This window comes from Arachis hypogaea, chromosome 11 (genome assembly GCF_003086295.3).
Source record: "Arachis hypogaea cultivar Tifrunner chromosome 11, arahy.Tifrunner.gnm2.J5K5, whole genome shotgun sequence".
Lineage (NCBI taxonomy): Eukaryota > Viridiplantae > Streptophyta > Magnoliopsida > Fabales > Fabaceae > Arachis > Arachis hypogaea.
In genome coordinates this window covers 148,456,663-148,528,751 of record NC_092046.1, presented here as the reverse complement: position 1 = coordinate 148,528,751, position 72,089 = coordinate 148,456,663, and the positions used below count along the sequence as shown (strand labels likewise).

General features: G+C 32.2%; 7 protein-coding genes and 1 non-coding gene across 16 annotated transcripts in view; 3 read left to right on the top strand and 5 right to left on the bottom strand.

The window, feature by feature from the left end:
* LOC140176292 (serine/threonine-protein phosphatase 7 long form homolog) overlaps positions 1-1,058 on the bottom strand; it is a 3,501-nt gene extending 2,443 nt beyond the window's left edge. The window contains exon 1 of the mRNA XM_072206239.1: positions 840-1,058. Within this exon, the coding sequence (XP_072062340.1) occupies positions 840-1,058 (219 nt within the window). The remainder of the gene's footprint in view (positions 1-839) is intronic.
* Positions 1,059-12,789: 11,731 nt separating this feature from the next.
* Positions 12,790-13,333, bottom strand: LOC112724130 (uncharacterized). The gene has a single exon (XM_025775393.3). The coding sequence runs from the start codon at positions 13,140-13,142 to the stop codon at positions 12,933-12,935; it is 210 nt and encodes a 69-aa protein (XP_025631178.1). The 5' UTR covers positions 13,143-13,333; the 3' UTR covers positions 12,790-12,932.
* A 6,640-nt stretch (positions 13,334-19,973) lies between these two features.
* LOC112723610 (protein TRANSPARENT TESTA 9) lies at positions 19,974-28,021 on the top strand. 8 transcript variants are annotated; one of them, XR_011867997.1, is made up of 23 exons: positions 19,996-20,150; positions 20,261-20,522; positions 20,652-20,703; positions 20,791-20,867; positions 20,954-21,087; positions 21,198-21,294; positions 21,433-21,490; positions 21,839-21,947; positions 22,074-22,197; positions 22,299-22,485; positions 22,597-22,922; positions 23,495-23,583; positions 23,658-23,728; positions 24,252-24,362; positions 24,476-24,541; positions 24,715-24,852; positions 25,546-25,651; positions 25,743-25,814; positions 25,910-25,968; positions 26,086-26,245; positions 26,315-26,392; positions 26,991-27,157; positions 27,262-28,021. XR_011867997.1 is itself a non-coding variant. In XM_025775038.3 (22 exons), the coding sequence occupies exons 2-22, from the start codon at positions 20,470-20,472 to the stop codon at positions 27,589-27,591; spliced, it is 2,586 nt and encodes an 861-aa protein (XP_025630823.1). In that variant the 5' UTR covers positions 19,974-20,150; positions 20,261-20,469; the 3' UTR covers positions 27,592-28,021. The 8 variants fall into 8 exon arrangements, 2 of the variants coding, with proteins under 2 accessions (XP_025630823.1, XP_025630822.1); XR_011867996.1 differs by having other exon boundaries at positions 26,315-26,495; XR_011867995.1 differs by having other exon boundaries at positions 26,315-26,766.
* Positions 28,022-29,418: 1,397 nt separating this feature from the next.
* LOC112723608 (caffeoylshikimate esterase) lies at positions 29,419-31,132 on the bottom strand. The gene has a single exon (XM_025775035.3). It carries the CDS (start codon positions 30,515-30,517, stop codon positions 29,546-29,548), a length of 972 nt encoding a protein of 323 aa, XP_025630820.1. The 5' UTR covers positions 30,518-31,132; the 3' UTR covers positions 29,419-29,545.
* Positions 31,133-32,518: 1,386 nt separating this feature from the next.
* On the bottom strand, positions 32,519-37,161 carry LOC112723607 (protein SMAX1-LIKE 4). Of its 2 annotated transcripts, none has more exons than XM_025775033.2 (3): positions 35,662-37,161; positions 34,294-34,435; positions 32,519-34,208 (listed from the first exon to the last, which is right to left on the bottom strand). In XM_025775033.2, the coding sequence occupies exons 1-3, from the start codon at positions 37,038-37,040 to the stop codon at positions 32,610-32,612; spliced, it is 3,120 nt and encodes a 1,039-aa protein (XP_025630818.1). In that variant the 5' UTR covers positions 37,041-37,161; the 3' UTR covers positions 32,519-32,609. The 2 variants fall into 2 exon arrangements, with proteins under 2 accessions (XP_025630818.1, XP_025630819.1); XM_025775034.2 differs by having other exon boundaries at positions 34,294-34,432.
* A 12,766-nt stretch (positions 37,162-49,927) lies between these two features.
* On the top strand, positions 49,928-50,000 carry TRNAA-UGC (transfer RNA alanine (anticodon UGC)). Its single transcript has one exon. It is a non-coding gene; the product is annotated as a tRNA-Ala (tRNA).
* Positions 50,001-53,473: 3,473 nt separating this feature from the next.
* LOC112722161 (mannosyl-oligosaccharide 1,2-alpha-mannosidase MNS2) lies at positions 53,474-58,441 on the bottom strand. Its single transcript, XM_025773130.3, has 14 exons — positions 57,990-58,441; positions 57,448-57,495; positions 57,117-57,323; positions 56,674-56,786; positions 56,430-56,495; positions 56,106-56,277; positions 55,695-55,784; positions 55,382-55,506; positions 55,203-55,268; positions 54,979-55,087; positions 54,807-54,905; positions 54,631-54,711; positions 54,387-54,557; positions 53,474-54,263 (listed from the first exon to the last, which is right to left on the bottom strand). Exons 1-14 carry the CDS (start codon positions 58,188-58,190, stop codon positions 54,015-54,017), a joined length of 1,797 nt encoding a protein of 598 aa, XP_025628915.1. The 5' UTR covers positions 58,191-58,441; the 3' UTR covers positions 53,474-54,014.
* Positions 58,442-68,805: 10,364 nt separating this feature from the next.
* The window catches only part of LOC112723606 (transcription factor bHLH35), a 3,757-nt gene continuing 473 nt past the window's right edge, over positions 68,806-72,089 (top strand). The window contains exons 1-4 of the mRNA XM_025775032.2: positions 68,806-69,218; positions 69,303-69,468; positions 69,767-70,036; positions 70,228-70,398. Of these exons, the coding sequence (XP_025630817.1) occupies positions 69,148-69,218; positions 69,303-69,468; positions 69,767-70,036; positions 70,228-70,398 (678 nt within the window). The 5' untranslated portion in view covers positions 68,806-69,147. The remainder of the gene's footprint in view (positions 69,219-69,302; positions 69,469-69,766; positions 70,037-70,227; positions 70,399-72,089) is intronic.

Sequence of the window (72,089 nt, the reverse complement as noted above, 5' to 3'; positions counted from 1 at the left end):
AAGGAGTGCAATTCGAACCAGCTTGGTTCGAATTATATTAAAATACACTTTGGCTCATTGCTGAAACGAAATTGGATTTGGCGCATTTTGGTTACAAGATTCTTGCTTTGGCTCAATATGGTTTTTTTGCCTTAATATTTAGTATAATTTTTAAAATTTACTTGTGATATTTTAAAAATTTATTTAAAGTGCTAATGAAGAAATTAAAAAATATATATAATTTTTTTTTATTTTTTATAAATAAATATTTTTATAATTAAAAATTAAATATAAAATAATTTATTTATAAATTAGTTTTATTTTAATATAAATTTTTATATTTTAATTTTTTTTAAATTAATTAAATTATTTATCAAAACTGACCTTAATCACTTGTACGAACAAAACAACTCATGTTTATATCTCATCCTAAACACATTCTAATTATGTTGTGTTGTCTATTATCCATCTGTTTAATGTTATTTTTCGAGATAAAAAATATTTTTAAAATATTTAAAACACAATAAAAATTGTCACAAAAAAAACACAATAAAAATTAGTGTAAATAATTAAAATATGAAAAAACATAATAATTAGAGTCAAAATAAATTCATCTATCATAGATGAAAATAACTCGTCAATAGTCGAAAAATTAAAAAACATTGAAAATAATGTGAGTATGAAACAAACAAAATAAGACCGATTAAATTTAAATTGGTAGTCAACAATAGGTGAGTCTGCAACAATATCATAAATATCAATTATACAATATGATTTGCCAACTATGGTAGAATTATCATATCATAGTACAAAAAAATATATTTATTCTCTTAATATCATATTCACATATCAGTAGTCACATATTTAAGAAATTCTAGTGCATTCAATATCGCAAGATCTAAAGCGCGCATAAAAGATGACTTCCCAAATGGATGTTGACTTATTAGGACATTTGCCACTTCTTCTACATCTGGCTCATTAATGCAATCAACATCGTCTCCATCTACGTTTAAATTATCTATTTCATAGTTGCCTTCAAAGTCATCTTTGCTTTTACTATTGTAGCCTTCCCAATTCATGTCTCCATTGGCTTCTTCAACACTATAAGTCAAGTGTTCGAACTCAACGTATAGCTCGATGACAAAGTCTTGTGGTTGACTTTCGTGATATATTCAAAATATTTCTTGCATCGTTGCTTCATCAGTGACATACTTCATCTCGAATTGTATGAATTCTCCAAATACTATCATGTACACAACATTAGTCACTATTTTTAATATCTGAGGATCTATCCTTTCACAAATTATACAGTTTAGTTCTTCAAATAATATGGTGAAAGGAACAATAATATCACATGGATTCTCACACATAAAATTTTAGAGAAAAACCCAAAATAGTCCCTGACAATTACCTCGAAAGGACAACGAGGCCCCTGTGCAAAAAAAAAAAAATCAATGTTGTTATTTTTGGCACAGGAGCTAATCAGTCCCAAAAAAAATATCAGGGCGGGATTGGGTGTTTTTTTTTTTTTTTGGTCCTCGTCCTTTCGAGATAATTGTCAAGAACCGGATGGAGTATTCACTCTAAATTTTACACCTTTAAATGTCTGAAATCAAATTTAGCCATTATAATACACTCTCAAACGAACTCTATCACCCATTTTTTTTTAATATTTTTTAAAAAAAATTAGATACAACAGCAACAAATTTGCCAGAATGAAAAAAACACAGAGACATAGTAAGAAGAAGAACAACAAGATGAGGAAGATGAATGCGAAGTCTGGCTAAGATCTTATTTGTAGCCGCTGCAATTCAAATTTTTTTTTTTCTGGACAAATTGCCTCCTTCATGTGTCAAGTAGTCTCCACCATACCTCAAGTCACCCCTATCATCTATCAATTCGCCCCTCTATTTTGTTCTATAAAAAAAAACTCCATATACCTGTTCAGTAATCACCCCCTTTTTCTAGCTTTTTTTGTCGTTTTTCGTTCCTCCACAAATCGCTGGCAGTAATTTCTGTCTCTGTTTAATATTCAAGTAAAACACGAATTCACATTATAATAAAAAATAACACTAAAGACACTCCAATATTTTAAAACAAAAAAAAGCCTCATTTTAGAGCTTTATCCAAAAAGTCCAAATGTCCAACCACAACTCTAAAAACATAATACTATCTTCCAAATCATGAGTTATGAAACTGATTATCTCAATTTGAACATTAGAAGGAAGTTGGTTGTAACATTTCAATTTTTTTTAATCATATTTATTATTTAATAATGAATTAAAATTATAATAAGTTAACATTTAAAATAAAAAATTGAAGATAATACACTTAAAAAACTAACATATATAATTTGAATTTTAAAAACATGAAACACTAATTTTACTAAATTCTTAATTGACAATAGACAACCATTCAATATATAGTTATAATTAATTTTATAATTATTGCATTTGAATAATCTTTGGTTATAAAAAAAAACGAGAAAATTGGTTTTATTCTTTGAGTTTAATATAAAATCAAATTTAAATTCAATTAGGTAGATAAATCTGTTATAAGTTCATTTAGAAGATCGCGCTAAAATTAACTCGCATAACATACTAACAGTATTTTGTAAATATTTAAAGTTATAATTATTCGATTGACTTAGTTCAAAGTTTATTTTAAAACTGGCTAAATCTTCTATATATTTGTATATAATAAGTACTTTTAAATTTCAAACCTAAAAAACTTAACAGAGCTTGCAAAGTAACGATCTAGATTGAAAATTTCACCTAAACACGAGTTAGATTTTTCTAACACAATCTGCACATATCTAAGAGTCATTTGAATCCTTCTTTTCTCGTTTTATTCCCCTTTTCTATACAAAAATGTTAGGTGACCGATCTCTTTTATCTTCTATTATTTCTACAAATTGTCATTCATATACTTTCTCCACCTTATTATAAGAAAAACTCGTCTTGCCTTACTTCCTTAAAATCTTCTAAATTCTTTGTCAAATTATTCATAAATTTCATTAATAGATTGTATGAGAAGATATCCTCTCTAAAATCTAACTATGGAGATTAGGAATATAGATATTTTCTTTCAATAATAAAGCCAACACGAACATAGATATTTGCATAAGATCTATATCTTCCGCAACCTCTATATTTATATTGAGTTTATCGAGTAAGACATTTCAGTCATCATAACTTATCATTTATTTGTTCTCCATATTATTTTTATTAGTGGTTTATGATTTATCGATTTCTAACCAAATCATAATCACTCTAAATCTTAATCTCATTCATGTACTTAGAAGAATAAAATCTATCCTTTAGCCAATGATTCATACTTACATTAAAATACACACGAAGTTTAGTCATGGAACAAGTCTCTCTTCATTAACAAATCGTGTTTATTTACATTGGAATATATATAGGATTTTCATGAATTTTACTGGAGTATCTTAAATGTTTTTGAATATAGATGTGCTAGCATTTCATGTCATGATATAAGGTCTCTTTATTACATATACAGTAAGCATTATAATAACTATCTTATGTATATTAAAGAACTGAAAAAATGATCCTTTCGTAAGAAATTAAAAGATGACCCCAAAGACAAGATAATCAAAGTGATTCTTCAATAAGAGAATGTGATCGACAAGCTTTTGGGATATATAAGAGAACCTTTGGTAAGAAAAGAGGACTCCAACAATTGTATATCCAGCCTATGTTTAATTCCCTCCAAAGTTAATGTAATGTTAAAAGAATGCTTAAAAATGTTAAAGTCAATCTTATACATTGCATAGAGTATGTGTCTAACAATAGATTGTTCTCTTTTCACTCGTCAAGAAAAACCAAGTCAATGTTCATGTGTTTGCATTCTGTATAATTTAACGCTATAAGAATTTAGTCATGAATCACATATGTCATAATATAAGTAAGTGAAAAGCATATAAAAGTCACACAACTCCGACTAATAAAAATTTTTGAAAATAATAATTGAACAACATTATATCAACGTTGTTTTTATTTTAAAACTCGAAGTGGTTGGGATGAATATAATGACATCATATAAATAAACTACTCGAAAAAACTTTTGTTTCACCCCTTTTTTCGTACCATCTTCAAGTACGACACAACATGAAACAACAATGCACTACTTGATTGAGTTAAAAGGACCAATATACTATAAAATAATTAGGAGCTACATATCAAGAACATAGACTCGGAAGGTCAAACACTTGCTCAATTTCATATTTAGAATGGAGGATAAACAATTACTTTAGTCATAATTATGCTCTACGTGTCTTATTGATCTTTATAGAGTAACTACAATTATAGTCATGATATTTGATTTTTTTTTTAATATATGAGTAAATTTTGTCATTATTTTTGTTTTTATAATTTAATATGTCCATCTTTCGTGTTAATATTACTAAATCCAGTTATATTTTTAAAAATAAAAATTAATTATTCATTACTTTTTCTTAAATTATTTTTTATAAAAAATTTATTTTAAAAATTTTATAAAAATTTGAGTATCAACCATTAATATAATTTAAATGAGGCTTAAGCCTAATTTAAAAAGATTAGGAAGAAATGATCACCTTTAATTTATTGTTATAGGATATGTTCCGGTTTGAAATTGGACTCCAAAGTGTAGTTTGTTAACAAGGAAAAGAGCATCACTAACGTCCTTTTCCTTTGCATTGCACCACGGGTTTTTCTTTGTTGAGCAGTATGCAGAATCTGTTTAAAAGACGCCTACCTACTGTCGTTCATTGACAAGCTCGTAGATAACACTTCTGGTTACAAAGTCTTAAGTTTTATGGACGCCTATTCAGGTTATAACCAGATACTAGAATAAAGCCGTCTTCATAACCAAACATGAGAATTTCTATTATAAAGTAATACCTTTCGGTCTTAAAAATACAGGTGCCACATATCAACGATTGATGGATAAAGTATTTCAGAATCGGATCGGCAAAAATTTAGAGGCATATGTCAATGATATGGTTGTTAAGTCGGCAATTAAAGAAACCCATATGTCTGACCTCAAGGAAGTCTTCACACAGCTAAGGAAATATAATATGCGTCTAAACCCCGAAAAAATGTGCCTTAAGAGTACAGGGAGGTAAGTTCATTGGATTCATGTTAATCCATAGGGGAATTGAAGCAAAACCCTCACAAGTGCAATGCAGTCATACAAATGAAGTCACCAACAACGATCAAGAAAGTCCAACAGTTAACCGGAAGATTGGCGGCCTTATTGCGATTTTTACCAACACTAACAACAAAATCATGCCATTTCTTTAACACTTTGCGAAAGTCTAATAACTTCACATAGTCAGATGAATGTGAGATAGCATTCACTGAGTTTAAGAAGATCTTGGCATCCCCACCAATATTGAAAAAACCAATACATGGTAAACCAATGTATCTATACCTTTCAATTTTTACTAATTCAATTTGATATGTACTTGTAATAGAAACAAACCGGGAACAGCATCCAGTATATTTCATTAGTAAAATACTACAAACGCGGAAACGCGGTACCTAACCATTGAAAAATTAGCTTATGCTCTTTTGATCACGGCAAGACGTCTCCGACACTATTTTCAGAGCTATGAGATAATAGTACGAACCAATCAACCGTTAAGGCAAATACTCGCCATACCAGATTTGGCGGAAAGGTTGACAAAGTGGTCTGTGGAGTTATCCGAATACGCTATAAGCTACCAAGCTCAGGGTTCCCTTAAATCCCAAGTGCTAGCCAATTTCATTGCAGAATTTACTACAACAGACATACCACTAAACAAAGCTTTCCAAGTTTAAGTTTCATAATTTTAAGATCGAAAACTGACTTGAGCATCGAAATTCTTTTTGCAAGTTTTTCACATTAGCTCGGACAAGAAAGGAACCCGTGGTACAACGCAAAGGAGAAGGACGTCAATGGTGCTCTTTCCCTTGTTGATGAACTACACCTCGGAATCTAGTTTCAGACCGAAACAAGATGTATTCTAACTACTCGAATGACAAAAATGGTGTACTTGCAGTGGAACTAAAAGATGAGTAGACACAAAGAAAAATTACGATTTAAAAAAAAAAAAGGCAATTATCGAGAACAGATTGAATTTTTTTTAAAAGAAAATAGATAGATAAAAGTGACTCTTTTAGAGTTGGTCTCGAACTTTGCTAAACTTGAATTGGTGCCAATATGATTATTGATTAGCATGATGATGATTCCCTTCATCGCCCTTCTTCTTCTTCAAGCAAAGGAATTTCATCTGTTGAATTCAATGCAAGAAGAGAAGCATTGAGAAATTGAAATAATTGATGATGATGATGATGATCTCAAAGTCAGACAAGCTTGTATTTTTTGGTAATAATAATTTATGTGAGGAGGGTTACTGTTCTTCATGACATGGATTTCACACAGTCAAAATTTTGAAATAGTCTTTGCTATTTTTAGAACCTAAATTGAAAGCAACTAGCTATACATATCACTACTAAATAATTAAAAAGCAAACAAGCTAGAGACCTAAACACACAAAACTTTTCTGAATATGCCAAGGCATTCTAGTTGCCAATATCATCAGCTTTCTCTGTTAAACCAACATAGCCACTTGTGGGTCAACATGGCTGCTATTAACAACAACACAACCAATTCACTTTTCTTCCTAACCTTTGCTCATTAATATTTTTAAATGAGAGGTGGAAAATGACTTTGAAAGCTACATTTGAAATAATTAATTTAGGTTGGTCGAGTGGTTAGCTCACTCGTCTATTTAAATAAATATCGGAGATTCAAATCTCATCTTATGCATACAGCAACTCATTAACCAGCGACAGATCTTTAAATAGAATTCAAATCCACGACGGATTAGTTCTCGAATAGAAAGATACCGTGAGCAATAAAAAAAAAAACTACATATGAAAGATGCACTCATCCTTTTTCTTCGCGTATATTATACATACCATATACCGAATATTTAATTTAAGAAAAAATCCAACACAAATACACCAGCAGCAGCTAGTGCTCGATCATTGATATTACCTAAATAAAGAGAGAGATTTTCAACGTTTAGAATGTGATTAAAGTTAAATAATGTCATAGTTTTCATTAAGTTGGCACCTAATGAAATTATTATTAATTAATAACCTTCTCAAGCGTATATAATTAATCACATGTGGATATAATTATACACTACTGCTTTTAGTTATTGTCTCATGACAGAAATATACGAAGAGATAAAAGGGTAATGTTAGGTAGACAAAAAAAACAGCTAGAATTTGCTTTATTTAGCATTAATTAATTGTCACAACAATTAATGAATACTAAATAAGGCAAGTTATGGCTATTTTTGGCTGATTTTCTTTGGTTACTAAACATTTTCGAAAAGGAAATTGTGTTTATGTTGTTATTTTTAACATGAGTAATACTAGAAAATCAATATTATAATAAAGGAGTCACTCAGATAAAGACGCTTAAAACGTCTTTTTTTAAAGATATTTTTTAGTAATTAAAATTCAATACATATAATCGATTAAATTATGTTATTTTTGTCAAAATTAGATCAGATAAATTGATTTGGCCAAAAAATCGGTAAACCAAATCTTGAACCGGTCTAAATTAATATTTTTTAATAAAAATAACTACAATAATTCTATTATAGAAAATGACTAAAATATTTTTATTATATATATATATATTTTAAAAAAATTTTGAGAACTCTAAATCCTAACCCTATGACGACACAGAGAGAAGAGAAGAGTTAAAATTTAGGATTCTCAAAATATATATATGTATGTATATATAATAATAATAAGAATAAGAGTATTTTAGTTATTTTTTATGATAGAGATATTATAGTCATTTTTATAAAAAAAAATATTAATTTAGATGGGTTTAAGGTGTAGTTCATCGATTTTTTGGCGAAATCAATTTATCTGATCTAATTTTAACAAAAATAACACAGTTTAATTAATTATATGTATTAAATTTTAATTATTAAAAAATATTTTTTTTAAAAAAGACGTTTTAAGCGTTTTTATTTGAGTGATTCCTTATAATAATAAGACCATATTATAGTAAGTTGCTAAACGAAATTATTATGAAGACCATCATGATACATGAGTTTAACTTTGAATTTTGGAATTTTTTTTTAAATTAAATTTTTTATATTTTTATTTTTAAGAGTTTTAAATTTTTGTATATTTAATGTTGGTTACAATATTAGTTATACACTGTCAAATTTTTTCTTTCTAACATTTAGATAAACAAAAAAAAAATTAGCCAGTTGCCAAATTTCACTTAAAAAACTATTTTGTGTTTTTATATTATATCCTTCTTCCTTAATTAGATTTTTCGAAGACTAATTAAAATGTTCTATATATAAAATGTTCTTAGTACCTACTTAGGGTATTATTACTCATATTATTTAATATAAAAATTTTATTTGTATACAAAAATTAATTATTATATATTTGTGTATAAATATATATATATTGTTTAACTTATTTTTAATATATATCATATACTAATGACTAATTTTAGTGACTAATCTTAATATACACTTAATATAATTATATTTAATACAAAGAAGTGAAAGAATCCCTGAACACATATAATTATAAAAAATATTAGAAGATCAGTACTTTTTATTAATATTAGTCAATATTTTATTAATACTTTATTTTTATAATATTAGAATTTAATATTTAAATTTTATATATTTAATAATTAAAAGTTAGAGTGTTAACTAAATATTAATCGAAAATAATAAAATTACTCAATGATAAACATTTAGAAAACCGTATATATAGCATATATTATTGAAATGGCATGTGGGTTTTAATGGAGGCAGGTTTGTGGAAGAGCAAGCAAGGTGATGAGGATTAAATCAATTCATGGTGGGGACTAGTCATCAGATTCTGAATGATGCATGCATGCATGCATGTCAGGCACCACCTCACAGTACTATATATTTTCCCAGTTTTTGCATGTGTCAGCCACTACTCATATCTGCAACCCTCAACTCTCTTCATCTAAAATCATCAACAATAATAATCCACCCACCCGTGATCAATAATTAACCAAGTACAATACAAGCTACCAAGTACATAATGTATAGGAAAAATTTTAAATGTACCCGGAATATTGGTATTCCAGTTATTTTAACCGTTGATTTTTAATTAATATATATTATATATATTTTTATAATTCAGATCAATAGTTAAAACAACTGGAACACTGATGTTCCAGGTACACTAGAAACTCTTCCGTATGTATATTTGTACATAGGGGTGGCAATATGTACTTTACTCGTGGGTATCCAACCCGACCCAACCTGATCAGGTAGGATTGTCAATCCGATCCACAACGGGTAGGATAGGATGCGAGTAGGATTCTCGTGCAGGTTGGGTAGGGTGCGAGTTGAGCCTCAACTCTACCCGACCAAGCCGCCTTTATATATGTTTATGTTATATACTTATATAAAAATATGTTTTAAATGGATGTTGAATCAAAGACTTCTCACTAAATGCAAAAGATCCTTAACTACTAAAAAAAAATCATTAATTGATAATTTAATATTTTTCTTTTAAATAAAAATCAATTATATTTTAAATTATCATCAAATTATATAATAATGTTGTATATTTTTTGTAACCCGCGGATAGAGTCAGGTACCCGCGAGTTAAGAGCGGATAGGGTTAGGATTAGGATATTCTCAACCCGCAGGTAGGATAAAATTGAGTTTATATAAAAATCTCAACCCACGAATAGAATTAGAGTTAAATCCAAACCCTACCCTACCCTACCTATTGCCACTCTTGTATACGTACATTCCACCAAAACTCCTAATTATGTACCTAGCTTAACACTCTTAACAACAAGAAAGTGCAAGGAATTATTATATATTTGCGCACAAACTAAATTAAAATTGTTATTAACGTTTTTAATTAATAACTTTAATATATTATGGATTGATAGAGAATAATCATTTTTAAATTACTTTTGTGTATAGGTCTTAGAGTGTATACAATTAATTAACATAAATGTAAAAAGAAGAATTTTAAATGTTTTTGGAACATTGTTTTTTTTTTTTTTTTTTTTACCAAAGATATGAGACTCGAACCCGCAACCTCTTAATTGAGTATGGAGAGACTATGTCATTTGAGTTATTATTCATTGGCTTTTTGGAACATTGTTATTGTAGTTATTTTAATAATTGATATTAGTTATAAAAAATATATGTATAATATATTAATTAAAATTAATTATTAAAATTAAATTTTTTTTAAAAAAATTAATGGAATGAAATGAAATGGAGAGAAGACAAAGCTGCATATCTGGCAACCAATAATCCATTTCCTGTTTGTCTTTTTCTGTGGTCCTCCACCCTCCTCAGTCCTCACTGCACTACTATAACTAAACAATGTCAGTTATAATAAAATAATATATATACACTGCACTACTATGTGTATATATATACATATATGGAGAGTTTTTTGGATCTATAATTTTTGTGCCTAAATTACTTAAAAATAGTAATAGAAAAAGATAAAATTCATTCTTTTATTTTTAAATTTTATATTTAAAATTTAGGCACCATAAAAAGCACCTAATTAATTATATACATTATTTGAAATTGATATAGTTAATGTAGTGATTGCTTCTTAGCTTTAATGTCTCAGCCACTATAAGCTAAACGTTATTTAATAATTAGTATGATTGTGACCCTCGCTAATAATGTAATGCGATAGTAATAATCTATCACTGGGAGGATTTCAGTGGTAAGAATATTGTTAACTAAAACTTGTCAATAATATAATCATCACTTGCCACCGTTAGATTTAGGAATGTTTATAGGGAGGGCAAAATCGAATTTGTCTTAATATAAATTCGATCTTAAATATATATCGAATCTATTTTCTAAATTTTAATATGATATTAAACCTGATGAAATTTAAATATTTTTGAACGACAATTATATCAGGTCAAAATTAGATAAAAACCAAATTTTTAAAATTTTAACGATAATTTATAAAAAAAAATTATTTATGATACACTTATTTATAAAGAATAAATTTATTATCGAAAAGTTGGTATCTATATTTGAACTTAAATTTTTCTATAAATTTTAATTTGATGTTTCTTTGATCTATTTTCTAATTCAACAAGTGTGATTAAAAATAGAACAATAAACTTATAATTAATACAACATAATATTGAAATTAATTTAAACCATATATATCTTTTTTAATTTCTTTAAGGTGCACATGGGTCGGGTAAAACCAAGCTCATCATAACCCGGACCCAACCCGAAATAATGACCGAGTTTTTTTTTATACCCTTATCCGATCATAGACCTGATAAAATCATACCAAATTAGGCCATAAATTGTTCGGGACCAGACCGAATTTTCGGGACGGATCGGACCATGTGCACCCTAGTTAGATTATTATAACTTTTTTTTTTTTACCAAAGATAGGAGACTCGAACCCGCAACCTCTTAATTGAGTATGAGGAGATTATGCTGTTTGAGCTATAACTCATTGGCTAGATTATTATAACTTTGATTATTAACTTTATATAAATTCTAATTCTACTACTAAACCAGACGAGTAACGCTACATGTACACTAAAATCAGTCACTAAAGTTCGCCACTAATATAAAATATATGTTAGAATAAAAATACACATTGAAAATAAATTAAACCACATATATATTTATACATAAATACATTGATGACTGATTTTAGTGGTTAATTTTTGTGTACAAATAGCATTTTTGAAACCATACATAACATTAGCAAGCATCATTTACGTGCGGAATTAAAATAGAGAAACTCTAGAGGATAACATTTTTATTAAAATCTGGCCAACACTTAATCAGCAAAAAAAAGAGAATAATTTTTTATTATTAAATATAATCTCACACTATTAAAAATATTAATAATAACTAATTAATGACTATAAATCACAAAATTTACTCACCTTAGCACTTTTTTTAAAAAATAATATACGAAGATTGAACAAATCTGTGTGTATGTATTTATTTACAAATTCAAAACTCCTACCTATCTATTTCTTATTCAAAAGGCTGGTTTGAGAATCATAAGAGACAGGATTCTCTAATATGCCAAATAAATCAGTAGTCGCTTTCATAAAGTATGAATTTTTTTGGAAAAAAATTAAAAACGAAAACGACATGATGGAAAGAGAAATAAAAAAAAAAAGAACAGAGCAAGAAGAAAATAAAACAAGAAAGAACAGAAAGGATGAAAATGAAAGACACTATGCATGATCTTCTAGTATTGTTTCTGTTAAACCATCATATCAGTCTATATTACACTATATCATCACATAATTTGTTAGAGTAATAATAAATATTTTTTAATAATTAATCATATTACATCTCCAATAATTTCATATAGTTAACACGTAGTTATTGACATATAAAAAATATATATATTGACAATATACTAACTAAAATTCTACTAGCAACCTAGACTTTATTTTTCTAATCCCTAGTCTCAAATTTAAATTATTAGTAGGTGTTGAAAAAAAATATAAATAAAAAATTGTCAGTACACAGAGACATTGCTTAGCGACAATTTTTTTTTTTAATCAGCGGCAGTTTTAAACCGCCGCAAAATCAAAGACTGGCGGTTTAGTAAAAAAAAAAAACATGTGTGTGCTGCTGAACAAGGTAGCTAGCTTTGATTTCAAAGCTAAACAAAACTGAAGAAAGACATAATAAAAGAAGAAATTAGGAAAGATAATAAACATGATGAAGCTTAGTACAAGAGGTGATAATAAAAAGAAAAAAATAGCATTTAATTTGATTAGTAGATAGTATTTACATTAAGAAGTTGAATGAGTTAATAATAAAAATAATGAGTAATAACGAAATAAAACATAGTCTTTTCATCTAAGAAATTTCGGATTCAAATAAACTAGTGATGATAGGAGAGTTGAAGACGGCGAGAGCAGAGGGTACAAAAGTACTTTCGCTTGATGTTGAAGCACATGGGCAAGAAGCAGAACTTCCACTGAGTCTCGACATCGGTGGCTTCAACCTTCCCGCCGCAGTAAGGGCATGAACCCGGTGCCTGCTGCTTCCCAAGCTCCCTCTCTTCTTCGTCGCACACATATACCACCCACATTTAATTAAGGACAATAATGGAAAACCGATGGATGATTAATTATATACCCCTCCCTTTTTTTATGGGTCTATTTTATGGCCACCACATGGCTCCCATTGTTGCTTTTATAATGTTCTTCATGCTATATGGTAGGTAGGTGGTGTAGTTATAAACTTATAATCATCATGTAAAATACAATTTCTCTTTTTCCACCTCAGGGTTTATGTGGGTCTAATTATATATATACTAAAATCAGTTATTAAAATTAAGTATTAATATAAAATATATATTAAAAATAAATTAAATAATTTATATATTTATGTATAAATATATAATAATTAATTTTTTATACACATAATAATTTTTTTTATTTTTTAATTTTAAAAATTTATATTTTAATTTATCAATTTTTGTTATTAGTGGTTTTATTTTTAGTTTAATAATTGTTTTTATATTCTAAATTTTTGAATAATTTTTTTTGTAAAGTTAAAATTAAAAAAATTATATTAATTTAAAAAATTTAATATAATTTTTTTATATTTATAATTTTATGTAATTTATATTTTTATTATTAATCTATATTTTTTTAGAATATATTTTTTAATTGGACTAAAAAAATAACTTTAAAAAAATATTTTTATCATTTCTATTCCAGTGCTGTTCAAGTTATAATTATATATATATATAAAACGTGGGTGAATTTTTAGAATATGTGGGTATCTATTCTATCTTTATCCATTTGGGACGAATAATCCTGCACTAGAACAGATTTTTAACTGGACGGATTCTTAGGTAGGGCAGGACAGGGTCGAATTTAGGTTAAATTCGTTTTTACTTGTTCCAGTATATAAAATATATAATATATGTAATATATATAAAATAATTAGTAAAATAATTAATAATATATTATATTTAAATTTTTATTTTAATTTATATTATGTATGAAATAATAGTTACATAAATTTTAAAATTTAATTTTATTGGTGAGATTTTAATAATTATAAAAACAGGTAGAAATGAAATGAATATCCATAGAAATAGATTAAAGTTTAACTTTTTACTATCTACGAATAAAAATGAAACAGATTCTATGTAAATTATTGTAAAGTGGAGCGAAATTAGGTAGTAAAAAATCCATCCTATTGACACCCCTATTAAACCGTTCTTGCATGAAACAGACAAAAGGCGGACTTCAGGAATAAAATACTTATATACTACTAATAATTTTAGGGTAAAGTATATTTTTTGTCTGTGAAGTTTGATAAAAGATTTAAAAATACCTCTAAGTTTTATTTTGTTTTAATTTTGTCCCAAAAGTTTTCGATTTGCATCAAATATACCCTTGACGGCTAATTTTTCAAAAAATTTAAGACCAATTCAACAATAATTTCATAAGAACAATCCTCAACACAAACAAATCAAGCATAATTTTCATGCATTATTGTTAAATTGGTCTTAAATTTTTTGAAAATTTAGCCGTCGAGGGTATATTTGATCGAAAACTTTTGGGACAAAATTGAAATAAAATAAAACTTAGGGGTTGCCAAACTTCAGGGACAAAAAGTATACTTTACCCATAGTTTTATTATTGTATCATAAAATATTATAATGTAATAATTCTCATCAATTTTCGGAGTTACACCTCATTAATGCATGATACGACTGGCATATGAAAAGAGAAAGAAAATCATTTTATGGCTACTTTCAGAAATACACTTAGCTTAGCTTGAAGAGAAGAGCCGTTACGTTGTATCGTTGATTTTGTAACGTAAAGTGAATCACAGAAAATTCAGCTATAATTAAAGGACAAGGTTTGAAAATGAATGCAAGTTCATGTACGTATATATGTGCGTGTTTCCTGTGAATTGAATTCTTTTTATTTTTGTGTTTGGACCATAATATAATCTGACTCAAAATCTCAATTTCTTGGCTGCCACTCTTTTTTTCAAACCAACGTCAACATTTCAAGCACTGTGGCGGCTAATTTATGATTGGCAGACTAAATAAAATCCTCCTTCTTCAATCCATGATTCTCACTTGGTTTAAAAGAAAGCAAAATATTAATTACCATTTGGTGAGCTTTTCTTTTATCCATGTTAACACCAAAAACTTAAATATCTCGATTTGCATGCTAGTTATTTAGTGTGCAATAATCAATCACTAAATTAATAGAAAACTATTATATATGCACACTTCGTGTCTATACTCTATAGTTAATTAGTATTAGAATTGGTGATATACCGAATGTGTTTAATTCAATTTTAAGAGTTGGTTAAAAAAATAACGGATATCTCACTCTCATAAATATTTTAAAATAAAAAAATTATTTAGTAAAAAGTAAGGTTCTAAAAATCGAATTGATCATCGAATCGCTCTAGTTATTGGTTTATTGGTTCAGAAGTTCAACCGATTCGACCGTAGTTGAACCGAAAAAACTGTTTTATAATAAAATAATAAATAAAATATAAATAAATAAAGTGGTGGTACTACATAGTGGTACTACATTTGTACCGGCCTTGTTGCCTTGTTGGTAATAAGATATACATGAACTTCAAATCTCTCTACATAGTGGTACTACATAGTTTTACATAATCATTTTGACTCTCATGCAATGAAATCCTGGACTAGGATGAGTTATTAATGAAGGTAAAATTGACACAAAGAAAGTGTGCTGTACCTTTGATTTCTTTGATCTACTTTGTTTTTATTTTCTTAATCGGATGATTGTCTTAAACCAATGGCCTGAACCCATGCTTGATGTGAAGTAAATAACTTCTTTCAAATGGACATAACCCTGGTAGTAATTTTAGTTAAAACTATGATCTACCTACCATACAGAATAACAAAAAAAAGCAATAACAAAATTGCTGACCAAAAATAAAAATACATATTAAGAACTGATTAATGAAAGTATGAAACCAAATACATGTTGATCCAACAAACTAAACCAAACAAAAAGGAGAAAAACTATGAAGAAAAAGATACAAACTAAACCAAACAAAAGGGAGAGAGAACAAACAATATATACACAAACACACACACATACTCTCTCTCTCTCCACACACACACACAAAATCAAAGAATCAACCAGCCATTTTATGCAGAACAGGAGAACATAAGGCCCTCAAGAGAAAAGAGATGGCCATTGGTGTACATGTTTAGTCTCAGAGACTGAGAGACAGAATAATATAAAATACTACCAGAATAATTCTAAGCAAAATTCATTATTCAATGTGTATATCCTGCAGTAAACCATTATACAACTAATGCGTATTAGAAGTGGGTGATACATATTCAACTATTAATTGTTTTCTTATTAATGTAAACTCTAAGAGTTCAAACTACAGGTCCCTCTATAGGTGAGCCATAAATACTTTGAAACTTGAAAGCAAAAGCTTTAGAATAAATTTAATTTTGGTGTGTTGCTCTTACTCTTCTGCAAACCTTTTTCTAGTTTGTTACCTTAGACATCTACCCTAAATTCTGCAATTCACCCTAAAATTCAAAGTGCAACTCAATAACCCTTCTTGTATTCCAATTTTACAAAAACTTCCAACAATTTTGAGATTTCACTTAAGAAAAAAGAGACTGAGAGACAAGAGAATATTTATGTGACAGTGTGACACTGTTGGTTGGGAAGTTTTGGCGAATGCAAAGTTACAGCAACAAACACTGCACAACAAACTGTGAAAAAAATTTATACTTAGGGTTAGTGGAAGACAGGGAAGAATGCAGAGCTGGCGGCGACAGGGACAATGGCTGGCAACAGGCAAGACAGTGGCTGAAGGGGTGGAAGGGTCGAACAGAGCTGGCGGTGGCGGGAAGACTTGCGCGACGGCAAGTGGAGCTGGCGGTGGCTGCGATTTCGACGGCTGACCGCGACGGAGGGTTGCTGCCCGAACAGAGCTGGCTGACGTTCGCTCCACGGAAGTTGCGACAGCGGCGGTGGCTGGACAGAAGTGGCACCGGAAGCTCGCGGTGGAGACTGGAGACGTGAAAACTGAGAGCGAGAAGTTAGAGTGGAGGGCTGGAGGCTCGAGAGGAGAGAGCCAGAGGAGTGAATGGGTGGGTGACTAATTGGGTAGGGTTCCTTTCAGCATGCAAACGCAAAACGCAGCGTTTTGGGCAAAATTTAGAAAACCAACCGGGTCACGGTTCGGTTCGACCGACCAATTCTTCGACCGGTTCGACGGTTCAATTCCGGTTCTTGAATTTAGCGATTTTGCCTTCTGTCCGAACCGTATTTGCTAACGATTTTCGGTTCGATCAGTTCGACCGGTCGGTTCGAACCGGTTTTCAGAACATTGGTAAAAAGTGAGAGATTAGTTAAATGGGAAAAAAAAATTCTTGAGACTTTTAATTAAAAAAAAAATATTGAAAAGATTAAATGTACCTTTCATAAACACATTAGTCAAATAATCCTGCGTCCAACCAAGTTGGGTTGGTCTAGTGGTTAGCTCACTAGTCCGCTTAAGCAAGTGTCGGGGGTTCGAATCCCGCCTTGTGCATGCAGCAACCCATTGGCCAGCGGCAAACCCTTAAATGGAGCTCAGTACCGCGACGGATTAGTCCTTGACCTGCCGGGTTGGGGGATACCGTGGGAAACAAAAAAAAAAAATAATCCTGCGTCCACGAGAATCTCCAAACTCTAAAGTGGAATTATCCTCACATATAAATAGCTATGCGTTGTATGCATGCATGCATGAATACAAATAAGTAAATAAAATTCAGAGGTTGTTGTTTAATTTGGAAATTTGTTTAAGAGGCTAAAGGGAAAATGTTGCACCTAACTTGATGGGCAGCAAATATAATATTAAATGTTGATAGGCGATGCAGATCAACAATGTTTGATGCTAACAGCCCCATTATTTATTTATATTTATCAGAGAAAGAAAATTAAAGAAGTCTTGATTGGCAAGTCATTACTAATAGCTACAGCAACCAATATATATATATATATATATAGGTTGTGTGGCACACCCTTGCATTGTTACTTATTAAGACCAAGGTTGGGGGATGCCTAAGACCAAAATAAATAATGGATAACAAAAGATGACTATATCAATATATATATATATATAGAGTAATGTTAGATAAATTTTTTGTAAAAGAAAAATTATTTATCTTAAATTTTAAATCATAAATCTTTATATTAATTTTTAAATTTAAATATTAAAATTAATTAATATTAATAAATTAAAGTTAATTTTCTGTAATTTTTCTTACTTATGAGATCAAAATAACAAGATTGTACTCTAAATCCTAATGCAAAAGATTTATTAATAAGCACTTTTTCTCCGCTAGCAACTTTCAATAATTATATCATATAAGTATTTTGTCATATTAAAAAAATATTTAACTCGATCAATAATAACCTATTATCTTAGACGTTTTATAGATATAAGCATTTGGTTTGATGATAGAGTATTTATATTAATTAGCTTGCATATTGTTATCTATAATTCTACACTATATATAATAGAAATACAAAAAGGACTAGGGTCTAATTTTCTTTTTTTTTTCAAATACTTTTTTGTTAATATGATTCATAAAAAAATGTTATTTTTAAGATTTGAATCCAAGACTTTTTGTTAAATTATAAAGTACTTACTATCTCAACTAAATCAATCTTTATTATTTTTATACATATTTAATAAATAAAAAAAAATAATCAATAGACATCCTAGTACCTATTAATATACTAGTAATGATAATGTTATAAATTATTCCTTAACTTAAGTATTCTTTTAAATATATATTTATTATATCTTAATACAACTATGTTAGGTATATAATAAAGGAAAACTTTTAACTATATCGGTACACCGGTGTTTCAGTAATTTTTAACTGTTGATCTTAATTATATATTATATATATACTTTTTATAATTAAGATCAACGATTAAAAATCACTGAAACACCGGTATACCAGTATAGGGGTGCACAAGACCCGGTCCGACCCGAAGACCCGGAACGGACTCGATGACTTCGGGGCTAATTTAGCCTGGCTTCGTTATGGTCCGGTCAGACCCGAGATTTTAATAGATGGCCCCGGTTATTTATTAAATCGGGTTTGGGCCAAGTTTCGAATCACCCGACCCCGGCCCATTTGACCCGTGTAGTTGTTTGCTACTTAATATTTTATTGTTATTGGTTGGTATGACACTATAAATTATTATTATTATGTTAATCTTGTGTTGGTTGTTAACTTTATTTTAATTGTCTTTTGAACTTTGAATGTTTAATGTGTAATTGATATAATTATTATTATGCGAATGTTGCATTGTTATGGAATAATTATTTTTCAAAATTTAGAGGTTCAAAAGATGTAGAATCTAATTTTTGGTGATGTCGTGATAAAGTTGATCAAGACCCGGGCTTCACCCGGTCTAAATCCGGCTTAAGTGTAGTCCGAAAGTAACACGATTTCATCGGGTCTAGGGTCGAGTAAGGATCTTATAAATAGACCCGATCATTATTTAGGGTCGGGTTCGGATCACGGCGAACCCGGCTTCACCCGGCCCCATGTACACCCCTATACTAGTACATTTAAAAATTTTCCTATAATAAAATCAGCTATTAAAACACAAATACTAAGACATAATACAAAATACACATTTAAATTTTAGTTTAATATTATATATATATATATATTTTAAAATGATCAACTAACCGGCCCAAAATACATGCCCGGGCCGGAAAGAATAACATGTGGAATTGGGTTGTAAGCCCGTAACAATTCGGAGTTTGGTTACGTTTTTATTGTTTTGGAATTGGGCTTCGTTAATGGTCCATTATCCTCAAGACCAAAAAAAAAATGGTCCATTATCCTCCGTGTCTTGTAGTTGACATTAACCTCCACAGAACGCAAGAGTAACGCATGTCATTCCATTCTGGCATATTCCATGTCCATGTATTACGAATTGCATTAACCCAATCAATTAACAATTAATTAAATTTTGAAAAAGAAATCCCCCAGTTTCCCCTTCGAACTTCGATACGGCACTTCCTTCCACCACCTTCAGTTGTGGTGTGTTGTTGTGTTTTCTGTTCATTCATCATTCACTATTTAAATATTTATTGTTATTATCATCATTATTTATTATTGTTCTTGTTAGTTATTTATTTGCAATTTTGCAGTTTGCACTAGCTTTCATAAATCGAAAACTCAGTCTTCACTTTTTCGGGCAAAACGCACGATCTCTCCAGATTCCAGAACCCTACTATCTCTTCCTTCTCTTTCTCTCTCTTCCGACCGAAGCTGCTCGCGAAGATCGACGAGCAGTTTCAATCTTCGATGCAGGATGAATTCAATTGAGCTCGATTTCGACGCTTGATTCTACACAACCATGTGGTTATCCTTCTGGAGATCCAGAGATCGTTTCTCGTTAGATCAACTCAGGTCACACTCCTCATTCCCCCTCGTTTATCTCCAATTCGCTCAAATTATTCATGACCGCATTCTGAATCTCGAAGAATTCTGGTTAATTCGTGCTTTTACTGAGTTATTCATTTGAATTCTGGTGTTTAGGTACTTAACTGATCAATTGACAAAGATTCAAATTGTTAATGAGATTAACAAGGTAACACGATTAGCTCCATATCAGCTTAAGAGCTTTGTGAATTGTGTTTCCAGTTTTCTGAATTTTGTTGTGTTTTGTGTGGGGAAGGATTTTGTTATTGAGGCACTGAGATCGATTGCGGAATTGATAACATATGGCGACCAGCACGATCCTAGATTTTTTGAGTGAGATTCCTAATTCTTAGTGGTTATGTTCCATTACGTATTTGTTGTGGTGTGAAAGTTTATATATATCTCCTGGATTGTGGCAGACACTTCATGGAAAAGCAAGTCATGGGCGAGCTTGTGCGAATACTAAAGCTGAGCAGGATCAGTAGCGTTCCACTTCAGTTGCTGCAAACAGTGAGCATTATGATCCAGAACCTTAGAAGTGAACATGCTATATGTGAGTTAATAAGCTAGTGAAGTTCCCTGTTCTGCAGTTTACTTGGTCTTTCAATCAGATTTAAGTATGTTGGTGGGCTTAATGATATTTCTCTGCTGAAAATTTTGCAGATTATATGTTCAGTAACGAACATATGAACTACCTGATAACGTATTCGTTTGACTTTCGGAATGAAGAACTATTGTCATACTACATATCTTTTTTAAGGTTTGTTTTGAGCTCTCACTCTAATTAATCTTATTGACGAGTGCTGTTGATGGTTGCGCTGTGTAAAACCTGTTTTACATCTTTCCCGTTGGCATTGCTAATCAGATCCCTGGCTATTTGTGTGTTGGTTTTTTGTAGAGCAATAAGTGGAAAGCTGAACAAGAACACAATTTCTCTGCTTGTGAAGACTTGTGATGTAAGATTTATGCTCTCAGAATATTTGTCTTCTGGTGATGATTTGAAATCTCTTAGAATTGCGTAATATTGTCTTCAACATACTTGATTAGCAACTATTGTGTTTATGATTTATGAGGCACTGAAATTGTATGCCTTTGAGGCTTTGACTATACAAGATTGACAATGATACTGGCTTTTCTACCTTAAGTGGATTTGTATTCAAATAGGTTTTCTTTTAAGAATAGTTGATTGCTTTTTTTCTCTTTTAAAGAAAGAATTATCTTTTGGATGGGGAAGACTGAGGAGAAAACTGGCTTTATATATCTGTGATGTCCAAGCATTTTCACTTTATCTTTCTATGAATTAGGATGAAATTGTCTCGTTTCCACTGTATGTTGAGGCCATAAGGTTTGCATTTCATGAGGAGAACATGGTTCGCACTGCAGTACGAACTGTAACCCTTAATGTTTATCACGGTGAGATTTTGCTGTTTTACATAAACCCTGAACTCTGTATTTGTTATTTTCTTCATTTCCTTCCAGAACTTGGTTCTTTTTTATGAAAATTATGATTTCTTATGACATATTCTTCTTAATTTTCAGTTGGCGACGATGCTGTAAATAGATATATAACCAGCGCACCTCATGCAGATTACTTCTCAAACTTGATTTCATTTTTTAGGAAGCAGAGCATGGATTTTAATAAACTCGTCTCTGATACTTTGACGTAAGCTTCATAAATTTATCTCTCTTTCATCTTGTAGTTTAAGACTTTCTTGTGTCCTGAAAGAGCAATTGTGGTTACTTCATTACTAAATACTGAGACAGAAATCCGGGACCAGATTCAACCTCTACAATAATTGCAGCTGTTGATGACATTGAGGATAACCTGTACTACTTCAGTGATATTGTCTCCGCTGGAATTCCTGATATTGGGACGCTAATAACGGACAGCTTTCTGGTGGTTCTGATATTTCCGTTACTTTTTCCTTCCTTGAGGATAGTTGGTGATAATGTATGAAACCTCACTTTATGACATTCTCATTTCACCTGGATCCACTTAGGTAGATTTTTGTTCTTATTATGTAGCTGGTTCTTATTAATGTTTAGTAGTACATTAATCCAGGAAATGCAAAGTGGTGTTGTCACTTCTCTCTACTTACTTTGTTGCATACTGAGGATACTCAAAATCAAAGATTTGGCAAATACCATAGCTGCTGCTCTTTTTTATCCCTTAGAGGCCTTTACACAGAGTTCTTGGGGTAAATTCAATGGTCATATATCTGGTGATGGTTTCACATCTAAAACTGAAGTGTCAGAAAATGATAATCTTAACAGCTACGATCCAAGATGTTCGACGGTCAATGCTCCATACGTACCTAGTTCTTCAGGGTTTCATTCAGCCCATGCTCGCTCACAAAATGATTGTAGCAGTTCAAATTTGTCTTTAAGGTAAAAAGGCATTTAAGTCATATTTTCTTGTACTAATGTCAAGTTACACCAAGAACTGTTCTCTCTGTTTGTTTTCCTGCTTGTCACTGGAACTGGGCATGTAAATGAGTGTATCATTCCTGCCCAAACAGTCCTGGATATGTTAATGAGTGTATCATATTGTGTTGTATTAGAGAAATTACTAGCTTTTTGGTTCACACATACATACATCCTTCTGATGATGCTCGTAGAGTTAAAACATATTTCAATACAGCAAATTGCAACTTAGGAGTTTATATATGTATGATTTGGATCAAGTTACCAATGTAAGTTCAAACAAGCTTACATCGTTAGGTAACTTTTTTTTTTTTTATTATCTTTTTTTACTAGACTTACCATTGTATAGAAAGTCTATTGTTATAAAGCTTGATATTGATTTGAAATTGTTGTGTGTACTTATGTACACATCGAAATTGACATAATACATTTTAAAGTATGTTAAAAACAAGTTTTTTGATGCAGCTGTGCTACTTTAAGTTGTGATCAAAACTTCACGTCTTGAGTGCCTTTAATGACTTCTATGATTGATGTAGGGAAGTTTTGCTTGCATATGTAACAAAAGGGAACGATATTGAAGTGTTGGGTTCTTTGGGTCTGCTTGCAACCCTGCTGCAAACTAAAGGTTGTGCCACTGTGTGTTTGTTTGCCTTACCATTACATCCCTTTCTGTGTATTTTGATATATCTCATTTTGTAGAACTTGACGAGTCAATGCTAGATGGACTTGGAATTCTACCCCAACGTAAACAACACAAGAAACTCTTATTGGTAAGCCACATTCTTCCATTTAACTTATTTCTAGTATGTAAAATTTTACAATGGGCTTCTGCACTCTGCACTGCTCCGTTTCTTGGTATAGTAGATTCATTTGACGTGTTTGGGGTGGGCTTGAAGGGCACCTATCACTTGTGTTCTTGGTGTGGGTGGGGTGCTTCTTAAAGTAGTGGTGGAGGAAGAGAGTGCTCGTGTGGGTGGCATGTTAAGTTAGAGGCTTAGATCATAATCACTTCTAGAGAAGTAAGCTATTAAGCTGACAATTGAAAGGATTAAGTGGCATAGACTGCCTTGATCAGTATGAGAGCTGAATTTTAAGTGAACTGACACAATGGTTGATTTTACGATATAAACTAATGTGAATTATGTTCAAAATTCACCTTTTTGTGATGTATGCCCTAGGATAATTGCCTATCGTTTGAAGGTTTGAAAACCAGCCAACCTAGTAATATTCATTTTTTATTTATTTTGATGTATGGCTAATATGATGCCTGATTGGCATTGCATATTCTTGCAGGAAGCTTTGGTTGGTGAGGCTTCAGGTGAAGAGCAACTTTTTTCTCCCAAAAATAGCTTAGCTAGGGACGGAATGGGTAGTGAGCTTGAGTATTATCATGAAAAGATCAAGGTTTGCACTTCCCTCTGTGCATCCTTAACTGCTTTATTTTTACTTCTCGCTGCCAATATTTAGAAGCTCCATGGCTTGATAGTTGGTTTCCTTATAATTACCATGTTTTACAGGAGCATTATGGAGTATCGTCTCAGGCTACTGATGTGGGAACAAGTCCTCTTGTACGTAGATTTCAGGTAAATCTTTCTCTCTAGTATGTTCTTGTTATGATATAATTTTTACTTTGTTTATTGTTTTTGCAATAGTTTATGTAGACCGTTTTAAAGTTCCTATGGATTACTGTTAGGCACATTATTCAAATCCAAATAAAAATTTTAATTCCTATGTTTATGTATGGTGTATTTTTCAGGTGATTGATGCATTAGTTAGCCTCTTCTGTCGTTCTAATATATCTGCAGAGACACTGTGGGATGGTGGTTGGCTTCTACGCCAGTTGCTTCCTTACAGTGAGTCAGAGTTCAACAGCAACCACCTTGAATTGCTGAAAGTACGTACAAAATTGTCTTCTCCAACAATTTGCATATCGTTTTACAGATATATCAAAGTTTCCCACTTTTGCTTTTTAAGTTGAACTGATATTTATGCTTGCCATATTGAAGTACCAATGGTCACTTTCTAGTTTCTAGACTACTTTCTGAAACATCAATTCAGTAGAGCTTTAAAGGAAGCTGAGTAGTTTGAGAAAGATACCAATACAAAATTATTTAGTACTCTACATGCATTACAAAAGTTATGATGGAATCATTTTTGTTTTTAATCTATAGTAATGGGATTCTTTACCGTGCAATTGTACCAATGATTTAAGTGATTAATGACGAACTAGTACATGACATGAGTACAGATATGAATTTATCTTTCCCATGTGAGTGACTGGTATAAAGGACAGGATACTGCATGCTGAAGAAAATAGAAATTGAAACAAGTAAATAGGAGAATATTAAGTAGAAATAATAATAGGGTTTCTTGAAATATTGCACTTTTTGATAAACCATGCCTTGGTGAGCACTGCTCTATGTTCTCATTGTCTTTGATATTGAACCCGCATTTAGAACCATGATTGTAGAAATCCATATATGAACCAAGGGTAAAAAAGAAAAGATTTGATATATGCCCCAGGGATATACTAATTTCATCTCATCTGTGGTGTTGTATGCATTTCCGGATGAAATTACTCATGCAGGTTTCATACAATAGTTGTGCTTCTGCTCTTATGGAGGAGGCTAGAGGTATTTGGTCCGACTTTCTTGTTACTGTTCTCTGTGAAGAGTGGAGAAAGTGTAAAAGAGGTGAATTTCATATAATTTATTGTGCTGCTTAATTATTGTAGTGTTCAAGAGTTTACTTATGTGTTTGATCTAGAAAATTTTCAAACTGTAGCAATGGAGTCATCATCTCCTCGGAAAGAATGGACTTGCATGCTTTTGCCACCACACAAGCTCTCTTCTGAAGGTAAGCCTCTATCTATTTAAAAAAAACTTCCTTTGCCTGGTTGCTGTAATGAAAGGAAGCATGAGTAGTTAAATGACCTGTGTGTTTTTCTACAGTTGATGTTCCAGATGAATCATCATTTGTTGCCGGAGAAAGAATGCTTGAGTTGGTGAAGGTTTGTGCTTTATATTATGTTCATTTATTTTAAATGCAGATTAATATACAGATGTCCAATACCGGTGGACTATTCTTAATTGCTGTTCTTCGTGGATGGTGTCTTTTTCCTGTTTAGGTATTTGTACTGCAACATCAACTTCAAATATTCGCTCTTGGTAAACCTTTACCTGAACAACCTCCAATTCATCTTCCTGGGGATCTCCCTGTGAATCATCGTGCCAAGACTTGTGGGCTTGATGTGTCGGGCCCAAAGCCAGGCATTGAACTCAGCCTTGGTAATTTGTCCGAAACTGCAATCCTGTATTCTTTCCACTGATTTTACTTAAGGTTTTTACTCGGTGTAGGATGGATAGAACAATAAAGGAAGGATGAAGATAATTAGGAGAGGGAGATAAGGAAAACAGAGGAAGGACATCTCAGTGGTAATCTTAGTTGCAAGTAGATGTCCAAGAATCCAACACAATGTACAAAAGTGAACTAGTCAAACCCAACCAATAGTAAATATATGCTCAGCTTGATAACCAAGTAATGGACTAATGATTGACAACAAAATTATTCTGGCTTTGGCATTTAATGAGATGCCTGTTTTGAAGTTTCTGTACTAGCCAGTGGTCATGCACAAAACAAATGATCTCTCATCTCAAATTAGCTGTGTGTTTATGAAATAATATATTGAAAGACTTATGTTGATTTTGAAGCAGTAAAATGGATTGGGGAAATTGGCATGCCATATAATGGATTATGATGGTTAAGCGACCTAAATTTATAAAGCTGGCAATAAACTTCACACCTGGCGGTAAAATTCTCCAAATTTAACATTTAAGGAAAGACTGAGTTGTCTTAATAATAATTTAGTGTGTAAATTGTAGTGGCTTCTCAATTGTATACATGAATGGTAGTTCCATCAGGTTGTATTTTCCATGTAGTTTCTTTCTGTTCTACTTACGAATGCTACATGCTTCTGACTTAAGTTGGCCACAACTACTGATTGTTAAGTTTCTCTTATTTTTCCATTTGCAGGTGATGCTGTGCCCTGTAGAATTGCTTTTGAAAGGGGCAAGGAACGCCATTTTTGGTTTCTTGCAATCTCTGTAGGAACATCTGGGTGGCTTGTCCTTGCAGAAGAATTGCCACTGAGGCAGACCCATGGAGTCATTCGGGTTGCTGCACCTTTGGCTGGTTGTAACGTATGTATATTGCCTCACACTGTTATCTTCCTGGGCATTGGTTTGTAGACTTCAGCTAATCTCCATATGATAGTCTTATGAATTTTTTTATTCTTATTGTTTAGCCCAAGATTGATGATAAACATCCAAAATGGTTGCATGTGCGGATCCGGCCATCCGCTTTGCCCTTTCTGGATCCTGCAAAATTCAATGATCATGGGAAATCAAAGACAAAAGCTTTGATAGATGGAAGATGGACACTAGCTTTCCGGGATGAGGAATCTTGCAAGTCTGCTTTACTGATGATTGTTGAAGAGATGGGTTTGCAGAGTGATGAGGTTCATAGAAGATTAAAACCGTTGCTCAACCTTGAAATTGCAACAGATTCATCAAGCTCGTCTGTATGTGATCCTGATGATTCCTCTTCGTTTAGAACACAACCTAATTCATTGTAAGTTCTTTGGCTTGGTTTACCGTAGTGGGTTGTTTGGTTGAGGGGTGAGAAATTATTTAAGTCTCATCACCCTTTTGTATATGCTCCCAAAATATATAGCAGATTTGTAGATTAGCAAATGTGGCTTAGTGTCATTCTTTTTGTATACTAGCCTTTCCCTGCCTTCATCTTGTAAGTTTTGCCCTTGCTCCTCTCATTTTGTAGCAGCTCTAACTTAGGTCATCCCATCTCTTTTTCCCGATTTCTATTATGTACGCTCTGTAGCAATTGTAAATCTGAGGGAACCCCATAAAGAAAGTCCTCCTCTTTTTTTCCCCCTTCTTTTTCTTGTCTACTTCCTCCCCCCTCCCTTTTCTCTCTTTTCTCTCTTTTTTTGGGGTATAAATGTGCCCTAACGCTTACTATATGGTGTAATGAAAGCTATTTGCCTATTTCTCTCTTCCCCCCTTGCCCAAGTGGATATATACTTATCTTTATGTTGGGTTGTGTTAGTACTGTTCATTTTTATCTCGTAATGCAATAAAGGAGAAAGAAGCATTATGAAGCAATGCATTGAGTAGCAACAACGTCTCACACTCTGAGCTGGATACTTTGCATTTGGGGTTTGGATTTTGTAGATTTTGTGGACAAGGTAGTCCTTTAACTTCTTAACAATAAAATCGTCAAAATCTCAATTTTATTAAAAATGACTGAATTTTAACATAAAATTAATGCTTCGAAACACACTGAAAGAGGTATAGAGTACGTGTCATTGTTCATTGCTGAGGGTAATACTGCAACAACTCGAATATGGTTGTTGGGGGGTTAATTACGTTGGTTTCAAGTTATCTAAGCCACAAAGGCTGCTCTAACGTAATTTCGCTAGATCAAAACGGTCGAGCATTCAAAATCAACACTGGAGTTTGGCCGATGCATTGACATTGCTAATTATTGAAGCTTTTTCCTGATGGAACTATACTAACCCTTTCTCTATTTAGTAAATGAAATCCCGTCTGACTGTCCGAGCGGCTCTAGTTTGTTGCCTATTGTTCAGTCGAAAAGAGGCACCCTACCCTATTGGGGCGGAACACACAGCATTGGAACTAGGGGTGTTCAAATCCAAACCGATCCAAATTAAACCGCTCATCTAATCCGATTCAAACTGAAAACCGATTAAAACCGCACTAATTCGGATTTGATTGGATTCTATTTTTTGCAAACCGCTGGATCGGATCGGATTTCGGATCTACTTTTCATAACCGATCCAATCCAATCCAAACCGCACAATGTGCTATAATATTATTATTTTATTATTATATTTACAATTATACTTATAACATGTTTAATTTGTTATAGATTTTTCTATTATTCATGTATTATTATTATTTAATAAATATTTTATGTTCAAAATGTTATTTATTTATTTATTTTAACTAACCTATAATTTTATTTCTATTGTTATGTTATCGTTGGCTTTTTAAGATATTGTTAAAGACTTATTATGTCATTGTTGATTATTTAAAATTTGATGTTGAGACTTGTTATATGTATTTAATTTTTTTTATTTAAAAAACCGCAAATCCAAACCGATCCAAACCGCTTGTAATCGGATCGGATCGGATCGGATTTTCAAAAAAATTTCATCCAATCCAAACCGCACCGCACATAGTATTTTTTTGCGATCTGCATCAGCATCTAGTTCGGTAGTTCAATAGTATTTTTTTGTTTAAATGTAGGTAGGTACCAGGTACACACAAGATTTTTGAGCTGCCAGGATCACAAACTCCTTCAAATTATGTGTGAATTGTGAAAGCAAAAAAGACACAAGTGAAAGCTGTACCACATAATATAATTAAAATGTGAACAACGCCGTTCATATAACAAATTCCACTTCATCTTTAATCAAGTCTTGAATAATGAGTAATGACCCTTAAGACTCATACATACCCAGCGAATATTTTTACCAAGAATTGTTGTTATTTATTTCCATACCTATGAACCCTCTGATCAATCCATTCCCTCATATCACTCAATACAAGGTTAGCACTCTCGTCAGGCTCCCCTTGAATCAAAGAATGGTACATCCCTTCGTACAGCTTCAACGACTTGTCCTCACTCGAAGCCTTCTCATACAGCAACTTGGATGAAGACGGACACGTAACGCCATCAGAGGTGCCATGCACTGTGAGAAACGGCGCCGTTACCTTGGAGAAGTTATCCTGCACGTACTGGGTAACCCTAAGGAGCTCCCTCATGGTCCCAACCCTAGGTGGACCCGTGTACCTCCTCGGGTTTGACGCTATGATCTTCAGCTTCTCGGGATCCCTGATTGCCTTCCCAACCATCTTGTTGTCAGGCATAGCGGCCCACGTGTCGGCCCATCCGAAAAGAAGCCCATACGCGAACAGATGAAGCCTGCTGGGCTTCATATCCTCGGGGATCACGAAAAGCGGTGCAGAGAACATCAGGCCCGTCCACGTATCGGGTTCTGATTTAAAGTACATAAGCAGGGTTGCGAGACCACCCATGGACTCACCGAAGAGGAACGCCGGGAGATCCTTGTACGGCTCACTGCGGCGGACGTGGAGGAAGAAGGAGAGCGAGGCGGATGCCACTTTGTCCATGTCGCCGAGGTAGCAGCGGAGGCCATCGGAGCGGCCGTGGCCTAGGAGATCGGCGGCGAAGACGGCGTAGCCCCAGGTGGCGAAGTTAATGCAGATCTTCTGGAAGAGCCAACCGGTGTCGGAGCCGTAGCCGTGGGTCATGAAGACGGTGGCTTTGACTTCGTTAGGTTGAAGGTCCAATGGGAGGAAGCTCTGCGTGAAGATTTTGCCGTGTGGCGTGTCGAAGAATGATTTGGTGTTTCGCACCCCCTGGGAGGTGTAGTACTCCTCCTCGGGCATGTGGCCCCAGAAGTTAGGGGGTACCTCCGCTTTCTCTGCTGCCATTGTTGTTTCCCTCAATTATCGAGTCACTGCAATTAAGAAGAATGGCGAGAGAGTAGTTGGCGGTGGGTCCCTCGAAGTTGGTGAACTGACCCCATGTGGACCCCACCACTTCCTCAAAAATTTCTAGTTGGTGAGCTGATAACAAGTCCTTCTTTGTGGTTGTTGACTTTTTTTGGGCCTTGTTTTTTTGGTCACCATTTTCGCGCTTTTTGGGCCTACTATTGGCCTGTTTTATATTAGACTGGGCCGTTAATAAAATATGTGAGAGATGGCCAACACAACACCTTTTTCATTTCTCAAGGATGGTAAACTTCTATTCTTTTTAAAAACTTTAGTAGGAGTACTTTGCTTTACAACAAGAACTGCACCACCATTGTGATTTGTGAACTATTCTGTCAACTTAAAAAAATTGGATAACTCTTACCACTAATTAAAGCGAGGGACCCAAGTAGCATTGAGGTTTTGAAAGAGCCAAATTAGAAGGCATGCCTTTTGGAGAAACTCAAAGCCATCATTACGTGGTTGGTACAATATACCAAATGCCAAGAATGTCACACGGTGGGCCACAACCAGGAGAATGTAAATACTAAATAACATTCTTAATGAATCAATTTATAATATTGAATCGATCTAAGATCTTAGTAAAAGAAAAATAGTTTCAGCCTTCAGGTAACATATATTAAGCAAACAAGTGGTATGTATGTTTTTAATAGTTAAAATAAATAGCACATAAGAATTTGTATTTGTATTTTTTTCCCTCTCGGAATCATAGTTTGAACTGCCACGACAATTTTATTTCGGAGACCACTTTGATAAAGACATTAAAAATATCTTTCTTTTAAAGATGTTTACATGTGTCACGATATTATTGGACATTTTTATTAAATCGATTAATAATTTAGTTTTTAATAAATCAGAACAAAATCGGTTTATTATAACAACAAAAAATCCAATTATCCGCACTATAATTATTATACTAGATTTGATCCGACCAATTTACACCATCTAAATCGAATCATGTTTAAATTTTTTTGATAAAAAGACAAATATATTCCTGATTTTTGTTTTGAAAAAAAAAATCTATGATCTAGTGGATTATGTAAATTGTGGATTATGTAAATTGATCAGTTCGACTGGATTTAATAACAATTGGGTTTATTGTTATTGTTATAAAAAAATCGGTTTTATTCTAAGTTGTTAAAAAATTAAAAAATAATCAATTTATTAATACGTCCAATAATAATGTGACACTTAGTGTCTTTACAAAAAAGACGTTTTACGAGCATCTTCCTTTTATTTCATGTCCATCGTGAATATCTATCATTCAACTATCATAGAGCATCATTATGAAAATTGTAAAATAGCAGGACATTCAAGTGCATGCTTTTTTCTAAAACCAATATAAAATTTCTTGATCTTCATGCAGAAAATTAAAATCATAATGGTGTTTTAATTTGAGAAAAAAGACACACGCACGCACTTAGCTTCTACCGTTCAATAAATCATGAAACACTTTGAGATCAAAGTAATGATACACAACTTTGAAGAAATAAAATTGGAACAATAATGTCAATATTGTCTTCTAGTGTAGAAAGCTAGATTGCTTAGTACTTTCTGCATATCTATATTTATGTATTGGTGGTGAAATTCGAAGACACATAATAATGATGGGGTGTTCTTCGATTACACAGCACATAAAAGAATAAGTTTTGAAAAATTAGCATAAAACTTTGTTTTGTTTTTACCTTATTCGGTCATTTGGTCCAACCTTTCATTCCAAAGCACCAATTTTTTTCTTTTTTTTTTTTAAATGTGAGTATTAAGGATGTGTTACACTTACACAGATGCTAATTAATTACTCATTTGACACTGACATATATCTGCATGATCCTATTTATACCTTGTTGTTGCATATTATAAATCACCACTACTCTCTCAAGACCATTGAACTCAGTAAATAAAACAGAAGAAAAACAAACACATGCTATTATGAAAGATTAATTAACACTTTAAACAAAGCTATTTCCATTTCCATTTTACACCTTGTGGACCAATTTTACAAAGAAACCCTCTAAATAGTACCCAAAATCGTTCACCTCATCAAGTAATTAACTTGAACACACTTTGGCAGAGATGAACCCATAAACCCCTCATTCCTATCCAATTTTCTATTATCTCCTTTACCATTACCACTCCAACAAAGTCTAAAAAGTATACCCTTCTCTTCCCCCCCTCCATACTTAACTCTTTCTAATAAGCTTCTTTGAAAAATTTCTTTCAGCCATTTCTCAAATTGGCTGTTAGTAAAATAACCACACCTATTACAAATTTCCTCAATTACCCTCTCATCTATACTAAAATTCATCAGATTCTGCTTCCCACAAGCATCCTCAAAACACCCTTTGATCTTAGTTAAGAACATCTCTGACTTTTCCCTCTCCCTAGCTGGACTTGTGTTGAGTTCAAACTTGTTCTGAATGGAATCAAGAAATCCATTTGGGTTCAGTGGATCAGCCGCAGTTTCAAGAGTCAAATCACTTGAAATTGGGCTACTCTCTCCTGTTTTGTCATCATCATCTTCATCAGCTTTCATGTTGAGATCAAGGGTGTTAAAGCTTGAGTTTCTTGATAAGTCCTTTTTTCTGCTACTACATTGTTCATGAACCAAGGATGTATCTTCATTATTCTCTTCAATTCTTGGGCTCTTGATCTTGGAAAACAAATCCAGCTCAGCCCTGCGCTTGTGGCCAAAAATTGGTGGCTCCAAGTTATTAGGCTTGGTTTCACTGACCTGCAACATAAAACTCATCACAAAGTCCTGATTTTTCTCTTCATTATTGCTTGTGAATCCACCACTTGTCAGTATGAACACTACTTGGCTTGATGAATTCTCTTCAGCTATTCTTAAATTTCCAAACTTTCCCGTTTCAAATCCATCAGAGATGCATTTCCTGAACTGGGCATCAGCAAAATCAACATTTTCAATCAGCACCACAAGTTTTTGATGATGGGATTTCAATGCTTGAACCAGCATCTCAGAATGTGAAGCCAAGGAAGCCTCTTTCCTCTTCAGCATGTCCATGTGAAGAAACTTGTTATCTTCTGAGCCAAAAAGTGATTCTTTAACAGCAAGTGCCAACCTTGTTTTGCCAACTTTGTCATTTCCTTGCAAGAACAACAAAGTGATGTTACCTTGTTTTGCGGGTTTGGAATGAAGCAAGGCCTCTGCTATGGAAGGAACAGTCTCAGAGTGCCATGGCAAATTCTCCTGCAACAGTTTACAAAAATGAGCTCTTCGCAGTGTTCTATCGGTTATATTTTCCACCACCACCGTTTCACTACCTGAACTAGAACCACCATTCCCAAGAGCAAGAGTAGTCTTTATTACTTCTTTACCTTCCAATAACTCCATGGAACCTAAGACTGGTTCTGTTGTTGCTTGCCTTTTATCGCTGAAATTGAACTCAATGGTGCATGAATTTTGACGCCTGAATCTAGATACAAGATTGGAACCATGTGTTGGTGTTGGTTTATCTGTAAAAGACACAGAACTTGATGAATTATTGTTAAAAGTGTAGGACTTTGCATTCCAACTATTGTTGTTGCTCCAATAATCCTGAGCTTCTTGTTTGGTTTGGTGAAGACACTGGCATAGCCTATTCCATTTTCTTTTCAACTCGGTTAATTCATCCTGAAATTTAATTAATACATTCAATTATTATTCATAAGCCATCACTAATCACTAAACTTAATTTATTTGTTTGTTTAACTATTACCTTCTGATGATTTGTTTCGGTGGTATGAGGCTGAAGCCATAAAGGTAACGTTTTGTTGTGACCTGGTCTGAGAAATTGAGATTCCTTTTCATAATTTGAGGCACATTCTTCACAGCAATTGAGCTTTGTTTCCATTACACTACTGGCCAAAAAATAATCTAACTTCAATAATGATAAATCACTTGATTGATGATGATGATAAATCACTATTGGTTCATAATTGATACCAATAATAAGAAGAAGGGTTTGCATGCATAGTTTAGAAAAGACTTCCTTTTCTTGTGTTATTATTATTCTTGCTTTTGATAAAGTAAAAGTTGTGTGTTTCCCGAACTGAGTATCATGTGAATGCGTAATGTCAAATTAAGAGGTTTATGCACTGACAAAATAAAGCGAAGCAGAAAAAGGGTTTCTCTGCATATCACTTCTGCCTTATACCAACCAACCTTGCTTTTGAGACCATAGCCCAGACCACCGTACATAGTACTACGAAACAATATGCAAAACAAACAATAAAGCTTTCAACCCGAATCATCATGCCTGCCCAACTTTTACATGCTTATGTTTTTTCACTTTCTCTTCCATTCTTGTTTCTTCACAATTTTTGCATTATATCAACCTAGTTAATTAATAAGCAAGCCAGTTTCATTTCTAGTCACTGATTACACATTTTTCCATAATTACATTAAACACTAAAGTAGCTAGTTACTAATAGACATTAACCTATTCATTAATCAACTTTTGAGTTAATACTCAATTTGGCCTGAACTTGCATGCGAATCTCAATTTAGTTCTTAAAATTTTAATTACCTCTATTTAGTCCCCAAATTTTATAAATGTGCCTCATATTAGTGTCTGAGACGATTTTTAGTTAAAAACGTTAATGGAGCGTTGAAATGAACAACCAAATACCACACTGAAACATGTAAAGTTGTTAGATAAAGTTTCAATAAACACCACTTATGAAGTTGTTTTTTAATTATTTGAGTGTCAAAACTAAAATGACATCATTTTACATATTCTAGTGTGGCATTTGCCTGTCCATAACAGCGTTCTATTAATTATATACATTGAAAATTCTTTCAAGGACTAACATGAGTCATATTCGCAAAATTTGGAAATTAAATAAAGGCAATTAAAACTTTAGAAACTAAATTGAAGCTCGTATACAAATTTAGGGACGAAATTGAGTATTATCTCTTCATCTCTCAACTTTTCTATAAATTAAATAAAAAAATGTTATATACCCAATCTTACATACTTCCATTATATATTATGTAAAATTATCTAACAGTTCTACTGTTATTATTGCATGAAAACAATTTAATGTGATGAAAAAATTTGGAAAGGTTGATGATTAGTTAATACCTGGAAGAATGGAGAGTCAAGGCAAGTCCAGCTGAAGGAAGAAGAAGAGGCTGAAGAGACCATTGAATCTCAAGAGGGGGTTGTCTCATTTGACACCTGATGTATGTCTGATATGTTGCTGTTGCAATTAGCCACACTTTTTTTGTTGTTTCCCCACATTCAGTTGTTGCAGAAGAGAACAACTTGCCTATTTCCGAAACAACATGATCCACTACTGTGCTATAACAACCGCCGCCGCCACAAACTCCGTCGTCCCCTTCTTCTTCTTCTTTTTCTTCCTCCACTGTCCACTTCAGGTCTCCAATGTAGATAATGATGCCATGGCCATTATAAGAATCATCCACCTTCCTCTTGAGTTCCATGAGTTTCATCTCAACTTCGCTTCTCTTCATGTGCTTCAATGATCTGAATTGTTGGAATCTGATGAACTGTGTTGTCTTCAACTCATGAGGCACCTCTGACCTCTGAAACCTTCCAATGATCTCTCCGACAAGAGATTCCGTCAACGAAACGGAGTCACCAACTATGACAACGTTCTTCTTCTTCTTCTTATTATTATTATTATTGTTATGATTAGTCCTTAGAAGAATATCCATAACCGCTTTGACATCATCCTCCTTAGAAGAAGATGATGGTGCAGTAGCGGTGGTGGTGATGAAGGGATACAGCAAGGACGGTGGTTTCTTAGGCGGAGAAGAAAAGATAAGGTGGTGGTTGGTGGTGTTATCAGAAGCAGAAGGGGAGCAAGGAGAAGAAAAAACACCACCACCGCGAGCGGAAGCGTTGTAAGAATGGAAAACAGAAGAAGGTGGAGAAGAGTTATTAGACAAGTCTTCCAAGTTGTTCTTAATGGCGGTGCTGGAGAAGCCAGCTTCTCTCATGACGCGGCTGACGCTAGGATCATCGAGGATGGATATGGTAAGGTGTTCAAGCTCGATCTTAACGGCCAGAAGAGGTTGGTTCTGGTTCTGGTGGTGGTGCTGGTGGTGGTGCTGGTGGTGCTCGACGCAGCCTCTGCGCTGGTGAGCCTGAGCTCGCTTGAGAGCGGCAACGAGGGCGTTGGAGAGAGAAGGCTGAAGAGAAGAGTGAAGAAATGGAGAGGGAGTGGTGGGGAGCCTGTTGAGGGCGACATTGAAGCAAAGCTCGAGGGCTCTGTAATGGAGAAGGTGTTGAGAGGAAGAAGATGAAGGGTGAGAAGTGAGGCAGGCTCGTTTGAAGGAGGGAGAGAGGGAGAGGAGAGTGGGTGCCACGTGGAGAGGAGTGAGCTGAGCATGGCCTCTCCGGCGAGCCAAGACAAGAGAGTGTTTGAGAACAGAAGCAGCCTCCGCCGTAAGAGTCTGCTGCAAACCGCCGCAGTTTGGTAGTCCTGATGAGCGCATAACTTGAATGGAACCCCCACCCCGCCGCCGCCGCCGCCACCTCACTCTGATGATCAGAACAAAACAGAGAAAGCTTTTGAATTTCGTTGGTTTCTATGATCGATTCGTTGATGGTAGATACAAATAATATCACACCACACACCACCTTCTTTATACTTCTTCTCATTCCATCTTTCTCCTTTTCCTTTTCTTTTAATTTTTAATTTTAAATTAAAAGCAGCTTTATTTTTGTTAATTAAATCCACCTATATTTAGAATTTATTTAGATACGGTGAAAATTTAAATATGCCTTCTTATAAAGATGATAGTTATTAATTTATAAATATTGGATGATTTAATTTGATGATATATGTTTGATTAAATTGTTATTTAAAGATTTTTAACTAAATTGGTATTTTTTAAAGGGAGCTACTCAAATGAAGATGCAAAAGATATCTTTTTATGAAGATGCTTTGTATAAAAGTGTGATTTATTAATTTGGCCACATTTTAAATAAAAATAACACTTTTATAACATATTAAAATCTAACCCTACAATTCATTATCTAAGGGTCAAAAAGAAAAATCATCACATGAAGACAATTATAATATCTTCATGGAAGTACCCACCTTTTTTAAAAGGTTATATTAGAAATATAATTATTTATACATCTTTTTTATTATTTTAAAATTTTAAAAGAAATAATTTTAATTATAATATATAGTATTGATCTTCCATAATATAAAAGTCTAAATTTTTATCTTTATTAATTCCACAAAAAAAAATTTAGAATCAGACATATAAAAAAAAGAATTATGCAAATATTTACCAAACAAAAAAATATATATAGTATAAAAAGATATATTAGGTATAAAATTATTCATGTATTTTTTCTACCAAAAAAAAAACAATATAAAAATGTGTTGAGCTATTATTACATTAGATAAATAAGTTTTCTTTTATAATTTATTTTAGGGTAAAATATATTTTTTGTCTCTAAAGTTTGACAAAAGTTTCAAAAATACCCCTAAGTTTTATTTTGTTTCAATTTTATCCCAAAAGTTTTCGATTTGCATCAAATATACCCCTGACGGCTAATTTTTCAAAAAATTTAAGACCAATTCAACAACAATTTCACAAGAACAACCCTTAACATAAGCAAATCAAGTATAATTTTCATGCATTATTGTTAGATTGGTCTTAATTTTTTTGAAAATTTAGTCGTCGAAGGTATATTTGATACAAATCGAAAACTTTTAAGACGAAATTGAAACAAAATAAAACTTAGGGATATTTTTAAAACTTTTGCTAAATTTCAAAAATAAAAAATATACTTTACTCTTTATTTTATTTTAGAAAAAAACTCAAGAGATAGCAAAAACTGTTTTTTTTTTTTTTTTTTCAATTTTTAGTTATTAGCTCAATTTTTTTACTCTGATAATTCATAATTTTAAACATTACTAACTAAAAACAACAGATGATTATGTTTGTCTTCAAGCACTTCTATCTCTTTATTTTAAATTAATATATACTAGCTAGCTAGCTAATACCCTCTCACTTGCAGTTCTCTGATTTCTTATACATACGTCATTTTAATTAGCAATATAGCGACTTACATATGCATGATCTTATATATAAAACATGGTTAACTTATAATATAATAATATACAATCATATATAAAGAGAGAGAAACAAGTATAAAAAGTTGAACTTTAATTTAACTGCAGTTTATAGGTGTTCATGTGGTAGGTGCACCAGAATAATATTGTTGAAGCATGATTAATAATAATTTGATCGTTATTATACAGATAGAAGAAGAGCATATATATATATATATATATATATAGATCACAAAAACTATTGAATACGTAGATTCGATTATGTTGCTTGGTTATTTTCTGCTACGTTATTATTCACTGCATGTCTCTCTGCCCATGTTTGTGGACCCGAAAAATTCAAAATTTTTACTCACTACTCCGACCCAACAACAAGCCCCCCAAAAATTCAAAAATAAACGGAAAAAGAATGAACACAATAACATCAAACAGATTAAAAATATAAAAAGAAGATAAAAGTAAATTGCAATAATAGATCACATGCATTTTCCTTTTCTCCTTTTTACAAAATATGAACATGGATATATATACCAAAACATAATTTGTCTTAATAAAGAGACCCAAAAAGCAAGGGTGTTTCTGCTATACCACCATTATTGCCCTCTTTTATATATATATATACACAATAGTTATAGTTATTATTGCTCCATTTTGTTATTCTCTTAGAACTCCTACAAGAGTTTAACCTAATTTTAAACTTTTTGTACGTAACGTAGGCCAATAACTAATTTGTCGCGAATCTAAATTCTATTTAAGGATTTATTATAGGCTAATGAGTTGCTGCATGTATAAAACAAAATTCGAAACCCCAACACTTGTTTAAGCGGACAAATAAACTGACCACTCGACCAAATCAAAGCGAAATTAGTTATCTTTGTCTCAATCTAAAATATTTTGTTTAACTTTCATTGCATTATTCTAGTTAAATTATTCCTTTTATACCTTCTTTTAATATAAAAACTCAAATGCAATCAATTTCACGTGAAGTTAATAGTTAAGAACTATTAAATAATTTAATTGTTTTGACTAAATTTTCATCTAACGACTCTCAATTATTAATTTCATGTAAAATTGACTGCAACTAAGTTTCTACCTTCTTTTAATCCGAGTTAATAAAAGCTTTATCTTATCCTTATCAATAGATTAGATTCTTATTGAGATCGATGCATGAGAGGTAGGATCTCCAGATATCTATCGTACTATATATAGTATATATTTGTTTAGATATAGTTAATTAATAATAACTTCCCTTTTTTACATTTTTGTTAGATAAGGGTTACGTTATTTGTTGCTTTTATTTAATTTGTGCATGATAATTATTAATTAAGGACTTTTGATATAATTAACTTTATCATCAGATGACATAAATTATGTCACATGCATAATGTTAAAGGAATAAATAGATCTACACAACGACGACAGTGACACTACTTATTATATATATATATGATTTAGATAGATTTTTGTAATATTAATAAATAATAAGATAAGATTAAAATGAACAAAATGTTTATATGAAGGTTCGTAAATTACATTTTCGGCTTTTGGTACTTGATGACTTACACTCGTTGTGACGTCTTCAATAATTCCCATGCAAAATAAATAGTTGTTACTGAGAAAGCAGGATTAGACATATCTTTGACCAAATGAATTGAAGCATATGGGTCCTAACGTAGTCATATTAATTTGACCCCTTGCTAGATTCGAAGCCTATGATATGAAATTTAATCATTATAACCTTTACTTTTTAATCAATTTTTCCTTAGTAATTTCTAAAAGAAAAATAAAAAATAGCTAGCTAGCCCAACAAAACATGAAATAAAATTAAAGGTATATATAGAGAGGAATTAAAAATAAACAAACAAAAGCATAGAAAAGTAGATAATCCTAAATATATTTTAATTATATATGTATATTCCATATTTTCCACTCTAATTAAATGTTAGGAAAGACTGGAATAGAAATTGATAACGAAGCTATTTGAGAATAATAGAGAGTTACAATATTTTTTATTCTTGTTAACAATTCTCATAATAATGTCGGGTGTACAGACTTTTTGGCATTTAAAGTTAGAGATATCATGACTTGAAAGTGATGGGTTGATTTTCGTTTGATTATGTGAGATGCAAATACAGCAACAAATACCATGATAAAGATGCATTCGTAGCATGTAAAACTTCCATTGCTTTAGAAGGAACTTGAAATGAGTATTCAAAAAAATTGTCCTGCGCCATCTTAGTGCTTTAAGAATTTATTTTTTTTTTCTACTTGATTGTTTTAAATTTTCAGTCACCCAAAAAAAAAATTAAGGTAGCGTTTGTTTTGAGGTACTGAGACAGAGACCGAGAGACTGAGACTATCGTGTTTGTTAGTTCAGACAGAGACTGGTACTAAAATTTCTGTCTCTGTCTCTAAAATTTCAGTATTTCAGTACCTCCAAAAAGTAGGGACACAGGAGACTGAAATTTTTAGAGATGGAGACTGAAACTTTAATAACATTTTATACCTAAAATACTTTTATTTTAATTAATTAATTCCAATTTTACCCTTTGTGCAAATTAAATTAGAGTTTCATTTTTGTTTCAATTCCTATCTCCCATTTTGCACCAAACAGAATACTGAGATTTATTTCAATCTCTGTCTCTTAGTCTCAGTCTCTCAGTCTCAATCTTTCCGTCTTTGTCTCTCCACCAAACGCTACCTAAGTATTGTAACTAAGAAGAACTGTGTGGAAATTAAAGAACACTTGAAAGTGTATGTATAATGTGATCATAATTAACATTATCAAAGAAGCATATATAAATGATCATAATTCAGAATTAGTACACAAATTAAACTAACAACAAACAGAGTTTTGAAACTTTTGAGGTTAATTAATTAACTATACACAATTTGAACAGTCAAATTAAAAGGTATATGGCAGGCAAAGATATGACCTAGCTAGGTTTATTTGTTACTTTCTTTCTAAAAGGCTAATTTATTTATGGAATATATCCAATTAATACCCTTTTAAGCTTGTCGTTTACACTTATCTCATGATTGAAAGTTTCATAATATATGATGAGAGATGATATTGCTTTAATTTGCTTACTGTGAAAAGTTAAATAAAGTTAACAAAAAAACAGTGAGTGGTTCATATCATATCATAATATGAGTAGAATTTTTGGAAAGAGAGAAGGGAAGAGATGGAAGCACATATATAAATGTATTCATCATTGAACACTCTTTATTACTATCTTTTTCTTCCGATCGATTAAAGATGAAGTGCACCACTAAGTAGGTAATAATGAGCCTCATTCATTTTGGGCTCATCAATGCTCTTACAACAACCCTTTAGCAGTAGAAAAAAAAAATTATATATATATATGTATGTGGTTTTTATTAAAAGGAGGGGTTACGTGCTCAAATCATTGGAACATTATATTTCAAAGTTTGAAAAGTATTATTGGATTTCTCTACTTTGAAGCAAGGGATCTCGCATCCCTTTATGGATTAATTTTGAATGTGTTACTCATTGTGATCGAAAATGAGTGCTATGTAGCTATGCTAGTAGTATAGTACAATAATAATAATAATAATAATAATAATAATATCTTTGGTAGGGGTGAACACGGGTCGGTTTGGTTCGAGTTTATGGTAAAATTAGAACCGAACCGATTAAAATGTAATTGGTTCGGTTTGGTTCGGATTTGTATTTTTTTGTATATGTATCTGAACCAAACCAAACCGATGAAGAACGGATTGGTTCGGTTCGAGTAATTGGGTACCCGATAACTTTGAAATTCATAAAAAATACACCAAATTTTTATCTTAAAAATTTAACAAATACAATAAACATGTAACATCAATAGAAATAATCTAAATATGTTAAACACCAAATACATTAAAAACTAAACTCATTAAAATCCAAACATATTAATAATGAATAATCATTGTCTAATGAAAAAGTCATATATTTTTTTATTTTTTTATTTAATTAATATATGATCGGGTTCGCGGGTTGGTTCGGATTCCGCATTCCCAAAACCGATACCCGAACCAATCACTAACAAAAGTCATCGGTTTAGTTCGAGTTGGACTCGATTACCCATTAATTTCAGAACCAATTTAATTGGTTCGATTCAAATTCCGACGAGTAATCGGATACTTGCTACCCGTGCTCACCCTAATCTTTGGACTTGATGATGGAATGATTTGGTTTGCATGTTCATTAACAGATTTTCAACAAAGCATATGAAAGTAAACTTAAGAGGCTTCATTAACTCAGACAGATCAGGCCCACCTATATATAAATTCAAGGGCTTATCGGGTATTTTACAAAGTTTAATTATTTTATACCTCGTCCTAATAATTTGATGCATAAATATTGTTATTAATCACTATGTGAAAGAACTACTTTTATATTATATTGTTTATGATTATCTAATTCCCCTTATTAGCTTCTATATACATCTGATTTGGAATTTTACAACTACTACTTGTACAGCTTTAATTATTCTTAAAAGGTCATTATTCAAATATTTCTAAAAAGAGCAAAGAAAGGTAGTGCAAGAATCTGCGTGGTTTGACTGTTCCACAATAATGGACTATGCATGTCCCTCACACTCTCAATATTTTTACAGCTGGCTGGGCTTCCTTATCTTATCTTCCTTTAATTTCATAGAAAAAAATTTTCAAAGGTTGCATTTCAAGTTTAATTTTCAATAATCTCCTATTGATTCAAGTACTAAAAGATCAATTTTTGTGGTGATTATATATATACAAAAATGAATAGCACACAAAAAATCAGTTATTAAAATAATTATTATATATATTTTATAGTGTATAAGATATTAGTATTTAATTTGTCTAAAAAAATAAGAAAAATAAAGATAAATTTCACTTTTTATTTTTGTATCAAATAATTAAAAAATTAAACACCAACATATTATATATAATATATTTTTTTAATTGAATAATCAGTTATTAAAAGTTTAGGATAATTAATCTTGCTGTAATAAAATATTAAATCTGCAATAATAGAATAATTAAATTTATTTATAATAGTATAATAAAAAAAATAGATGCTAAATATGTAATTTTATATACAGTCGCTGAATGGTGACATACATGATTGATATTTACATTGGTTCTACCTAGCTAGCTAAAACATTAATCAATTAGCATGCATCTCTTCATTAATTAATTCCTTAAAAGCTTGATTTGTCAAAAGAATAAGCTTGTCATCACTTATAAAAAAAAGTCTTTGATGAGAAGCACGCATATCAAGAGCATCTGATCTGAGATAATAACCTACGTTTATTTTCTTCAGGGTTATTATATGTATAGTTAACTATAAACAACTTAGAGTTGCATGGCGTATCTATCTTGAGATTCATGCGTATGAGATTTTGTAGAATATAATGGTCGGTATACGTAGCATGCTTATATAGTAATTAATTTAACATAAAAAATGATTGTTAAAACTTAAACGTTAAGTGCTGCATCATCATAATATAGTAATTTACAAGAATTTCAACAATAATAATAATAATAATAATAATAATAATAATAATAATAATAATGGAAGAGCTGGTTGGCTCTTGTAAAGTGGGAGTTAATACAGGCACCAAATAAATTAGGAGGACTAGGGGTGGAAAATGCCATGGTTCGCAACACTTCCTTATTATTCAAGTGGTGGTGGAGATTTTTTAAAGAAGAATGCCCATTATGGAAGAAGGTTGTATGCTCGTGCAATAATCTGAACCTGAACCAGTTGTTATCGACCCAAGCTCTATCTGCAAAAGGGGGCCTGTGGAAAGATATATGTAACCTGCAAATAAAGGAGCAAATTATCAGATAGAAGATAATTGATGGACTTGCTATGAAAGTAGGAGATGGTAAAGCAACCAGATTTTGAGAGGATACATGGTTACAGACGAAAAAGTTGAAAGACTCCTTTCCGAAACTCTTCTTGATTTCAAATAACAAATGATCCGTAATTAGGGATTGTGGGTTTTGGGATGGGCTAGAGTAGGTGTGAAACTTCCAATGGAAGAGGGAACTTCACCAATGGAAGACTGAAAGTTTGAATCAAATGCTAGATATCTTGCATGCTGTGAGATTGATAGCAAGTGTACAAGATAGAGTGATGTGAAATTTTGACAAGGAAGGCATTTATACTACTAACTCATTTGTGCAGGTCTTGCAGGAGCATACCTTGAAGGATGATATCCTTAAATACAAGTACACAAATGGAATCTAGAAAGGACTAGTACCCACTCGAGTGGAGTTGTTCACTTGGTTTGTACTAGTAAGTCGAGTTAACACGAAGGATCGTTTGAGTAGATTCGGCATTATTGATCAGAATGATAATGTTTGTGTGATGTGTAACAAGGACTTTGAATCTGTGCAACATTTGTTTATTACGTGTAAGTATGCTTGGCAGGTATGGTGCGCATGGATCACTCATGTGAGTAGGGCTTGGTGCATTCCAAGATCCATCAGAGAATTTTTTGAGAGCTGGAGGACGGTGTCGTTGAAAAAAGAGGAGCGCAAAATATAGTTAGTGAAATTTTTCTCCGTGACATAGAATATCTGGTTGTGTAAAAATGAAGTTATTTTTCAGAATAAAACAACGGTCGTAGTAAAATGTATTGCTAGAATAATTTGTGGCTCTAAGAAATGATGTGAAACAAATTCATATTGTTGATGGCTATGTCAGAAATAACATAAGAGTTGCTTTGTGTTCTTTTTTTTTTGTTTCACCTAATGTGTTGAACTTATTTTAATTTTCAAAATAATAATAATAATGATAATAATTAAGGATGAGAATGAGGGTATGAATGTATAGGTGTATAGGATTGGTCCCACGAAGGAGGTAAGGACAATGGAACCCACAAGATGTAAAGGGAATTGATCTCTGATTCCAAGTCATTGGTGACTCAAAAGGTTTATTTAGAATATATATTTGATCTTTGGGGAGGTGAAAAGAATAAGTAGCGTGCAACTTTATACAATAAATGTCGCCAGAAACATACATTTTTCTTTTTCGTTTTTCCATTTACACTTACTTCTCCACTATATTTATCTCTCTATCTATCTTAGTTTTAATTTACCTATGCTCTCGTTCAAAAAAAAAAAAACCCCTTTTCCTCGGGGAATGCTTAGTATTCATTACTTAATAGATAATTTATTACTGATTTATCATGATAACTAGTTAGATAAGCATCTTAAGTTGGTCGAGTAGTCCGTCTATTTATTTGTTTAAGCAAGTATTGTAAATTTGAATCTCGTTTTATACATGCAGCAATTCAATAGAATTTAAATCTGCGATAAATTAATATTTATTCTGTCGAATTAAAAGATATCGTCGACAATAGTGCTTAATTAATAATTCACTGCTTCAGAGTTAATTTCCTCATGTGCCTGAAATATGCCTTCTCCCTTTACTATATAGTATATAGTATATATTTTTCTTAATTTTAGATTATTTATTTGTCTCACTACAACAATATAAATTATTTTTTAGGATTATTATGTGTCAAAAAAATTAAAATTCGTCAAAAAAAATAAATTTTGACACTATTTTAACTATAAAAATATGTTAATAAAAAATTTGTCAAAAATAATATTTTTAATATATAAGTAATTATAAAAAAAGTTTAAATTTTATTTTGATAAATATTGGCCGTCAAAAATAATTTATTAGAAAAATTTGAGAATATATTTTTTGTGATACTTATTAACCGTAAAAAATACTATTTATTTTGATACTTATTGACCATAAAAAATTCTCAACAAAAATTTTTAACAAAGAATGAGATGAGATCTTGAAATTGAAGAATAAACTGAGATTTTGAAGATGAAGAATGAGTAGTATGATCCTAAACTGAGAGCAGTATGATGCCAAAATTGACAAAACTCAACGAAGAAAAGGAATAATAATAGAGTAAGTTAAAAACAAATGAATGTCAAAATTGAGGAGTAATTTTCTACAATCAAATTATTCATCGAAAAAACATAGAAAATTTGATATTTGTGATATTTGTCAAAAATATATATTAATTTTTACATTTAATTATGGTTGTTAAAAAAAATTATGTTAAAATAGCTCTTTTTTCTTGTAGTGTCTTTTTTGTTAAGTATTCGATGTTTTTTATTAACCTAAAAAATGAGATTTTTTTTCCTACTTATATGATGATTTATTCAACGAGATCAACAAAAGCGTTTTTTCTCATTAATAAGTTTTAGGGCATTATTATTATTCTTATTTATCACCAACAAAATGATTAGAGAAAATATCAACCAAATAATGAAGAATGCACATATAGATCACAAGTTTTACATGCTAGCTAGTAGTCTTAAATTGCATGTCATTATTCTTTTTGTTTTGAAAAACAAAGAAAGATAAGAAAATCATTTGTTATGTGGTGCGACACAATGATGGTATAGACTGACATTCGAAAAGGAATAATGAGTATTATACATACATGAATGATTCTCTTATTATAACTGCATAAATCAGTTCTGTTCATTTATTTGTAAGCAACTTGAGATCAGAGAATTCAAGTATACTATTTTTGTGTATAATAAGGTTGGAATCAACTCACATGCATGTGTAGGTAATATTTAATAACACTATATATATACTTGTATATATTACATTCTTGTTGTAGAGGAAAATTAAAGAATATTTTACATAATCTTATAAAATATATGTATACCAACATCTATCTATGATCGAAAACTAATAATACAAATGATTCTAAACCAAACAATTAAGAACTCTAATGGCTGGTATTTAAATAATAGCTCATTCTTAAATATTTCTTACTTAGTAGATATAGTATTGTATTTTTTATTAATTAAATAAATTTTAATTTTTTATTTATTATATTTTATATTAATAATTTAAATTTAATATTTAAAATTTAAAATTTAAAATTCAGAAGTTTAAAGTTTATAATTTATAATTTAAATTTTAATTAAAAGTTCTACTCATTTTTTTATTCAGAGCGCATTAACATTTACTAACTAATATCATTTATTACCTTTCACTTCTAACTAAATTATATAATTATAAAATAAGACTATTAGAAAATGGATTAATACAGACAGATTTAGTCTTTATTATAGACAAATTTTTTGTTACTAACGAAATTACTGACGGATTTTGTTCCTCTATAAAAGTTCCGTCGAAAATTATTTACCGATAGATTTTTTCCGTCGGAAAATTACCGACGAATTTTTACCAGTTACCGACAGATTTTTCCTCTGTAATATTTACTAAAATTAGGTTTTCAATATTTCCGACGTATTTAATTTAAATTACAGACGGATTTTCCATCTGTAATAATTTAACAAAATGTAGCGTTTTGTCTATTTAATTGCAGACGAATTTTCCATCTGTAACCATTTCTCACAAAAAAAAAATTAATTTTTCCGATGGAATTATCGACGGATTCTCTTTTTCGTCTGTAATTTATGCTAATCCATTTTTTTTTGTTTTTCGAAAAAAAATTCCTTTAAAATTTCCTCTGTATTTCCGTGGGATAAAATCTGTCGAAAATATCTGTCTGTAATAACTAATTTTTTAGTAGTAAGAGCAGAAGAAAAACTACAAAACAACAAAGCAAACGTTACCAATTGTTGAAAAATAAATTTTAGTTTCTCTAAATTAAGGCTCAATAATCACAATATTATTATAATAAGAATTGCACTAGAATTGCGTAACTGTTTGAGATATAATTATTAAAGCATATAATTAACTTTTTCTATCAGTTTAAACTTTTTAATTAAACTTTTGAAATAAGTAATTTCGTAATGATAATAAGATCAAATTTAAGTTTAAATTACAAAAAATTCACACTCCAATAATCATGATTGCATCCGAAAATAAAATAATGCATTCCTTCGTCATCACATGCTTTACACATGAATGACAATTCTTAATTAGTATAAACTAAGGTTAAAGTAATATAATTACTTGTAAAACAAGAGATATATAAATGAAGAAAGAATGTGTAATGGGTAAAGAGAGAAAAAGAGGAATGAATGAAGAGGGTGGCTTTTGTTACTGAAATCTAAGAGACAGATTAAAGTTGAAAGCAAAGAAAGTGAAGTGATCAAAGACAAAAAAGGAGCATGTCATGAAAGTATGTTCCTTTATTTTAATTTGCATGCAAAACGATGACAACACTAACCCATCATTGCTGCCACCCTCTCTTTGTTCGCTAATCCCGATAAAAATGTTAGCTTTCTCTCTTTTGTTTTACCACACTACATTGGAGACACACCCCCCCTTAGCTTTCACTAAATAAATTTAATTTCAAAAGCTGTCTAGGATAAAAGAATAAGAATATTATGTAGCATGAATTATTTTATTTATTTTATTTTATTGGTCAGATACATACCTACCTAGCTAGCTGCTTCAAGATTTCTTTTGATCCGTTATGTCACTACCATCTCTTTCTTTTTTTTTTTTTGTATTATAACATTGTCTTTATTAGCTCTTTCAATATCAAATTAAAAGGGATTCTATGTCACATAATGTATAAATTACTAATCTAATTAAGTTATGAATCTATGTAACTAACTCAGTGGCCGAGGGTAAAAATATGGAAAAAAAATTCTAAACGGTCCCTGACAATTACGTCGAAAGATAACGAGGCCTTTAAAAAAAAATCTAACCTGATTCCTGAGCCTTACTTTTATAAGACTAATTAACTCCAATGCTAAAAAAAGTCAACGTTATTTTTTTTTTGGCACAAGAACTAATCAATCTCTAAAAAAAAGATCAAAGACCGGATTGGTTGTTTTTTTTTGGACTTCGTAGTCATTTCGAGATAATTGTCAGAGATCAAGTGGGGTATTCACTCTAAAAATATTACTATGAACTAATTAATTTACGTTGACTTACTAATTAACTGATCACTTGGTCGTTTAAACAAGTATTTGAGTTTAAATTTCGCTGTGTACATACAACAACCATTAACTATTAGCTAAGAACAAATATTTAAATAAAATTTCAGTTCATATGACAAATTAGTTTTTGACATATATGTCAAATTAAAGCACCAAATAATAATCCACACATCATGATACATGTAAGTACTGAGATCTAACCATAGAGGATAGAAGTAAATAGACAATAATCATTAACCAAACACCTTCAAGGTGATTTGTTATATCTATGTAAAACAAAATTAGAGCTATGAATTTGTACCCAGCCCTAGGGCCAACCTTAATCCCTTTAAATAGCCCATAGTTCTACAATATTATAATAAACTAAGCCTGCCAAACTAGCGACAGGGGGATGTAGCTCAAATGGTAGAGCGCTCGCTTTGCATGCGAGAGGCACGGGGTTCGATCCCCCGCATCTCCAATTTTGATTTATTTTTTCTGATCCATTTTTCAGTTCTACATATGCAACATTAGTCCAACTAATCTGATATAACATACATGATTCATAGACAAATATAATAATGTTACAAATAATATATTTGTTATAGATATATAAGGTGCCAAAATAGGTCAGAGACTATACTTCATAACAAACAAAAATCTGCTGGCTTTGGAAATAGACCTCTCAAAATCAAAATGAGCAATTAGATAGATGATGAGACCAAGATTCTTCAATTCAGAAAATAATGCAATATGTTCACAGAATAATCCTGACTCTTGAATAGACCTCTCTGATCTCCCTCTTAAAACTGCTCTTTGCTCTTGTTAGCTTATTATATTAGTTTCTATCACTTTTCTTGGTTTTTCTTTACATCTAGGTGGAAACTCAGGTCGACTTCACGTGAAGTTGATATCTGAGAGCCGTTAGATGATTTGACTGATTTGACTAAATTTTTATTCAACGGCTCTCAGGTATCAATTTCACGTGAAATCAACTTCATCTGAGTTTTCACCTTACATCTATTATTATTGTTATTATTTTCACAGAAATTATTCCAAAGTTTAAATCCAAAGATGTAAAACTAAGTTAATCAACCCAACAACTAATTCTAGTACTTGCTGAAAAGCTTTTTACTCAAGCGTGACAAGTAATTAACATATATATATGGATGATACGAAATCCAATAAGGCAAAGCCAAATAGTACATATCATATTTCAACTTTCTTTCATCTCAATCCTAATTTGTGTAAGGAAAGTAGGCATGCAGAGAATATAATGCTAGCTAAAGAGAATGAGAATTTGCAAATCCTTGATAGCAGATTCCATAGAGAATAAGAATCTATATGAATACATACATTCATGTATATATAAACATTTTTGTTGTAATGTTGTGCACAACAATGTATGTCTTGAAATATTTCATGTCAGTGAAGCAAACCCGGAAAACTATCCTAACATCATCTGAGACAGTCTCTGGGGTTGACATTGGACAAGATTTGATGTTGTTTTCAAACTCTGTCAATGCATTTTGTCCATTCCAATTCAATCACATGCTACTGCATTTATACAGCTTTATATATATATATGCATTTCTTTGGTACCATGAAATTATTAAAATTACTTTTTTTCTCTCTCAATAAAACATCAAAATTAAATAATTAATTAGGCAAAGTATAATAATTAATAATAAGTTCTCTTCACAATATGCATGCAATTGGTTTTGAAAATTTGTGGTTAATGCAAAATGCACACAAATTTTTTCATGCATATTATTGAGGTGAAATGACAAGTTCACAGAGAAAGATGAACAATTCTTTATTTTTTTTTAAAAAAAAAAAAAAGAAGAAAAAGACAATAGCTAGCTTTGGAATTTAGTATACTGTTATTTTGAAGTCTAGTGGCTGGGGTCACTAGCTAAGATGGCTAGATTTTAAATTATGGTATTTTAATTAATAGTTTAGCTGATAATAGTACATTGTTTATCATTATCCTGCAAATTTTAATTTATTTATGCTATCACTATCACTAATAGATAATTCTCTATTATTAAAGAAACAGATAGGTTTAGAGTGAATACCCCATCCGGCCCCTAACAATTACCTCGAAAGGACAATGAGGCCTCCAAGAAAAAAAAAAATCCAATCCGGCCTTGATTTTTTTTTTTGGGACGGATTAGCTCCTATGCAAAAAAAACAATATTGACTCTTTTTTTGCACAAGAATTTCGTTGTCCTTTCGAGGTAATTGTCAGGAGTCGGATTAAGTTTTTTTTTTTGTCAAAAATCTCATTGTCTTTTGAGATAATTATCAGGGACTATTTTGGATTTTTCTCGTAGCTTTGAGATTAATGGTAGCATAATATACACAACACCACTGTGATAGTCAAAAAACCTTCACCCACCTTTTACACCTTTTTTTTTGGACCCAGCTTTATTCACTAATAAGAAATGGATCTATGGTATTTAAATCATTGGATTGAGGATCAAATCAGAAAAAGCTTTTGTCGTATCTTTACATGTTTGATGTCTTTAAAGTTTAATCCTATATAGTCTATACCAACCACCTTATAATTTGTGTAACTCTCTCTCTCTCACACACACACACACCCCCTCAGAGAGTTATTGCAATTGTATGCATAATATATATATACATTAATTAATAGACAATCAGAAATTCTTATATGAGTACAAGTGTTACAATTTATAAAAATATATAAATAATATGGATTATTAAACTTGTGTTCATTGAAGATTTTTGGTCATATCCTCCATAGAATTGAGTGTCATACTACCCCAAAGAATTCATGAACAGAATATAAGTTCTGATGAGGCTTCAGACTTGAGAATTGAATGAATGAAGCCTTAGCCAATGGCTATAGCCTATTTATTTAGAAATTGCTGCATTGTTACTAATGTGTCTGTTTCAGCAAAGAAAGAAACAAACAAGTTTTTCCCAAAATTCATTCAAAGAAAAACGCATGCCTTCCCAAGCTGACACAAATAGCCCTCTCTCTCTCTCTCTCTCTCTCTCTCTCTCTCTCTCTCTCTCTCTCTCTCTCTCTCTCTCTCTCTCTCTCTCTCTCTCTCTCTCTCTCTCTCTCATCCTTCAAGGCTCACCTTTTCAAGTTCTTCATTCCATTCCCCCCATAACAAGGATTCTCTTTGCCATCCTCATCACTTCTCTCAAGAGATAGTACTAGATTCTACTTTCAAACTTTTTTGCTTCCCTCACATTATTCCTTTTAAAATGCCACACATTATTCTTGAGTGAAGAGTTAAAATATGAATAATGTCATGTTGTCTGCCTTAAATTTGCATGGAAATTTTAAGAAGACTAGTAGGGTATGATGGAATGATACTTTTTCTGTCATTATAGTTCTTCCCAAGCTTTTTACCTTTAAAAAGACTCCACTTCCACTCTTAGTGTCATCATTGCTTCTGAGTTGGTGGGGGTGCATCATGCCTTGCTTTTATGCTATTAGTTTTGTTTAATTTATACCCCCTTTTTTTCTTTTCTTTCTTTTCATAGGAATGTCTCTTTGCTTGAGCTTCTTCTACACCTCCTCTTTCATTTCATCTTTTTTCCTCTTTCAATTTTCTTACCATGATCACTTATGTGAAATTGTCTCTGTGTGAAGACAAAGATAAAAACAGTTAGATAGTTTAACATATTTAACTAAATTGTAACGATTTTTATTTATCATCTTCACATGAATATATAAGTAGTCACCTTCTCTTATTCTTTATTTGCCACCACTTTCTCACACTTGGAAAGTAAAAAACAGTAGAAAAATGAAGTTTTGCTAATTATTTAACTAATTGTGACAGATTATGTAAAAAATGAACTTTGAGTAATAATGATGGTTAAGGTGATTGTTAATATCAGTATATGTACATATATAAATCAGTTCTGATAATAACAAAGTTAACATCATGGATCAATCAACTGCCATCATTTAGATTAACACAATGCTAATAAGTGTCCAACTTTATTGCAACAGTTCTATACGTTACTACATCTTCATACATATTTTTACTCACCCTTTTCTAATCTGATATTCAAGCCTAAAGGGGGCTGTTTAGAACATGAAAAAAAGAAAAGGGAATCTCAAAGCCAAGTCATTGATATCTAGATTTCATTTCACTTTAAGCTTACTCCACAGAGGATTTACAACCGTACAAAAATTGATTGAAACTAAGTAGGGCTTCTACTTTTACATAGGCATTTACAACCAGAGTTATCCTACTAATTAGAAAAAGAAAAAAGAAGTTAAGCTAATCTTCACCATATCACCACATACATAAGATCATTGGTGGTGATAGACAACCCAAGAAAATGTTGATAAATTGTAACAAGCTGTCCCCCTTTGCAACCATTGATATCAAGGTGGTTGATCAGCCTCAAATGCTGTCAAACATAACTAATTAACTTGGTAGGGAACTTAAGCACATTCTTCGGGTTTCGCTCGCCAAGATCCTAAAGCAACAACTCTCAGTTACTTGTTTTCCAAGCGACCTTCTTTTCTACCTAGCAAATGGCTTGGAAATTTATCTTCTTGGTCTAAATTCAGTTGTTCCTCATGAACATCATTTCTAGTTCTAATTCTTAAAGGGTGGGCCTCTGTGTTGAACACCCATTCATCAAGAGAGATGACTGAAGGAGGAGAAAAGAGGAGATAGAGGTATTTGAGTGTTTCGGCGAGGAAGAAGCTCTGCATCATATCATCTTGGGCCCCCGTATTCACCTGAATATTTAGGCAAAGTTAGAAAGCAGTCACTCAAGGACTTTGTTATATGATCATTTTCTTTAAACAGAGAGGGAAATATACTAATCTAATCATCAAAGAAGGGGTTTGCAAAGTTCTTACATCTTTGAGTCCAACATATCCTGAAGCTATTCTAGAGTTCGATTCGAATGCTTCAAAAATATCCCAAGCCCATTCTCGGTATGTGTTGTTTCCAGTTAAACGCCAGAGGTAGAAGAGTGACTCAATTGTTTCTGGTCTTTGGATATTCCATGAAGTGCCAACAAGCATATCCTACAATTTTCTTTACTTTTAGCAGAACAACCTTGGAAATTTGGAGAACAAAATGTTAATGGAAGATTCAAACCTCTCCCTGGCGGAAGTAATAGTTCTCCCCAGCTAACTTAGTTGGTGTTAACTGGTAGAAATTGTAACACGTCCGTGCAAGCTGCAAAATTGAATTCAGTATAAGCCTGAAAGATAAGTAGCAATCGGAACCAACAAATACGAAGAATTAACACGAGAACTTCTCAGAAGAATTACCTCCTCGGCTAGAGACATGAACTTGCCTGCTTCTTCAGGGTCATAGCCAGAAGATCCCAGAGCAAGCATCCCAGGAACAAAACATGCTAATTCATCCATCTGAAATGAAGACAATGAGATTAGAGATTCTTTTCACAACATACACAGTTAAGGATGTATAAATAAATAGTACCTTGTCATAGACAGTATTTCCAAGCTTCTCAGTTATGTATGCAAAAGATGATGGTGTTGATCTCTTAATCAAGCTTTCAAGACCTTGCATTGATGTCTCCCACATTTCCCTGAATACCATTTGTTTGTGACAGGCAAAGTCAAATGCCTTATGACTCAGGAGAATTGGATCAACAAATTTGTGCCTCAACTTTCGAAAGAAAATTGACTTTCCAAGTTCAATACCTGTAGTATTTTACTGCTTCAGTCTTGTTTCCAAGAATCCATGCCTTGAGTAGATATTCATAGAAGCTGAAACACAAAAATTGGCAACCTTTTAAGTATGGTATTGTTTAATGTAGCTAACCTTATAACGAAACAAGACCAGATTTTTATTGTTTCTTAGATATTATCAGAGCCATCACCTGTCACCCATAGCACCAAATGTAATTGAACCAGTTGGGTTGATTCCAGTTTGTGGATTTATATATATGGGAAGCAACCCATCCGCAGGAAAAATTCTACGAAACCGTTCAATTACCTTCTCTGCCTGAAATATCAAAGTTCAGAAGACAAACTTCCACTTTCTTGCAGAAAATCAGAACATTCTCGTTATCGATAGATATGCTTATGCATGTAAAAAGGCAGCAGTACTTGGAACAAGTTCACCTCGATGAAGACACTTATAATGTTGACAATTATTGATTGTCAAAAATCTAAAATAAAGCAGGAGATTACCGTTTCCTGGTACTTAGGGTCATTTGTTCTTTGTGAGAGAGCAATAAATTCAAGCTGCTCTGAACCAGAATCTGCAAGAATACTGCTTCCCTAGTAACAGGAAACAAGTAATTAACAACATATTGTTAGATTTACAAGGAAAATAAAAGAACCTAACAGGTTCATTGAGCAACAATATGATTTCAAATAAAGGGCAGCCGGATGCTCAAGCATCACAAGTTAGGGTCTGAGAAGGCCACATCCAAAAGCTCTCCAAACAAAGATGCGAAAAGACTATCATCGACAACAATATTTTACCAGTAATGAGAAAACTTTATGATAAAAATCAGAGCTTCTAAATTTAGCAAGACATTAGCCATAGAAAAGTGAGTGAGTAAATGAATTGGAGTGCATATTAAGGAGCAAACATACCCGTGTCCACCTAGGATTAGTTGGTCTGCCATGTTCCAAGTTAATTCTATTATAGGGGATTCCTGAAGGTGTATCCCAAGCAGGTAATAGCCTCTCTGCAAGTTCTTTTGACTTTTCAAGGAAGACTTCTTCACCTGAGAGATCGTATGCACTAAGAAGGCCACCTAGAATTCTGAATACAACAAAAGATAATAGATAGATGAGAGAAGAATGGACCAGAATGCAAAATCTGCCACAATCAGCCAAATTTGCAATAATAATTAGGCTGGAGAGAAAGCACTAAAAAAAATTAAAAAAAAAAAAGATTGAACCTTCTAATTCAACCTTATGGTTGTCTCAAACACGCTCACTTCAACATTCTTCTTAAGATATAAAGATTTCTCAATCCACCTGTAAAATTATCATATTGCACTCTTAGAATTGTTGAACAAAAGAACAACAGCAACATATTAACATTAACTAACACACACAAATTGTAGGAACTCCTCTCTCCTTTGAAAACATATAAGAAAACACACACTTATAAACCAATTACATAGTTCGCTGCATTAAAGATAAGGTAACTCACTCTCTGGCTTTTTGGAACTCAGAATGAAGACCCATTATATATAATGTGTCAAGAGAATCTACTAAAGTTGCACCAAGTCCACCGAAACTGTCAACTCCGATCCTTGATATTGGCTGGGAGAGAGGAATAACAAACAACTGAGTTGCACGCAAGAGCCAAAATATGAGCAAACACTATAAACAAAACGTTCAGATTTACATGAGGAAGACCATTCCAAACTAGAGTTAAGAATGAATATGAAGGACATGCTATGTTGCAGTTTTTCATCTCTGTTCTGGATAAAACTCAGTTTGACTTCTACATAGCAATTACTCATTAACTTGTGTGGTAAAACATAAGACAACTCATCTACCTTATGCAAAAGGAGGGAACAAGCAATGCAAGTGATAGACCTATGAAGAGATAGATTAACTATTACCAAACTAAAAATATTATGCAAAAACCTTAAGTTCATCCGTGCCCCATGCATACTTTTCATAAGATGACCATGCATGAAGCATAGCATCTTTTACTTTCTGTCTCCGTTTTTCACAAATAGAATCATCGTCCTCAGCAGAGGTGCTCTTGGTGTGAATACTAGTTTCTGTTTCATGTTTTTGGATGCTTTCAGTTTCAGCAGAGGTTTTCATATGGTCATGTATAGCTTCCAGCTGCAATTTCAAATAACTTAAACTAAGCCAACATTGCCATTGAAAGGGAAAAAATTTTAACTTCTAAAGTAAAAGAAAATAAAATAAAGCAATCCTTTGGAGAGTCACAATATGCAGATCTTACCGCACTTCGCAAGTTGGCAACCTCTTCTTGTAATCTCAAAATTTCCTCCTGAACAGAAAAAGGAAATAAAACAAGACATTCACTTGAACAATGCCACATGTAAAACATGATCAACACATGGTACTTCAACAATGATGGGAAACACACACTCGTTTCAAAACATAAGGTATGAGATGAAGCATGCATACTACTATGGAGTAATAATCCATCTTTATTAACTTGGAACTTTTTCTATAGATTCTCAGAACAACAATTGACAGCAATCAAATGCCTGAAGATAAAGAAATCAGCTTTCTCTTTTTCCCATTACTTTTCCAATCCCTTAGCTTGAAGCATGCCAAGACTGACTATGTACTCAGCATTACTTTAATATCTTCAAATAAATGGTTTATGACTACATAGCCTAGAATTTAGACATTTTGTCCACCCCCATTATATATTTTACATAAAAAGTTAAACTTTAAAGCTCCAAAACCAGAAAACACATGTGCCATGAAGGTGAAACAAAGGAAAAGAGGGAAATTAAATGAAAATGAAGGAACCTGATGGTCCCTGTTGAGTGATTGACGGTCATAGAAAATCCAAGTGACAGAGACGCAGAGGAGAATGAGCAAAGCGAGTCTCTTTGGCCTCTTTCCGTAGTACCTTGGCTGAAAAAACCGCCATCTCCGCCGCAATGTGGTCGACGACGATGACGATCCTGATGCTGATGAATACGATGATGACGACGATTTCTTCCCCATTATGAATGAATCATGGAAAGGTTTTTGGATTGAAGGGAGCCCAAGGATTATTCTGACGGAGCATTAATTATCGGAACGAAGGAATTTAGCTTTTATTTTGTTTCTGCCTCGTAAAGTTTGTATCTTCTCTTCACATTACACAATACGCACTAACCAACGTATGGAGGTTAACGAAAGTCTCCATTTTTGGGAAAACTTAAGCTTGCTATTTACGTAAATCAATCACCATCTATAATCATCTCCTCAAAATTATACTTATTTATTATTCAATAGTATCTATAACCAAATCTTGTCATGTTTTACGCTAATTTATAATACATAGTTTAAATTATTTTTGGAGAATTCACTCCTAATAACTCAGTATAAAAAAAGGTTTTACTTTGTATTTATTTTATTATTTTTTTATTTTTTACTATATCTCCTAATTTAGAATCGGAAATATTTGGTAACAAAAAAAAATTAGCCAAAAACAGTCATAACTTATTTTATATAGTATTTATTAATTGTTGTGACAATTAATGAATGCTAAATAAGGTAAGTTCTGTCTGTATTTTTTCTCTCCTTAGCATTACCCCCATTTCGAGCTGCACGTGGATCGAATCGGATTGGATATGGCCAAAATTTCGATCCGATCCGATCCGCACTAGAATCATCGGATCGGATCGGATCCAATGTCCGTAATTTTTAAGGTTGGATCCGATCCGATCTGATCCGCACATTTGCGGATTGGATCGAATATCGGATATCGGATATATCCGCAAAACACAAAAATATTTTTAAAAGCTTATTTTTATTAAAAAAATATCAATGAAATTCATTTTTTCTATTCTTTTAAATATGTTTACTCTTAAAATAATATTAAACATACTTTTCTTAAATAATAAATTAAAATAATACAACATATATGATAATTATTAGTTGAAATAAAACATAAAAAGAATATTTATTTATTTATTTCTTTATTTTTACGGATACGCGGATATGCGGATACCAACACAAAATCCACAATCCGATCCGTTTAGTGTGCGGATCCGATCCGATCCGATCCAAAAGCCTTGCGGATCGGATCCATATCCACATTTTTTAGAACGGATTCGGATAAATACCACGGATATGCAGATTGGATCTGATCCATTAACACTCCTAACCCCATAAAAATTAGGTTAAAGACTTCAAAGATTAAAACTCCTTTATCAAATGGACAAAAATGGCACAATGCTTTTTTTTTTCTTTATTTTATTTTTGGTAATACTAACGGGACCTATGCTTGCATTCTTGCGTATTTTGTGCATGTGTATATGCTTTTTTTTTTTTTTTTGGTGCACATGCTTTTATATTTTTTGAAACCAAAAACAGGGTCAATGGATTTAGTTTTCATGCAAAACATTTTTTTTCAGGTACAGTAAAGGGACCAAGGCCCAAGAAAAGAGACAAAACAAACAAAGAAAACAAACACACAGCACTACAAGTGGTTACTCTACAGCACCACTTCTACATTACGGAATGTACCTTTCCCATTCACATCATCATCTAATAGGTTTTTTATTAGTTTTTCTTTCTGGAGGCACATGCACTCCGAGGCGCGGATAGGGTTGGTAAATGGATAGGATAAGGTAATGTTTGGATTCTATCCTAATTCTATTCGGATCTTAAAGTTTTAAATTCTCTCTTATTTAATTTTATTAGTAGAAAAATAAAATTTTTTTAAACAAACAATAAAATTTAAATATACATATTGATAAAATAAAAAATAAAAAATTAAGTTTAAATTAAAATTAAAAATAATAAAATTTTAAAGAAATTCAACATAAAATTATAAATAATATGATCATTAATTAATTTAGTGGTTATTTCAAGTATTTATAAAAAGAATATTATGAGTTCATCACTTACTTTTTTCACTATATATATATTAGGAGTACGGGTAGAACAGGGTAGAGTAGAGTATATATTGTCAGCCCCTAGGCGTGGCTGAGTTGTTATATTTGCGTATCCCACATATTTTAGACATAGATATTTATTGATATTCGTCTCATATGCGTGTTTTTTGTGCCTAAACTATATCTTAATAAAAATAAAAAAATTTTCAAACACATTTAAACACATCTAAATATCATTAGATATCAACATATATAATTTTATTTTTAATATATATTTTTAAAATAAATTTAAAAATAATATATATTATTAATTATTAAAATAAAAAATATTTTAAATATTTTATATAATTAAAAAATATTAAAAATAAATAAAATTTAATTAATATTTTAATATTAATAAAATACTAAAATATCATTATAATTTATTTAAAAAATATTTTATATATATATATATATATATAGTATTTTCATATCTTATAAGATTTTAAATTTATGCGTTTGGATGTTTCATATAGTATCATATCCTATTACAATATCCATTCATCATAACGGCTCATTTTTATTGATATGGAAGCAGGTTGCGTGTCATCCCTCGATATGGCATGATGGGGTTCCATACCAATCTGTGGGGCAGCCTTTTTTCTGGTGTCAGGTGGAGGAAGTCGGACCCTGCGACATGTTTGTTTTTCACATTTGGCCAAACAAATCGTTAGGTCCGATTTGAGGAAGAGGAAAATTCGAATGAGCTGAGATTGGAACTCGGACCGTCCGAGTTGCATGCGTAGAAAATTTTTATGAACTGGAGACACGAAATCGGATGGTACGATTAGTTAATTTAAGTAATTTTTTGAACGAAGTATACCTAATCGGAGGGTACGATTAGTGTGTTAAAATATTTTGTTTTGAATGAAGTAGAACTAATCGGAGGGTACGATTAGTATATTTAAATAATTTTTTGAAGTGGAACTAATCGGAGGGTCCGAGTTGTTGGTCACTCTAAACAAAAGTGTGTGAATGCTGGTGAGGATCCTACTCGCGTCTTCTTCTTCTTCAACGGTTCTTTCTTTCGTCTGGTTTTTGTTCCCTGTTTCTTCGTTGCAATAGACAATAGGTACAGATCTACTTCTTAAATTTTGTTGAGTTTCTTTAGGTGATTAAGAGTAATGAGTGACAGAGTTTTATTGAAGGTGTATTATTTTGGTCAGATTTTGTTACAAACACCTGAAGGAGTGAGATTTGTTTGTGAAAATCCATTAGATGTTGTGATTCCCTTCACAATCTCATTTGAAGAGCTTAAAGGTTTGATTTGTGAAAAGATTCAGTCTGAGAGGGCAAGAAGAATAGCCTGTATTCTGTATAGATACCTTGTACAAGTGTTTGGTGGATTCGTCCAGTTTCAAACCAAATATGTAACCGACGAGGCGAGCATGCAAGAGATGTTTTCAATGTATATTGAAAATCGTAGTCAACTCGCGTTCATCGAGTTGTATGTTGAGTTCGAGCAATCTGAGGCCGACCGGAATATTCTACAGGAAGATTACAACAGTGACAGCGAAGAAGATTTCGAAAGCAACTACGAAGTTGTTGGTGCAGATGGAGATGAAGATCAAGGTGACGGAGCTGTGGCTCCGGATGTCTCAGATGTGGCAAATGCATTGGCAAACGAAGTTCCGTTTGAGGAGCCATCATTTATGCGAGTTTTGGATTTGGAAGCCATGCATGTTCCGGAATTTCCAGATTATACGAATGCAGGTACGTAATTGTCTATATTTATAAAATGTTCCAGATTATGCATGTGTTCGCATGTTGTGCCAACCAGCGGCTGGATTGGCAACTGTATGTGCACGATGTCTATAAGATGGACCAAGTTCGGCGTGTGTACCGAGCAAGGTTTAGGCCACTAGGTAATCCGAGTACATAGCCTGCTTACAATGGACCTCGATTCATACCGAATCCATACCTGAGACGCGTGACAAAAGGTCGGCCCAGAATGACGCGCTTCTTGAATGAAATGGACATGCGTATGCTACGTCGGCCTAGACGATGTACGCTTTGTGGAACAGAGGGACACAGCCGTAGCAGATGCCGTCAGACCGGCCGTGCAAACCCCGGCGGCGATACTCACTAGGTTCACATTCTAACGGGGTTACACATATGTAGCAATTCTTAATATGACATGAGATGACCATCTTTGTAGACAAATCTAGTATTATTCTCCACTTTTTAACATTAAATAATATGACATCAACTGAATTGGAACATGACCAATTCCATGTAGCTTTATAAAGATTAACAATATAGTATTATTCTCCACCTGTGATATTATATTATATGAAATCAACTGCCGTTCGTAGTAATACATTCGAAATTTTGATACACTAATGGATAGTCCAGGACCTGAATAGATAAATAAGGTCATTAACCATAAAATATTAGCAACATACAAAGTATTGTTACAACAGTCCAGGTAAATAATACATACTGTCTGACACATATAAGTTATTCTAAACATGATCCACATCACTACTGTACAAATATATTTATTACACCACAACTACTTTCTCATTGCCCACTTCACGTCCTTAACAAAGTTTTTGCACTTTTTAGCGGCCTTTTTGAACACGGACGGAGTGTAGCGATTAGCGCTACGACGTGGCGGATCAGTCCTCAGATTGTAACCTTTGCCTTTGTCATCCGGAGTGTCACATTGACCTGCATACAATTTAATAAATAGAATTATATTTATGCTTGTACATAATCAAAACAATACAGATACCACATATGTTTTAATCAAATAAGAGGATGATACAATTTATGAACACAAAATAAGTCACTAATAAAGGATGTAAAGCAAAATACACAATCATATTACCATCATTACGCGATTCTTCATCCTCATCGAACTCCTCTATATCGTCCTCCTCTTCACCATCCTCGTCATCCGGTTCATCTACTAGATATGCATTGGTGTCCTCGCCGAGTGTGTTATCATCTTCTTGAACAGGTACCATGGATACACGGTTAGGATTCTGACTGTTAAGAACTCCACGCCCACCTTCACTTCTACTGGAGTCAACAGACACGAATCCTCCAGAAGCAACCGAGGAGGTATGGCCTGGAAGCCTTGCATCCAATGAATATCTACCTGCCATGAAATCAGGCTGACTGTGATATTGAGACTGTGCAGCATCTGCAGCCATGAACCCAAGCAATTGGCTAAAGGAACCTCCTTCTCCTGTTTCATACTGTGGCATACCCCAATATTGTTGCTGCATTGGAAATGACGGGGTGAACTGTGTCTGAGGTACATACTGGCCCGAGGAATGAGGTTGCTCTTGTGGAATCGGATTGGGAGGCATTGGTTGCGGCGATAGCCGCTCCTGTTCCTCATTGTCATCATCCGCATCCTGACTACCCTCTTCCATATCGTCATTACCCTGGTCCATGTCCTCATTACCCTCATCCATATCATCATTAACCTCATCCATATCCTGATTACCCTCATCATTCTCTTCTGCTACAAGGTTTGACAAGTACAAGCGGTTCCCAAATTTTGATCGGTACCAGTACATATAAGACTCCAATGGATACTGTGAGGGCATCGGAACCTCAGAAAGAACATGGTTATACCTGTTTGTCCAATACATGACCCAGGATGAATGAGTTGGTGTCGTGACCCAGTTAAGATTCTTAGGACCAGTTAGGACTTCTCCATGCGCCTTGTCCAGATTCTGCTCCTGGTTAGGTAATCCCTGAACGAAACTGAATTGTCGCCTAATCCTATCGGTGGCATGCCATTCAATGCATTCGAATGACACCAACGGAACTGTTGCGCTCCAGACAACCGACTGCATGTAGATTTCAGCAGGAATTATATTCGGGTCCACGCGATCCATTGAATAAGCAGCCCACACAAACTGCCAATCATGAATGAAAGTCTTATTACAACCACTTTCACACTTACAATACCAATGCTTCATCATATTTAGCTAAACACTAAAGCCGAAAGTAATACATAATTAAAGCAAACCAACCTGGCCTTCCTGAAGTTCATCAAAGGCCTTCCTGAAGTGATCTAGCTTCATATATCTATATCGTCGGTCACCCCGCTCCCAGTTACGCCACCTAATATGATATATTTATTAAGTGCAACTGAATTCTTATTATCAAGAAACAGATACATTGTAACATGTTATTACCTGTTTGCTAGGGGAAAACTGCGGGGTTCCCTGGGAAGCGGAGACAGATAAGGCAGTCGGAGCCAAGCCCATGTGAGCAGGAGTGTGAGGGGACCATCGATTTCCTTGCAGTTGAAGCGAGATGCCCGGCATAATGCCCTGTAGAGGTGTGCTAAGCAGGCTGATCCCCAGCTGTACTGTACAATACTACCAAAATCACGTAGCAATGGTAGAAACTTCCAGTGGACACCTGCCCCAAATTTATCCCCAAATAAGATTATCCCGATCAGCAACATAATGTGGCACTTCACATATCTACGTATACTTATCTCATCAGTCAACTGTAAATTTTCTTTTAAATCGCGCAGCCACGTCAGTTTTATGCAGCATCCTCTACACTGTTCCTTAGACGGTGCAACTCCAAATTGATCCAAACACTCAGCCTGCAAAGCTTCGGTACTACTCATTGTCATCCCCGTCACTGGAAGACCATCCGTCGGAAGACCAAGAATTAAAGTCACGTCTTCAAGAGTTACGGCACATTCACCAATGGGAAGATGAAAAGTATGAGTATCTGGGTGCCACCGTTCGATAAGAGCATTTACAAGTACTTTCTGGCACTGTACTACACCAATCTGACTTGCATGATAAAACCCAGTAACTCGTAAATACTCCTCGACCCTATCGTCGTACCGATCAGGAAGAAGTGGATGGTTACACGTCAACATTCTTAATTTTTGCGGAAAAAAAATAACAAATTATTAGTCAAATAATTAACCAATACTAACTTACTGCTGGGCGACAAAAAATTTTTAAGTGGAACAAATCATTAACAAAATTTGCACAAGTAACCCAACAATGAATACATATTAGTTGATTCCACACAACATTCATAAATTATTCGGCTAGGTCAAAGTGAAACAAACATGTACAAGACATATTTCACTAATCCTGGACATTTCACAAAGCTAACTATTAATAACATTAACTAATAAATACATTCCTCATCAATTCTCAAGAATATGACAACAACAACAACACATGCTGGTTATTTTTTTATTCCAAATAGATTCCAACTTTTATAATATAAAACATTATAATTTGTATTCTTTAACTATCTATTAACTATTATTAAATATGTAAAGTTAAACACATATATATAAATTCTAAAAAATACTAATACTCATTCTCATTATATTTCTAAATTCATCCTCTATTAACAATTATGAATAATTCATAGCCTTACCAATTATGATTATTGTTAAACGAAATCAAACTAAATATATATTAAAAATTAATACTAACCATTCATTTTTTATTCAATTACTGACAACCACAACGATATCTAATTTTCTAACATATACTATAACTACAGAAATTAAAAAAAAAAAAAACCGTTCTATACAAAATTTTATTAATAATTCGATTTAAATTTTATAATTTATTTTCTAAATAACAATTTCTCATTCAACATAACTAGAGAAAAATATAAATAATAAAATAAAATCCTATTATTCAAAAATTTTATTAATATATATACCAGTTTACATTTTATACTTAATTTTCTTAATACTATTTCTAACTCCACTCCACCACTCACTTCTAACACTAAAAATTCTATTTAAAACAATTAAACAAATTAAAAAAAAAAAAAAATCTGTCTCTGTTTAACATACATAAATATATAATATAACAACCTACATTTTTTTTCCATATTCTACTCACTAAATCATGCATGCCGTATAACAAAAATAATTTAAAAAAATAAATAACAAAAAAAATTCAGAAAAAAATTTAAAAAATTTTAATAATTAGTTCTAACTATTTTTGGTATATTTCTAAGCTGAGATCCTTACAACAATAACAACAATTAAATTATAAGAAGAATATTCATAATTACAAAACTTTAACAAAATATTAAATAAACTTACATAATCCGAATGGCTGATATAGTGTCGAATATGAAGCTCAAGACGATCAACATCTTTGGTTTTATATTTTTTTGGTATTTTTTTTTCACCACACACAGCTGCTACAACCAGAGGAATGAAGAAGAACAATGGAGTTTGGAGGGTGAGGAAGTATGTTGAAAGTGAGATATCGGATGGTGAGAGTCCTACTACATGCACTATGCTGGGAATCAGGGCACCGTTTGGGAAGCGAGGGGTGCACGACGCGTGTCCACCGAGCCACCAAAACGGACCATCCGTGCTGTGAGCTTCATCTCGCACGGTGCGACTTGTTCAGCTTTTCCATGTCCCACATATCGCAGGGTCCGAGTTGATGGCCAACTGCAACTCGGACCGTCCGTGTTGCTCCACGGTCTGATTTCTGCGTAAACTGACACCACCCCTTGGTGCAGCACCCTTCAATCCCATAACGTTGTTCAACCCCATGCTTGCATCCATATAGAAATTAAAAAGCGCATCATAACACGAGGAGAAATAAAAAGTGTACTTCACTTCCAAGTTCCAATCCTCTTCTGCAAGCGGATCTGCACATTTATTAGTTGAGAAAAGGACAAATAGGTCCCTGACCTTTTGTTCCGCGGACATTTTTGTCCTTGACCATTGAAAAATACTTTTAAGTCCCTGACCTTCACAAAACTTGGACGGATCAGTCCCTCCGTCCAAATGCCTACGTCACGGACTGATCCGTCCAAGTTTTGTGAAGGTCAGGAACTTAAAAGTATTTTTCAATGGCCAGAGACGAAAATGTTCGTGGGACAAAAGGTCAGGGACCTATTTGTCCTTTTCTCTGATTAGTTTCTCTGGTCATGTGCTTATTTTGAATTTTCCATAGTCTTCTTTGTAGTTCCTTGATTCTTGTAATCAGTGAACTATGACTTTGGCAGGGGTTAGTTCTCCGTTTCAATTTGATTTAACACAAACTGAATTGGAGTATGCTTCAAACTTGGATTGGGCCACTAAGTTTCAATTGCTGACTGTATGCATGAGTATGACTATTTCACTATTTATTATGGGTCGAATCTCATTGAATTAGGAGTTTTAGATAAAAATATATTTATCCAACCCATTTTAATTATAATATTTGAATCTAATTATGATTTAATTCAATATAAATAAAAAAAGATTGAGTCCATTAGCTAGACATATAATTAATATATAATTTAAAAATTATATATAACAAACAAATAAATTATAATATAATATTATATTAAAATAAATTATTCTAAAACAAAAAATAATATTATATAATATAAAAACATTATTTAAAGTAAAAAAAAGTATAGTATTTTATTATTAATTTTACTAAAAATATATATTTTAGATATAGAACGTGACATTAGTATAGGTCAAACCGAGTCTGTACCAAATACTATTCAAATTCAGTCTAAAATCAATATTAAATAAAAATGATAAATCCAAATCTCTCAAAATATGTTTTGGATCCAGGTCAAGTTCAGAATTGAATGAAATCGTGTACACACAAACAAATTATTGACGACAAAACAAGACAAGGTACATTGGATTTAGATAATTTTATCATACAAAACTCGTTTTTTATAAATATATCGTTAATTTTTTTAGTTTATAAATTTTGTCAGTATTCATAAACTTTATGAATATTTTTGGTAGTTTTTCCCACAAACATCGCATTGCTATTGACGACAAAACAAGTCTACGTATTGTTAGAAAATGATGTTGAAAGACATAATTAAACGAACAAAGTGAGTTGTACATATTAATTGTTGATAAAAAACAAGGGTGGATGGTTGTTGCATTGTGTTGATTCATAAAGCATAAGTCAAACTTTGAGACACGTCAATGAAGAATTTACTGACCAAAACGTGTAGCACCACGAGCACTACATACTATTTTATTTATTTATTAGTGGAAATTCAAGTGCACTTGATTTCACGTGAAGTTGATAACTAAAAGTCATTAGATAAAAATTTAGTCAAATTGGTCAAATCATCTAACAGCTCTCAGTTATCAACTTCACGTGAAGTCGACTGCACCTAAGTTTTCATCTTATTTATTTGTTTAATTTTAAATGAAGTTTTTGTTTCAAAATTGTAGACATTAAATTTCAATTATTAATATATATGGTATAGTAGGATTCATAATTAATGTTCATATTAAATTGTGGCTGATGAGATTTGGTGTATATAATAGCTATATGAGCTGCATGCATGGTGAAGTGTGAATAATGTTATATTAATTTCCAGCAGGAAGTGAAACATGCATGCATAAACGTATAATTAATATTTTTTTAATTTTATACGTATAATATTTATAATTATATATTTATTATATTTAAAATTATATAATTAATAAATATTAAATAAGATAATTTTAAACTATTTAAATTAATATATTTTTTTCTCAAAAATGATATATAGAGGAATTGGTTGAATGGATATATAGAGTGTGAAAGAACGCGGCCGCAAAGACTAAAGTATATGTTTGACGCTCTATTTTAGGATGCTTCTATGAACCAGTAGTACAACATGTTAAGTTGTTAATTTCACGTGTGTATCAATTATTATGTAGAAAATGATATATATACTCTTAAAATGAACATCCTAATACTATCTAAAATAATCATTCGAGTACTAGGGATAATAAATATCTTCCCAAAAAGATAAACTGATTTTGGAGTTCACCAAGAATCGAACTCTTGACCTTTCGGATCCAAAGCTCTAATACTATATCATGATACCATTCATCCCAAAAATTTCAACTTATAACAAAAGGTAACACTAATGATTATATCTCTAATACTCCCTAATCTTCTATTAATATTTGTTTGACTATTTGTGTGTGTATATATATATATGTGGCACGGTGCTCTTAGTACCACCCAACTTCAAACACAAATACAACACACATAATATTTTATGAAACATATACAGAAAAGAAACCAAACTGGGGTATGGAGGACTGTGAGGATTACAAGAATTACTGGGAGACCAACATGTTCCTCCAAACCCAAGAGTTGGACAGGTAAGTCAACTAATTAATACAATCAAATCATAGTAGTACCTTATAATAATGTTCTAATGTTATTTAATTTGTTAATTGACACAGCTGGCAATTGGATGAGGCTTTCTCCGGCGGCTACTACGATTCTAGCTCTCCGGACGGCGGAGCTTCATCGGCGGCATCTAAGAACATTGTCTCCGAGAGAAATAGGAGGAAGAAGCTCAATGAAAGGCTCTTTGCACTTAGGGCAGTAGTTCCCAACATCACCAAGGTATATATATATATATATATATATATATATATATATATATATATATATATATATATATATATTTTTCACGGTATTCTTCTACCCGACAAGTCAATGACTAATTCGTCGCAGATGTGAGCTTCATTTAAGAGTTTGTTGCTGGCCATCAAATAGCCATTTTGGACTTAGATTGCTACATGCATAAGGCATAAAATGAGTTTATTTTAGATAATCTTCCAGATCTTTAAATTTCAATTAGTGATTATTAGGTGGTTAATTAATGATGAATTGTGACTAAGATGAAGTTATTATTACATAGATGGATAAGGCATCAATCATAAAGGATGCAATTGATTACATAGAGCACTTGCATGAACAAGAGAGAAGGATTCAAGATGAGATAATGGAGCTTGAATCTGAGAAGCTCAAGAATCCAATTATAGCAGCAGCAGGAGACAATGATTTTGAACAGGATCTTCCCGTTCTTCTCAGATCTAAGAAGAAGAGACCCGATAATCTTCTCTTTGATACCTCAGCTTCTTCTTCCTCAAGAAATAACACCAACTATTTTCCCATTGAACTCATTGATGTAAGTATATATTTTCGATAAAAAAAATAGTCAGAATTTATTTTGTTTAGTATTTATTAATTATTATTAAATATTAAATAAGATAAAATTTGATTAATTTTTTTGTTATTAAATATTTTTAATATAGTAATACATAATTAATCATTTAATTAATAATGATGATGATGAGATTTATATGGATGAATTGGCAGCTGAGGGTAACATACAAGGGAGAGAAGATATTTGTGGTGAGCTTGACATGCAGCAAAAGAACAGATACAATGGTGAAACTGTGTGAGGTCTTTGAATCTTTAAAGCTCAAGATCATCACTGCTAATATTACTTCTTTCTCAGGCACACTCTCCGAGACACTCTTTGTTGAGGTCAGTTTTCTAATTAAGTAAATCAGATCAATTATCGAACAATGTCACATGACTAATAAATATTATTAATTTTTTAATTAATATTTAGTTAATAATAATTTATTTTTATATTTACAAAAATTTTACATAAAATAAATATATAATTTTTATAGATAAATCAAAATAATTTATATTTATATTTTTTAAAAATAATTTAGTATTTATTTTACTAATCAATGACTAAAAATATTAAAATTACTAAGTCTAAGAGTTTTTCTTACTTAATTAATTACTTTTCTTTTTTTTAATTTGGAAGAAAAAATATATATCTCTAGAAAACTGATAATTAAATTGATGAATCACTTTAATAAAGTGAAAATACAATTAAGGGAATGAAATGAGTATGGATTTTATGGTTCAGGAGATCAGGAAGAGGACCCCATCCATGATCAATATTATTGCTTTTTCATAATTTTAGGTAAAATTCACTCGGTTCATAAAAGAATTTGAAGTCCAACTTCTATATCAATTTCACAACTTCGTACACACGTTTCCCTGTAACAGTAGTGAGTGGGACAAAATGAAACTCTTATCAAATATATAAAATTTCCTATATATAGATATATTAAGAATAGATAGAATATAATAATGATGTTATAAAACGTGTTTTTCATTTAGTCACAAAAAAAAAAACGTGTTTCTCATTTGGAATTTGTGATAGATTTAATTTACCAGTCTCCACGCGGTGCTATTTCTGAATTTTTGAGACACGTTTTTCTATTCATAAAAATAATAGCAGCCTTCCACTGCATTTCACTGTCACAATAGTTTAAGTGATTTATTGAAATCTTTCTCTAGATTATTTCTTATGAATAATATATATGAAGTGAATATCTCGAATTCATTAATGCAAACTTTAACATTAGATCTATTATTACTACAAGCTAAGTATTACTATCACATCAATTAGCAGTCTTATTTAAACTCTGGGTGAGCCGTGTCGGTTTGGTTTGGATTTATGATAAAATTAAAACCAAACTGATTAGAATATAATTGGTTTGGTTTGGTTTGAATTTGCATTTTTTTTGTACATATATCCAAACTAAATCAAACCGATTAAGAATGGATTGGTTCGGTTTGGATAATTAGATACCCAATGACTTTGAAATTTATAAAAAAAAAAACAAAATTTTTATCTTAAAAATTTAACAAGTACAATAAACATATAACATCAATAGAAATACTCCAAACATGTTAAATACTAAATAAATTAAAAACTAAACTCATTAAAATCCAAATATATTAATAATGAATAATCATTGTTTAATGGAAAATTCATATATATTTTTTTATTTAATTAATATATAATTGGGTTCGCGAGTTGGTTTGGGTTTCGCACTCCCAAAATCGATACTCGAACCAATCACTAACAAAAGCAATCGATTTGGTTCGGATTGGACCCGATTACCCATTGATTTCATAACCAATTTAATTGGTTCGATTCGAGTTCGAACGAGTAATCGGATACCTGCTACTCATGTTCACCCCTAATTCAAATATAATTAAGCCAAAAATTAAAGAAGTTCTGTATAACTAATCACTATTCACTAATTGACTAGGCTGATTAGGAAAGATAATTAATAGAATCCAATGCTAGCTAGCTAGCTGGGGTAGCATTTATAAAGTTTTAATTTGTGGCCTCATGTTAATTA

Bases quoted from the DNA above. Each gene is read 5' to 3' on its own strand.
- LOC112724130 (XM_025775393.3), bottom strand. From the start codon at position 13,142: ATGTGGGTGGTATATGTGTGCGACGAAGAAGAGAGGGAGCTTGGGAAG.
- LOC112723610 (XM_025775037.3), top strand. From the start codon at position 20,470: ATGTGGTTATCCTTCTGGAGATCCAGAGATCGTTTCTCGTTAGATCAA. The intron at 21,948-22,073 runs GTGAGATTTTGC...CTTAATTTTCAG, and splicing joins AACCCTTAATGTTTATCACG to TTGGCGACGATGCTGTAAAT. The intron at 25,969-26,085 runs GTTTGTGCTTTA...TTTCCTGTTTAG, and splicing joins GAATGCTTGAGTTGGTGAAG to GTATTTGTACTGCAACATCA.
- LOC112723608 (XM_025775035.3), bottom strand. From the start codon at position 30,517: ATGGCAGCAGAGAAAGCGGAGGTACCCCCTAACTTCTGGGGCCACATG.
- LOC112723607 (XM_025775033.2), bottom strand. From the start codon at position 37,040: ATGCGCTCATCAGGACTACCAAACTGCGGCGGTTTGCAGCAGACTCTT. The intron at 34,436-35,661 runs GTATTAACTAAT...TTTTTTGGCCAG, and splicing joins TTGACTCTCCATTCTTCCAG to TAGTGTAATGGAAACAAAGC. The intron at 34,209-34,293 runs GTAATAGTTAAA...ATTAAATTTCAG, and splicing joins CCGAAACAAATCATCAGAAG to GATGAATTAACCGAGTTGAA.
- LOC112722161 (XM_025773130.3), bottom strand. From the start codon at position 58,190: ATGGGGAAGAAATCGTCGTCATCATCGTATTCATCAGCATCAGGATCG. The intron at 55,785-56,105 runs GTATGTTTGCTC...TCCTGTTACTAG, and splicing joins CTAATCCTAGGTGGACACGG to GGAAGCAGTATTCTTGCAGA. The intron at 54,906-54,978 runs GTACTATTTATT...TCTTCATTTCAG, and splicing joins GAAATACTGTCTATGACAAG to ATGGATGAATTAGCATGTTT.